At 38.5% G+C, this 56,588-nt stretch overlaps 1 protein-coding gene across 7 annotated transcripts; it reads left to right on the top strand.

The window, feature by feature from the left end:
- Window positions 1-1,649: 1,649 nt before the first annotated feature.
- Window positions 1,650-30,940, top strand: sin3aa (SIN3 transcription regulator family member Aa). Of its 7 annotated transcripts, none has more exons than XM_080761562.1 (22): window positions 1,650-1,680; window positions 7,010-7,227; window positions 7,749-7,967; window positions 8,290-8,396; window positions 10,287-10,617; window positions 12,079-12,333; window positions 12,778-12,930; window positions 13,128-13,316; window positions 13,803-13,892; window positions 14,331-14,449; window positions 15,740-15,956; window positions 16,308-16,424; window positions 17,698-17,936; window positions 18,082-18,265; window positions 18,577-18,940; window positions 19,523-19,813; window positions 22,294-22,463; window positions 22,840-23,013; window positions 23,366-23,458; window positions 24,473-24,567; window positions 27,189-27,381; window positions 28,152-30,940. In XM_080761562.1, exons 2-22 carry the CDS (start codon window positions 7,042-7,044, stop codon window positions 28,383-28,385), a joined length of 4,020 nt encoding a protein of 1,339 aa, XP_080617688.1. In that variant the 5' UTR covers window positions 1,650-1,680; window positions 7,010-7,041; the 3' UTR covers window positions 28,386-30,940. The 7 variants fall into 7 exon arrangements, with proteins under 7 accessions (XP_080617688.1, XP_080617689.1, XP_080617693.1 ...); XM_080761563.1 differs by lacking the exon at window positions 1,650-1,680 and adding an exon at window positions 1,706-1,751; XM_080761567.1 differs by lacking the exon at window positions 1,650-1,680 and adding an exon at window positions 1,707-1,751 and having other exon boundaries at window positions 7,782-7,967; window positions 13,164-13,316.
- The last annotated feature ends 25,648 nt before the right edge of the window (window positions 30,941-56,588 follow it).

Genomic DNA, 56,588 nt, shown 5'->3' with positions numbered 1-56,588 from the left:
CAGCAGAGAAGAGGAGAACAATAAGACCCCAGCCAAGAAATTAACTGGGGAGGTAGTTCCTGCATTCAGTTTCTGTCTCTCGTGTGTGTGTTTTTTTAATGTCGTATACATACATTACATACACTACTCAACCTCAGGCCCGCGGGACCATTATGACTGGCCCACCAATGTAAATCTAAAAAAAAAAAAATCTGAATGAAGTTATCTTTAATTACATTATTATAAGTAATACTATTAGAGTTGTACTATTACTCGAACGAAAATAAAAGCTTGGGGGGGGGGGGGGGGGGATGCAATGCAAATGAAAGACATATACTGTGTATCCCTATTCCCTGACATAATTTTATAGCTAAACGGACAGAATTCTATTTTATTTGAATGATGAAACCCAGCTGCCATTAATAGTTGGAAATGGAAATGGAAATTGCGGAAATTGTAATTGCGGAAATTGTGGAAATGGTGCAAATGGAAATTGCGGAAATGGAATTTGCGGAAATGGTGGAAATGGAAATTATGGAAATTGCGGAAATGGAAATTGAGGAAATGGAAATTGCGGAAATGGTAATTGCGGAAATTGCGGAAATTGCTCTTCACTTATAGCTATCTATTTTCAGGTAGATTGTTTTATTTTACTCAGTCAGCCATATCACTACTCATTTTTTTTCATGAAAAAGGTCATAGCTGGGTAATCTATTTTCAGGCAAATTGTATTTATTGTATTTTATTTTACTCAGCCATAACAATTTATTTTCTGTTAACCAACTTGCTGGCTGGCAGGCAGGCAGACAGCTACTCATAGACAGGCAGACAGACAGACAGCTACTCATGGAGAATTGGACAGGCAGGCAGTCAGACAGCTACTCATAGACAGGCAGACAGACAGACAGCTACTCATGGAGAATTGGACAGGCAGGCAGACAGCTACTCATGGACAATTGGACAGGCAGGAAGGCAGACAGCTACTCATAGACAGACAGACAGCTACTCATGGACAATTGGACAGGCAGGAAGGCAGACAGCTACTCATAGACAGACAGACAGCTACTCATAGACAATTGGGCAGGCAGACAGCTACTCATAGACAGACAGACTATATAAAATCACAAATCACACACTACAGATAAAAACACCAAACACAATATTAGTTCAACTGTACGCTATAATTTCAGTGGGAGAACTGTAACTCATGTATGGGCAGTGGGCACACAATTACATCTAAATAACAGATATTCACCTGAATACAATGTAACAAACACAATAGTACCTCTAATTATTACACCTGCTCACCTGAACACAATGTAACAAACACACATTACTTCTAAATCCATCTGTCCTGAACATGTAATAAACACAAAATTACCTCTAATTACACCTGTTATAATAGGCTATGGCATTCTTGTATTTCTTGTATGCGAAACACGTGCGAACATTCCAGGGCCTTTGTGTCCTCATGTTGCTTTCTTTAATTGTATTTGACGAACAGGAGGAATGGCTCTTTCTGTTTCTCTCTATGATTTGATGGTGCTTTTATTCTGCCATTTTGGCGGCTCATATTTAAAATAAAATGACGTATATTGTAGTATGCGCCAATGGCAGCGGAGGGGGGCGTCTCCAACTATTTTGTTACAAACGCGAATCCGGTCTGGACTCTGGAGTAATAACGAGTCTTTTTCTTCTTGGGTATGTAACAGCTGCTAAAACAAAACCAATAACTGTATTTCTTAACCACGTTGAGTCACGGGATGCTGGGGGTGAGTTAGGAAGCCTTCAGTTTCCAGTTTAGAGGTTATAATTCCTCAATGGATTTTAGGGGGGGCTTGTTCGTGAAAAGGGAGTAATAGACTAAATGCAATAATAACTGGTTAATAGCTATTTAAAAACAAATCTGCATTAACCCAATGTCTTTTTTTCCCCGACTGATTTAAAAAAAATAACATATTTGCAGTTAACCCGTTTGTAAAGAAGTAACATTTGCCTGCAGTGTTGCATGTAGGCTTGTTTGCAAATGGGATCTGTAAGGGGAGGGAGTTGTGGTGTGTGTATATGTGTGCGTATGTGCAAGGCAGGTTTGGTTAGACATTTTACTCCCGAATGTTGCAAGTAAACAAAGCACATCATGTTGGAGGAACGGGACGGGACTCTCTCTTGTCAAATGTGTGGGTCATTGGGTGTTTTCTATTTATGTAAGTCTATTAAGCCGAGGGTTAATGCCGCAAATTGCTGTCTCGTTTGACTTTGGCATTGTTTGGTAAGGGCAACTGGAGGATTATGCTCCGAGAATATGACGACTTGAATCGTTCTAGGGCGTTCTCATTGCCAAATATTTAAGTGACGAACCAAGAGTTGGCCTTTTAAAACATCGGTGTGTTGTTGTTTGTTTTTAAGCCTAGCGTACTGCGAGGAGGAGAGCAAGTAGACGGAGAGGCGAGCAGCCGTACGTACGGGGTTAGTTGGTGCCAGCCGTGAACGACTGCATTTGTATTGTGTCAATCGTCCTACATTCGGTTGCCTCACGTTTTGTTTGCACGAAACTTGGTAGCTACGAGATGGAAAAGGTTGCTCTCTCTCTCTCTCCATCGCTCGCTGCACTGGGTGGGTGGCGAAGCTGTTAAAAAACAATGCCTCCATTGGTCGCACAATGCAAGAGGTGGCGTTTAGCCTTCAGTCAATGCGAATGATCCACTGAAAAGAAAGGGAATCTTCATGAATTCACTTATGAGGAAAATAGGGAATGTAAAAAATAAAAATACATTTAAAATGCAGCCACGATTTGCAACCGTGTGTGCATTCGCTGCAGCTCCCTGCTACTGCAGCTTTCGGGGCAGTTTACTGCTGCTTTATTTCTCTTCTCAGCGAGAGAAGGAATCCCGGGTTGTGTTTCTGACCCCGCCTCTCGTGGGCGGGGTCAAATTACCCTACGTCATTACCCCGCCCACTAGTGTCCTCAACCAAGATCGCATGGTTGGGGAGCTGTGATTGTCTACTATACTACTTGGTTGTCAAGGAAACCACGCATCGGCATCAATGACACGTGATTGTCTCTTGCCAGGCCATCCCATAAACAAAACCAAAAAGAGTTCTTGCAGGATAGCGACCCACTCTGTAGCAACCATGGTAAAAAAAAATGAGACAGAATAGTTTTATAATAAATTGATGCTCAACCATGTCCCGGGGAGGGGGGGGGGGGACTACAGCAAACCAACACACAGTAACCATAACCAACCAACCAGCCGTAAGCCAATCACAACGGGACCGTACCTCAGGACTATGGGATGTAAAGTGGGTTATTTTGGAAGTTCCGCCTTTTGTGGAGGCTTAAGAAATCAGGAATAGTGATTGGCTGCCACGCAGAGAAAGGGGTGGTACCCTGAGACAGCTCTGGAAGGCAATGTATATAATCTCCACCCACAGGCACGTGTCGCCAAACAAACTCCAGGAAGTCGTTTTTAAAAAGATCATCCATTCCAAACATGTAAAATAATAACAATGGCAAAATCATAATCTATCGGGGTAACTAAAAGTATAGGGGGGTATGTTTTTATAATTTTAGCATAGCTTTTATAACGGTTTGTTTCCCAATGTTGCTATTGTTGTATTTAATCAATCGATCACTCAAAGAAAAGTACAGCAGGAAAGCCTTGGTGAGGTGAGCTATGTGCAATTTGTGTATTGAACAGAAACATCTGACCCAAAATATGAACATAAGCAACAATATTCTTCTTATTATTATTACATTAACGTATTATTTTAATAAACGTGTCTTGTGCCTGTCTGTCAAGCGGTGAATGATCCCTGGGGTTGCTTGTCGCGCTTCAAGTCAAATGGGCGTAGCGGTGTGGCTGCACAGCGCAACATGCCCCTGAGTGACATGTGTTAACTTCCAATCAACCCCTGAAAACCCTTCCCATTCGCGGGCGGCGACCAATAGGATTCGACAGAGGGCGGGAGAAAGTGGAGGTGACCACACCTCCCAACATCCCCTGCTAAACGAACGGAGATTGTTTTCCTCTCGGCGAGATTCTCCAAAGCTTGGATTCTTTATATATATATTTTTTGTTTTAAACAAACAAAAGGGCCATAGACAAGTTAGCGTGGACACATATGGTCTATTTTTAGGTTTGTCCGATTAAGTTTGATCTCTTAAACTACACGAGTGCTTATCAAAAGAATCAACAGCGACAACTTCAGCTGGCCGCTAAAGAAGAGAGTAGAGAGGAGGGGGTGAGTTGAGTCCAGTTGTATTCATTCAGTTTTAAATACCTCGCCAGTTGTTTGCAAACGGTTTTTTGATCATGAACCACATTAAGCGACCAGAGGCAATGCTTCGTTATTTCAGTCATAGGATCGCGTGCAAACGCGGCGAGTGAAATATAATATCCACATGATCATCGTTGAAAACATAATAAGTCCGTCCGTCCGCCCGCTAACGGCTAGCGTAGCTGCTGCATGTCGTGTTGACTCGTGTTGTTTACATTAGCTTTAGATGGCTAACGGGGTTGATTCACTCTTCGTCCGTGCAACCACTCTATGGCTCTGCGTGCAACGAGAAAACAAATGGCATTTTCTACACGCACACAAACGACGCGTATAGCTGGCAAATCAATCCTCGGCAGTGGTGGGAAAAAATAACTCATTTCTTAAAGTAGAAGTATCAATACGGCAATATAGAAAAATACTCTGTTACAACTGGAAATACTCCAGTAAAGTAAAAAGGGGGAAAAAAAGTATGTGATTACTTTTACACCACTGGAAATGGGTCAAAGCGAGTCGACACCTTTTCTTCCTTCGGCTGCAAGAGCGTGCACAGTGCACACACCGTAGCACAAATGTATTAACTTCTTCGACCATCACCATATTATGAACTTGTTTTCAGTTGAAGTTGTGATCATGTATGTTCTCGTGCACACACTCCTTCCTCTCCCACAAAAACAAAAAGTTGATTTGAGTCATGGCAAGTTTGACGGCAAGCGTCTTTGACTGACGAGGGTTTCTCAGTCAAGTAGTCAAAATAGGGTTTAGTTGCTCTTCTGCAGAAATGGATGCTAGTATTAGCTTTTATTTTTTATTTAACTAGAGATCGGGAACGGGATGCGATTTTCAGGCCACACACTCCCCACTGTCCCCAGCGATCGATGCGTTACATAAAAATCCGCGACCTATCCAATTCTGTGAGCCCGCGGTACTCGGGAGGGTCGATCGACTCGACTGACTGATAGAGTGGCTTTTTTACCATCTCTGCCATAGAGAGAGTAGCATGAGATATGTCGTATTGTTTCTTTGATGAACTAGTATAATTTGTTTTATTTATGCAAACAAACATGCATTAAAAAAGTCAGCAATGTCAAGAAAATGTACAATTCAGTTCGTGTGCCATCATAATAAACACGAAATGACACATGTGTGATGGGTCACCATTCTCAGTGTAACAGTTATCGTACACTACATGGGGAAAGGCTCTTGTTCGGCTAAAGTTAGCTTGCTAGCAGCAAACCATGATAGCGTGGAAGTGTCGCTTTTCCCTGCAGATATATGATTTCCACTTTGATTGTGCTGCTGCCTGTTTGCACGTTCAGATCAAAAACTAGAATAACATTGATGGGTTCTTCGTTTCTCAGGGTATTTAAAACTGCACGTTGATTCAGTTCACTGCAGATCAGGAAAAAAGTATACGAGACTCTTATAAATCCATTAACAAATGTGTATTTTGCGTTAACGTGTGTGTGTGTGTGTGTGTGTGTGTGTGAGAGAGAGAGAGAGAGAGAGAGAGTGTGTGTGTGTGTGTGTTTTTACAATCACAATTACAAGAAAGTTACATTATTGGGTGTTTTGACTAGTAAGTTTGTCATTTGGTGGCTGTTGTATTAAATCGTTTGGCAGCACCCCCATACTCTCCATTCATTCCATGGATGTGTAGTGTATTACACTGTAATACTGTGCAGGCCTGTAATAATTACAGGCACTCTTTAACCATGCAAATGGTCCTGGAAATTAAAGCCAGAAAACATACCAGGTGCATGCTTCTTTACAGGCAGGGAAAAGTGTGAATGGCACCTGTTTGCTGCTTCAGTGTGGCTGTGAAGCTTATTTAATTATACAGTGTTTGACCAGTGAGCGACTGACTCCTTACTATCTATTGGGACATTTAGACCGTGGTACCGGGAAGGGTACCAGGGTGTTGACAAAAGCTCATAAGCCCAATATTACTCCTGCTGAAGCAGAGATTCCCTCTTACATGAACAGTAGATATTTGGTTTCCTCACGCAAGTGTTACAGTTGAAATTGCAATTACCTCTCTCCGTTGGGAATACAACTTACGGATTGTAGCTTTGGAAACGGAACAAGCCTTTGTATCTTCAAAAATGTCTTTGATGTATTTTAAATTTTTAATTCATAGATAATGTTATCTAAACAAATACCACAACTTATCGCTGACTTTTTCTGTAGTGCCAGATTTGCCAGGGTTTACAGTGCAAAAAAAAGTTGCAGAAAGGAAATTGATGGTTATTGGATCTGCTGACCATACTTCTTGATGCCACAAAATATACCTGAGTTATGCTGCATTAATAAACAAACTAATGCCATTTATTTGAAAGCCAACCAGCAGAAGTGTATCTGACACAATTTGTCATGTTGAATTAGAAAATGCACTGAGCGTATGAGTAGGTGTCACTTTTCAATAAAACTCAAATAAATGAAACACAATTTGTACTGCATGATACAGTTTCCCCCAGCTGTATGTAATAAACTGGCATGCCAGAAATCTTACATAATTTGTGCAGACATTGGTATTAGTTACTTTTTTTATATATTTTCATCAATGTCATCCCTTTTTTTTGGCTGTAATTAATGTATTTCCAAAGAGATTCATTCCAGAACATTCATTCAAATGAATTGTTTTTGATCTCAACTGTTAATTTCCCAAGTATTCATTCTGTCTCTATTTATAATGGAATCATACCCAAATTGGATGGATGTGGATGTTCATTGACATCCTACAATGCTCTCTCAGGTGTCACAGCTCCCGTTGATTATGCGGTCATAATGAAGCGGCGACTGGAGGAACAGGAAACGGTATTTGCGTCCCAGCAGCGGCGTCTCCCCGGCAGCGTAGAGGTGTTCCAGCATCGTATCCTGGCCCCGGCCCTACCCGCTGTCGTGCACGAGGCCGTGTCAGACAACATGCAGCCCACAGCGGGTGTCCAATACTCCGTCCCACAGGGATACCAGGTACATATCACCGATGCCACTATGACTACGATACAATGCTGTTGTGCTTCTTGCGTCGCAGGGCCAGTGCTGAGATTCCAATATACTGGGTTGCGAAAGCATCGCCATGGATGTGGCGTTCCTTGTGTGGGATTGTCAACAATATTACGCTGACATTGTGCAAGGTTGACTAATGACAGCCGACATCCAACGGCAAACAAATAATACATCCCACTTACATTATTTTTGTAGAACCACGTACACTCCATCGGAACGTTTGTGTATCAAATTGGGAACCCTTCAAATATAGTAAATATTAACAATATTAACCACCCTCAACCAAGTGGGCAATGAGTTGAAAACTAAGGCAAGTGGAGTCAAGGGACTTGGAAGTTTAGCTTATTTATTTTAGTTGCATACAGCAAGTTGTATCAGTGAGTGTGTTCATGGTTTGTGAATGTTGTGCAGATTTGACCCATTTGTCTTTCACAGTGTATATCACTCTCAATGAACACGGTGCTTTGCTTTCCTACCTTGAAAAGGTCTCCCGCCTTCTCCTACCAACATCTTCCCAGGTTCCCTTGGTGTCCCAGAACAGTGGAGGTCATGGTCACAGTTCTAGCCCTGCCGTCCATGGAGGGTCACATCACCACGGCCCAGCGGTCCAAGCCCACGGCCCCTCGGTGATGTCTGGACATGGTGGCCACACTGCCGCTCCCCCTGCTCCCTCTCAAGGAACACCACAGTTCCAGAGACTGAAGGTCAGACACTAATAAACACAAATCTTATTCATGAGTGGAATATATGTTATGTACTTTAACGTTAATGAATACTGTTTCTGACAAACTTTCTTTCCAAAACAACCTTGGGCGTGACTTGGTGTCACATTAGCTCTGTCTAGAATTACTGGTCCACCTCAAGGCTGGCTAAATCCATTGAGGGAGAAAAATGTGGATATAGTAGTATAATATGTAATTGTACAGCCCCTCTCTAAATAAAGTTACAAAGAGCTTTAGTAAGTAATATATAAGATGAGGAAATGCATTTAAATGAAACCTTTCTTTGGACCTCCTCTATGTGAAGGTTGAAGATGCTCTGTCTTACCTGGACCAGGTGAAGCTACAGTTTGGGAATCATCCACAGGTCTACAATGACTTCCTGGACATCATGAAAGAGTTTAAGTCTCAGAGGTAAAACGAGTAATCTCTTAGATGGGTTGCAAATGTAGTCCTACACTTGCCAAACCAACAGCAAACAAATATTACATCCCACTTACATCCCATAGTTCTATCAGACTGTTCAGACAAATTGAAACACTTGTGTTGGTCCTCAACATGGCCGGCATAGAACTACATTTGCAACCCATTGATAAATTCCAATCTTTTAGCAAGTAATTGTGTACTCATTTGGTAGCTTCTTTTTTCCTTTGCCCCCGCCACGTAATTCTTACATGCACTGTTTATTTGAAACTCCTTGCAAACTGTTCATCTTAGTAGCAGAGTAAAGAGCTATCTAAGTATGTAATCCTTTAAATTGTCAATTTAAACACATTGTATCGTAATTTCTGACTTCATCGTGCATCTCGTTTAGAATATTAACGCTTCTAAAGAAAGATCAGACTTATTATTATAAGCGAGGTAGTAAAAAACCTCCCGGTTTTGGGGGGAAAAGGAAGGAAGGGGCTTTTCAGAGTAAAATCTGTCTCACCTGCTTGGCACTCTTGGTGCAGATCTGTCACTGCGCCCATAATTATTTCCATTTTCTTGGGTCAAAATTGGGCCTTACAAAATACAAACATTGGAAAGCAATCATAGCCAATCAGGAGTGGATTTTCAAAAATCTGAATGATACAATGATGATACACGACTCCACAATGTGCACCAATTTGTGCACCACTGACGCAGATTTAAATAACAGGGTTGTATCAGATTTTTGCGAATGCAGTGAGCACTTACTATGAGACCTAGCAGATCATGTCTGTGTGTCTGTGTGTCTGTCCCGCTATCCAAATATGGAGTGTGTTGCATCAGCAAACACTCAGCTCCATATATGGGCACAAAAGGGGCCAGGTCCACTCAGCTCCATATATGGGCACAAAAGGGGCCAGGTCCACATATACAGTAACAGCGGGACAGACACACAGACAGACAGACATGATCTGCAGGGACTCAGCTGCGTTCGCTTCCCGCGTTTGCGCGTCTTACTGGTTAAAGAATGGGTTAAAGTGTCTTCCTGGGCCTACTGGTGGTGTGCATGCAAAGTTTCACGCTGATTGGTCGGCAGGTGTCTATGATTAGCTATACATGCCGGCCGCACACAGACGGGAGCCTCATGGCCTGTTGAAAATAATTATTATTACTGGGCTGGATAGATGTCTAGCTACAAGTTAAATTAATAACTGGGCCTTAGATAATGGTCATGTCTCGCAATAGAAACCAGGGGTGGTGTTGTGTCTACATGTCCCGGCGCTTGATTGACAGCGCATAATGGTTTTTGACAACGCATGCGCACTGGCGCACCGCTTATGTGCAGCCCTGACGATACAACACAGTTAACAATGCAACAGCAGGATTCATAATAACACTCACCACTCTGTCGTCAGTTGTTTTCAGTTTTGTATTCCAACAGAAACATCGTTCTGGCCAGTAATATTATACAATGGTGTCGCTCACTGGAAATATCCTTTCTACAAGCTCACAATGTGTTGCATTGTTGTGCCGTGTGTTTTTTTGTTTGACGTAAAACAACACTTTAAACTGTACTTAAGTCATTACATCTCAACTACACATCTGTGGCCTGTTTTCCACCAGTTAGAAGTTTCTTTGAAGCTTTCTTGGAAGTTTTAAGCAGATCCATTGTACTGGTAACCAAGGATCCACAATGGAGGGCATTGATGCCTGAACATTCAGTCATCAATGGCAGTTATAGTTTCCTGAAATAAACGTTGCATTCATATTTGAAAGAGAACCAAATCTATATGTGACAAATATCTAATGTGGATATGAGGCTGATTTGTGTGTTCAAGATACTCTCAGATGAACGTTCATTGTTCAACCGTTACCATCGTCCTCTCCTTCCAGCATCGATACCCCAGGTGTGATCAGCAGAGTGTCTCAACTCTTCAAAGGCCACCCTGACCTCATCATGGGCTTCAACACCTTTCTGCCTCCGGGCTACAAGATTGAGGTTCAACACGCTGACCTGGTGAACGTGACCACACCGGGCCAGATTCACCACATCACGCCACACGGCATCTCGGTGTCCATTCTGCCCTTGCCCTCCCAGCAACTAGCCCAGCCACCAGCCTCTGCAGCCCCCACTGCTGCTGCGGCCACTACCACCACCACCGCCACCACCACCAGTGCACCACCGACTGTTCTCACCCAGCCAACGCCTGCCAAGATAAGCAAGGTGAGGAGGAAAGTGTTAGTTGGTGTTGTATCGGGTTGGATGTCATTGTGTTCCATCTCAGACAAAGAAACACGAGATGAGGTATTGATCGATTGACTTCTTTATTGACATATTCGCATACGAAAAAGAACCATGTGCATACAATGGTCAAAAGGACCTTATTTCCATTAAGGTCCTTTCAAAGATGGTTCAATACACGACAGTAATATATCAAAATGATACATCTAGATGATGCTGCAAAAAGGGCATACTGGTAGTTATGAAAAAGTCCTGTTATCATTCTTCCATCTTTTGTGTGCAGATTAAAAATGGTCCTTTGAGACCATGGATTTAAGACCTTTAGGAAGTCCATTCCACATGCCATGCCTTGCCATTACCGCTGTTAAATGTTCATGGTACAAAGTAGGGATGCACCGAAAGGGACATTCTTGGCCGAATACCGAATATAGGAAACAGTTGGCCGAATACCGAATATGATTAATATTCTATATATATCTTTTCCTACCATTGCTGTCATGACCGTACCTTAAATCTACCTGATTTATGGCAAAATAAATGGTTATGGCAAAACTTAACTTAAATAATAATCACTATTATAGGTCCATAAAACATTTATTCAGCTCTTTTGAATGCATTAATTGCATACACTATTTGGGCCGAAACCGAATAGGCAGAAAAATGCATTTTTAGCCATTGTCTGGCGAAAAACTTCTGCGGCCGAATATTCGGTGCATTACTAATACAAAGTGTGTAGAGCTCCCTCCGCTGACATTCACAAAATACTTGACTAGATACTTGGGTACTTCACTGTGCACGATCCTGTGAACCATACACATTTTCATGTGAGATACTCTCTCCCCGACTTGAAGACACTTTAGGCTAAGAAATGGGCAGGAAGAAAAATGTAAAAGAGGATATGGCAGCAAATGAAAAATGTAATGTATATTATTATTAATCTGTAAAACTGATTAAAAAAAATCCGTTTTATTTGAGGAGCTGGGGTTGGAGAAGTGGATGTCTGACCAGAAGGTTGCCAATTTGAATCCCTGGAGCACTGACTGTTGTCACACAGCCAAAAATAGTTAATTTAATTCATGAACCTGTCCAGTGGCCAGCAGTAGAAGAATCCATTCCCAGCAGTGCTCATTTTGATTTAGTTTTAGTCATAGTCTTTTGGATAAAATTCCATTTAGTTTCCAAGCATTAGTTCTACTGGATCTTTATTTGTTGACGGAATTTGTCAGTATACTTAGTCTTAGTCATCATAGCTTCGTTTTTATTTCGTTTTCATCAGTGAAAAATGGTACTTAACGAACATTCTTCGTCATAGTGTTGGTCCACAAAATTAACACAGATTCCCAGTGTGTATTTGTGTGAATTTGAAGTTGAATGTTGCTCAGATCAATATTTGTTTCCCCTCCTCGTTGCTCTCTTTCAATGTACCCCACTCTCTCTCCTCAGCCCCTCCAGTCTCCGGCCCTGACCCCCAGCAGCCAGAGTAATCCATCCATCCCATCGTACACCTCTCCGCGCTCTCCTCCCCTCCAGCTCCACGCCCCGCTGAGCTCCACCCCGGTGTCGACAGGACCGCCCCTCCAGAACAACCAGCCAGTGGAGTTCAACCATGCCATCAACTACGTCAACAAGATAAAGAACCGCTTCCAGGGACAGCCAGACATCTACAAAGCCTTCCTGGAAATTCTGCATACATACCAGGTATGGGCTGAGGCAGTTATCAATAAAATGTGTTCTCTCTAAAGGTAGTGTACCTTTAAACAGACAGTAGGTCGGTCTACGAGAGCAAAGATTCGGTTATACCATAACATTTTCTTATTTACTTACAGGAGTAGTTCACCCAAGAAACTACTTATTTTCTATCAATTACAAACCCCATGAAGCATTAAATGTATAGATTTTTCTTTTTTTCCCCACATTTTTGATCACCAGCGGTCTCTCAAAAGAGACTCTTTTGAGTCTCCTACCGGAGGTCTCATCAATGTATTGCCTTAGGAATGTGACGATACCAAAAATATCTCCATGAATTCAACACTTACTGGGGTGTGTAATTGATAGAAAACAAGTCACTTGGGTGAACTACTCCTTTGATGTTTTATAACCCTGATAACATGAATGTAACCACGTCCTCCGCCCTCTTCACAGAAGGAGCAACGTAATGCCAAGGAGGCGGGGGGGAACTACACCCCAGCTCTGACGGAGCAGGAGGTGTACGCCCAGGTGGCACGTCTTTTTAAGAACCAGGAAGACCTTCTGTCCGAGTTCGGACAGTTCCTGCCCGATGCCAACAGCTCTGTGGTGAGCCTCGCCTGTTCTTCCTCTAAATGTAACCTTTTATTTAAACACGGTCAAAATAACCCTGATGTGAGCAACACCAACATAGTGGAAGATGGACAACAACAGAAATGTTAAGCCATCTCAGTATCAGTCAGTTTACTTAAATGTCATTTCTGGAATATGACCCTAACTAACATGTCTTTGAAACCATCTGGTAGGATCCGCCTCATACAGGTGTCTTGTGTCCCTTGCAGCTCCTGAGTAAGGCCACGGCAGAGAAGGTGGAGTCTGTTCGTAACGACCACGGGGGGACGGCCAAGAAGATGCAGCTCGGCAAACAGCGACCCAGTCAAAATGGCTGTCCAATTAGACGCCACCCACCCGCTGGGCCCACACCGCCTATCAAGGTACAATAACCATATATATAATTTACATCTTCAACCACTTATCTGGAATCGGGTTGCAGGGGTAACAGTTCCAACAGAGATTTCCAGACTTCCCTTTCCAGCAACTAGCAACTTCCTCCTGGGGGATCCCGAGGTGTTCCATGGCCAGTGTGGAGATATAATCCATCTGGTCCTTGGTCTGCCCCAGGGTCTCTTCCCAGTGGGACATGCAGCGAGGACCTCCCTATGGAGACACTTAGGAGGCATTATTATTAGATGCCTGAACAAACCTTGGTTCTACTCTACTAAGCCTCTCATGGATGACTTCTCACCCTATCTCTAAGGGAGATGCCGGCCTCGCTTGTATCCGCAATCTTATTCTTTCGGTCATGACCCGCACTTCATGACCAGTCGGAACGAAGATTGCTCGGTATATACGTTAAAAAGAATATACTGTATAAAACTTAATATATCTTCCCTTCCCTTCCCCATGGTTCCTTGCTGCAGAAGAAGCCTAAGTTACTGAACATGAAAGATTCCTCGGTGGCAGAAAGCAGCAAACATGGACTTGGAACAGAAACCCTCTTCTTTGAGAAGGTGAGTTTGAGTTAAAAAAAATAAAAAATAAAAAAATTGTATTGTATTGTTAATATTTCATCTAAATTTAGGCTTTATTCTGAGGCCGGTTCACTCCTCTTCATTATTTCACCATCTCCTACAGGGGCAGTAGAGGTACAGTGGTACAGTCACTGTACCTCTACTGAATACAGTAAGTGAATGTGTTAAATGTTGACCAGTGAGCATCACATTATAACTATGTTGACTAAATGTAAAACAATAATAATAATATAAATGTATTATTGCCCCAATACGAAGTAAGGTATTATTTTGCACACTATAAAACATTGGAAGGACTCTGGTGTTTTGGTACATCTGGTGATCTCAACGTCCCTGGGCTAGATCGAGTCGCCTCCCGTGCTGTTTTCTAAATGAAACAATAATATTTGAAATATGACTCTGTTGTTTGTGTTGCAGGTGCGTAAAGCATTACGGAGCACTGAGGCCTATGACAACTTCCTGCGGTGTTTGATGATCTTCAACCAGGAAGTAATCTCCAGAGCTGAACTGGTGCAGCTGATGCTGCCCTTCCTGGGGTGAGTACTGAGTAGTGATACTCTTACACATTACTGTTAATCTCGGCGATTAAAACTATGACGAAAAATGCAGTTGCTGCCGGCCTTAATTGGGCCGCCTCAGCATTATGTTCCCACTCACATGGTTCACTCAGCCAATCACGCACTAACTCCATCTTCATACCGGCTATTTAAACTGGAAGGGTTTGCACTCCTCCTGACTGCTTGCTTGCTTGCTGCTGCTGATACTGCTGCGCCGCCGTATGCTAAAGTTGTCCTGCTCACCCTCCTCCACCCCAGCTACCACCTGTCATTTTGGATCTGTTGTTTAGGAATGGGGGATTCGGAGTCCCTATGGTTGGGACTGATGCGCTTGATCTGAGTACCTAAAAAGCAGATCCAATTCATCGCCAAACCTTAATAAATATATTGCTCATTATATCTATTCGATAAATATATATTCCATCCATTCTTTAGTTGTCCTGACTGAAATATATGTTTTCATAAATCAATGCTATTGAACACCCTTTATGTCTGTGTTGGTTAAATATATATTGAACCAATGAAAAGTATTAAAAAGCGCTTTGGACAAAACCGCTTAATTGGACAAAACCCCTTAGTTGGACTCTCAACTGTCTGCTAAAGGAGCTAACTCCACAACCTCCCTCTCTCATGCAAATAATGAACAATATATAAATTCACAATACCAACTTTGAGGCAGTATTGCATTGTTTTAAATATTATTATTTTTTCTTTTCCTGAAAAACATTTTAGAGTTCTTCCCGACAGCAGAGATATGATTATTGAATTTCCAATTAGAGAATGTAGAAGAATTGTACCACATGAATACAGCATGGAACTGTGGACAAAATCCTATGTGACAACAATATATTATAGAAGTTTGGGATCTGACTCTGAGAGGCTAAATCTCATCAAATAGGAAAATTAATAATGGACCTTTTTATATGAAAAGGGTAAAAAAAAAAAACGATGAACAAGAAATGTAAAACATGCATAGAAACCTTATGTTCCAGCTTTATATATGTTTGGTGTTCACTTGGCAGCAGTGTAAATTTTGACAGCAAATACTGGTTTAGACTTAGTCTTTTGAATAACACCATTTAGTTTAAGTCGTATAAAATGTAGTAATCTGAAATGGTTTAGTCTAGTCCTAGTCCAGTAAATACCAAAATCCTAGTCTATTTGTATTTTTGTCTTAGTCAACAAAATGAACACGTCTTGGCAGGCACATCAGAAGGTGATAATATAAGTGTATCACTCATACTGTGTATCCCTTCATCCCACTCGTAGAAAATTCCCTGAGCTGTTTAACTGGTTTAAGAACTTCCTGGGTTATCGAGAGATGTTGTCGTCCCACATCGAGGCGTACCCCAAGGAGCGGGCAACCGAGGGCATCGCCATGGAGATCGACTATGCGTCCTGCAAGAGGCTAGGCTCCAGCTACAGAGCTCTGCCCAAGAGTTACCAGCAGCCCAAATGTACCGGCAGAACACCTCTGTGCAAGGAGGTGAGACCAGCAATCACTTAATTACGATAGTGCGCCATACAGTTCCAAGAGTTGAAATGCCAAAACATGAAATGGCCTGTTATAGTGCCACCAAGAGGCTGGTTTGAGGAATTAGAGACGGTTCTTCCTTGGCCTACTGGGAGTGTACAAAGTTTCATGCTTATTGGTCCAGCGGTGCCTGAGATTAGCTGCTCACAGACAGACAGACTCACAGTCTCACAGGAGTGAAAACATAATCCCTCGCCTTCGGCCATTCCGGCCTGGCAGGGATACACAAATAATCTTTGAAAAGAAAATACAAACAAGTTGTCAGACATTTTCAATTGTCTTCATGTTCCTATTGTATTCCAGGTTCTTAACGACACCTGGGTCTCCTTTCCTTCCTGGTCTGAGGACTCTACCTTCGTCAGCTCCAAGAAGACCCAGTATGAGGAGCACATCTACAGGTGTGAGGACGAGCGCTTCGAGGTGAGACACCACTGCTGCTTTTATAAAGGAGACTGGGCTCTAATTTCTAGGAAAGCTGAGGGCGGGACTATGTAGGAGAGACAGACAGACAACAATCGTTGTACCAGCAGGATTTGGGGTTAGTCAAGTAACTTCAGGTTTAACACTAGGTTTTCAGAGTTACGACAGCATTTCACTTCATCCCAGCCAGGGTACATCGGCATGGTAACTTCTGACTGGCAGCCCAAATTAGATTTCCTATCCAGATTGGAGTCAGTTTGGTTGTATGCAGTGACTTGTTGTCACAGGGTTGAAATTTGATTTGTACAAATACGTTTCCATGCAATTGTATGCTGTTCAGATTTCACAGACAGACAATCTGGATAGGACAAAATCCTGATTTGGGCTGACGGTGTGAACATAACCTTATTGTTGTACATCTAACCTACTTGTATAAATGCAACCACCTACTGACTATATTCCTGTGGAGCTCGGTGCATGGATCATGGTAAACCCTTTGACTTTCCCTGGCAAATGTCTTGAGACTTAGATTAGTGACATAGATTCTCATCAGAGGGAGTGGGTTATCTCACAGCTTCTGAACCGTCAAAGCCATTTCAATGTGCTTTTCTACCCAATAGCCTTGTACCTGTTCTACTTACTACTTACTGTTTGAGATGAGAAAGTAAGCCTACTTAGCGCTTTGAATGATGTTTTTTACATTCATTTCTTAGTTGCTCCATTCTACACTGCCAGGGTTGCAGCTGCTGAAAGAATAAGACTAAAATCAGAGTTCAAGTTATAATCCGAGTTTTAAGGGGGTCTTCACTGCAGCTCATTATGTGGTCCAATACTTTCTCACGGAACACATACACGACACAGAGAGCTTGTAGGTCTGCTATTTTTGAAAAAACTTGAAAATATTTATTTCAGAAAACTGGAGGATTTAGAAGATTCCTTTAGTCTGGAATATGTATTTGAATTGTTCATATTTGTAAAAAAAAATTAAGTTTGTATGTTGCTCTGCGGCCAGTAGATTTGACCACATTGCAAACACTGTCCCTTTTATGTGAACTCATACCTAGATTGGGAAATCCTGGGTTGACATACCAAGTTGACCACCATATTCACATTACTAATTAGCGCGGTTGAGGATGTTCAGTGTCAGTGAAGCCACAAATCGGAAACTATATCCTGGCCCTGTTGAACCTGCTTTGTAGTGCAGGCCAGGCCACACTCTATATCCTTGTATACATTATAACAATAACAAATTGTGTACTTAACTCCCACGCAGTTGGATGTGGTCCTGGAGACAAACCTGGCCACGATCCGTGTCTTGGAGACGGTCCAGAGGAAGTTGTCTCGTATGTCTGCGGAAGAACAGGCCAAGTTCAGGCTGGACAACAACATGGGGGGCACGTCTGAGGTCGTCCACCGCAAAGCCATACAGAGGATATACGGAGACAAGGCCCCCGACATCATAGACGGCCTGAAGAAGAATCCATCCGTGTCTGTACCCATCGTGCTGAAAAGGTACGAGTTAATGACTGTGTTTAACCGTTTCTGACGTTCACAAGGGTTCACAAGACTGTGCATGTTCATCTGCCACACCGTGACGTGTGATTGTGTAAGTAGTCTGTAAAAGAAGTTTAAAACTCTTCCTTCTCCTTCCCGTCAGGTTGAAGTGCAAGGAGGAGGAGTGGCGAGAAGCACAGCGCGGCTTCAACAAGATCTGGAGAGACCAGAATGAGAAGTATTACCTCAAGTCTCTGGACCACCAAGGCATCAACTTCAAACAGAATGACACCAAAGTGCTCCGTTCCAAGACGCTGCTCAATGAGATCGAGAGCATCTATGATGAGGTGAGTGTCTGTGTGTTCACCACAGCAGCGTGTTATCGGCATTTTGTTTTGTTTTTATTTTATTTATATTTTTTGACCGATATTGAACCAGAAACCTTGTGAAAATATTGCTATCCTGTTTTGGATTGATTTGAAAGAATCACAATGTGCTTCCTGATAACCTTGTGGTATTGGGTGCAAAGAAATTGTGACAATATTTCTATCACTAATATATTCCTAATAGCTCCTCCCCTAATAAAAAATGCAACATAAATCAATGTGCCCGAATATGGTCAATTGAATGTACTTATTTCCCCCCTCTTCCCCATCAGCGACAGGAGCAGGCGTCAGAGGAGAACCCTGCGGGCCCATTGGCGCCCCCGCCTGGCGGGCCCCACCTGACGCAAACCTACGACGACCCTCAGATCCTGGAGGACGCGGCGTCGCTGATCATCCACCACGTCAAGCGACAGACGGGCATCCAGAAAGACGACAAGTACAAGATCAAGCAGATCATGCATCACTTCATCCCAGACATGCTGTTCGCCCAGCGGGGAGAGCTGTCCGACGTGGAGGACGACGGAGCAGACGACGACGACGACGACGCGGACGAAGACGAGGAAGAGGCGAACCTCGAAGGCGGGAGTGGCGGCGCGCCATTGTCCAAGAAGCCCCATAACGGTGTGGCGAGTGGAGGTGTGTAAATGGATGGAATGCTAGTCCGCCACATTCCACACCGATGCAACTATAATTCTAACTTGACGGCGGCTGTTAAATCCAACAGCTGATTGCCCCCATGGACTCTTGTGTCAGCATAATTATAATTTGTACTTCTGTAAACTATTTAGTACATATCCTTACGTATATGAGCATTTAGACTAGCATTTCTGTTAGCCCATTTTGGGGCGGGATCCCCTTTTGGTGTTAGCATTATGTTATGCTTTAACTATTTAAAAATAGCAGATCTACAAGCTCATAGCGCGCCACCGAGTGGCGTGCTACGAGCTTGTAGGTCTGCTATTTTTGAAAAATCGAAGAACGACTGACATAGAGACATAGCTTTTTCATAAAACTGTCATTTTCAAACAGAGTATAAGAACTGTCTGAGAATTGGGGGGAGGAAAGTCTTCTGCCATGCCAAGTGAGGTCTGGCAATTCTTTTTTAAGCACATAAACACGGCCCTGGCTCTCTGATGCTGCGGATAACTGTTTCTGTCCGCCTAATAAATTCTCAGCCTTCACCCTGACTGGATATTAATATTTCTTTCCAATTTATAGGCGGAGGCCGCAGCCCGTCCAAGGCGGCGTCCAAGCTGCTGTTCGGCAACTCTTCGGCGCAGAAGCTCCGCGGCTTCGAGGACGCCTACAACATGTTCTACGTCAACAACAACTGGTACATCTTCCTGCGCCTCCACCAGACGCTGTGCGCGCGCCTCCTGCGGCTGTACGCGCAGGCGGAGCGGCAGATGGAGGAGGACGCGCGGGAGCGCACCTGGGAGAAGGAGGTGCTGGGGTTGAAGCGGGAGAGGAACGACAATCCGGCCGTCCAGCTGAGACTCAAAGAACCCAGTGAGTTAACAATTAGTGTTGTTTTCGTCGACTAAAACTAAGACGAAAAATGTTCGTCGACTACCTTTTGTCACTGACAAAAACGAATGGAAACTAAATGAAAATTAAGCTACGATGACTGATGAATAGATTAACATTACCATCAATGAGGAACCGCTCCAGTGTACGAAATGGTAGACCCTTCGGGACAGTGTGGGGAAGGAGCTGGCAGCTGGCCTTAACACCTTGTTGGTATCAGGGCTGTCACGATTACTAATTTAAATTGACGATTAATTGTCTCACAAATAATTACGATTAACGATTTAATTGTGTTTTTGGCATTGAAAATATGAATAAAGAATACATTTATGTGTGCCGAATCAGCCGATATCTATCTATCTATATAGATATATATAATATAGATATGTCAATTGACAAAGTATCCAGAAAAAAATACTGACATATTCATTATACAGCCTAGTAGGAAAGTCCGTGAAAGATTTCACGTAAATGGCACGCTGCGTTCATGATTTGAGGCTTTTTGTTAAAAACGGACCAATCCTGCAAACTTTGAAGGCCAATGTTAGCCAATTTAGATGAAATATGAAATATCGGACAGATCCGTCTTGAACACATAACAATTAGAGATACTGTTTAACGATTTGCGGGATTTTTGGACAGAATCTGGAGGAGTAATATAAAAAAATGTGTTTTACAAAAGCCGGCCTCCTGGTGGCGCTATAACAGACCATTCTGGAAGATTTGGGGCAGAGGTTCATCGTTGGCATTCAGGGAGTGTGCGTGTGCAAGAATTTGGCATCGGCCGGGTTAACGGTGCCAGAGATTAGTTGGTAACAGACGGACGGACGTGCACACACACACAGACGGAGTGCAAAACATACTCTCTCCCCAGGCCTTCGGCCTGGTGGAGACAATGGCCCTCATTTATCAATTGAGTGTAAAATCTGCCCCAAATTCGAGTGTGGGTTTCGTAGTACACCCATGTCACCACAGCATTTTTAAGTGATCGCAAACAGCTGATCCTTCCTTAATTTTGTTCTGACGTTAATAAATGTGACTGCTGAAATCTATCTGGCACGCCCTATGAAATCAAGCCCCGCCCTCGTTTTTGCGACATGAACAACTGCAATACGACCTGGAAACCATGGTCAATGGGGGGAAAAAAAGGTTTCTCCCGTGCCTTGCTGCCCGCCTCATCCCCCTCTCTCATACACACACACAGACGCACACGCAACTTGCAAGCCCAAATAACTGGTGTGTTGTTAAAAGAATAAATAAAGAACGAACACTTGCATGAATTAAATAAAGTTGTAGGCCTAACCTGTCTGTTTCCCTCTCACCTCGCTTGCCTTGCTGTCATGCACGCACGCACCCACCTACATGACACATCGACATGAATGGAATACGTTTGTAGGCTGGCCTATATTAATTTTACCCATTCGTGCGCAGTGCACGGCGAAGGCGTGAGACTGCGCACTGCTGTGATAAGTCCTGTGGGTGAGTGATGCCTGCATGAGAGATAGGCTATCATGTCGTCAAGGCAGTCATAATCAACGTTGTAGTGATTTGATCATTGATGAAGGAATCATAAACATATGGATGAAGGCTTGCCGCTTGCATGTGTGCTGGTATGTGTTGGCGACGCAGGCCGCGGTCCCGTCCTCCCGACCCCCTAAAATGATCTCGCTTTTATCTGAACTGTCAAAGCACTTATTTAAATGGTGAATGATTAAGCCCCTTACGCCTATAGCCTGCTACAATTGCAAATAAGCAAGCTGTATGCTTATCATTGTCACTTGGAAATAAAGGCGTGCAGTCCATTTATGCCTTTAAAAAATATATATATCACAGACAGTACAGTGATTTAGGCATCTGATGTCATGCCACATGCGCTCCCAAATCATCTCACAAGTGCGCTCGCATAACAAGGCCAGTAAAGCACTGTTAGATTAAGCACAAACTAATACATTGTAAACATGTTATATTGTTTTTATTTGCGCGAATTTAATTACTTGTAAAGTTGGAAATCTCTTTATTTTTCTTTTTTTTTTACATGTATATACATAGTTTTATATTAACATTTTAGGAGTGAAAACATATGCTTAGATGCCTGTGACAGTGTGACAGCGTGTCAGCAGTTCAGACAATGCTGCTCCGCTTGTGTACGACACTTTACTGGCCTTGTTATGCGACAGCCGAGGACAAAGCATACGACAGCTCCCGACCAGACGTGACTTTTGTCCTACTCAAGTTCAATTTCAAGCTTTGGCGGATATGGTAAATGCCGAAAATTTCGGTAATTTCGGCGTGCACCCATATTTTGGCGTACGCACGGTTGATCAATGAGGGCCAATGAGTTTGACAGGCATGTATGCATGCCAGACAGATATACCAGTATGTGAACCATCAAAGGAAGCGAGCTGTCTGGCTGCTGCCTGCTCTGTGTTTGCTCTGCCCTGACGTTGGTCTCCTCCCTCTAGTGGACATCGAGGTGGAGGACTACTACTCAACGTTCCTGGAGATGGTTCGTAACCTGCTGGACGGGAACATGGAGACGCCGCAGTACGAAGACTCTCTCAGGGAAATGTTCACCATCCACGCCTATATCGCCTTCACCATGGACAAACTGATCCAGAGCATCGTCAGGCAGGTGAGCATCCAGCCGTTTATTTCTATTTTTGTGGCTATTGGCCAAGCCATCTGGATTTGTCTTTATGTATGTCTGTCCTGTCGAAAGTAGATCAATCACAACTCATGCCACTACGTACATGAGGTCACGACTTGCGTTCTTCTTGTCAAGTTTTGGGTCAATTGGTAGTATTATAAATATCACTATTTACATGATTTGACCAAATGAGGCGTAGACCGTCACCACACTAGGATATACATAACAAGCAGCCATGCTAGAGTACGGCTTCACCACTGGACCCTCTATTGTGGTTTGTGCAGCTTCATTCATTCAGGAAAATGCCGTATACGTTTCCCATGTAATGCTTCTCACATCCTTTCCCTCCCGCTCTCGCCAGCTGCAACACATGGTGAGTGATGAGGTCTGCGTCCAGGTGACAGAGCTCTACCTATCAGAGAGCAGCAGTGGGGCCACAGGCGGGCCTCTGTCCACACAGCCATCCAGGAGCCCAGCAGAGAGCCTCTATCAGAGGAGGGCAGAGCAGGTCATGTCTGACGAAAACTGCTTCAAGGTAGGAGAAGTCAAATGTAGCAATGCATTCAGTGTTGCCAGATGGAAGAATGGAAGAATATATGTTCAAAGATTTGCGCCACATTTTCACGATTTTTCTAAAATAGCAGATCTACAAGCTCGTACCGCAGCACTCGGTGCCGTGCTATGAACTTGTAGATCTGCTATTTTTCAATAGCTAAAGCGTAACACAATGCTTTAAACACAAAAAGGGGTTCCCGTTCAGAATGGGTACGATAACGATGATCAGCAGATAATTCTTTATAAACTTTCAGAGGAGACATTTAATATCAAGACATCAAACCTGCTGTTCCAAATATTTATCTGGCTCTTTCTCTCCTTGGCTCCTCTAGTTGATGTTTCTGAAGAACAGAGGTCAGGTCCAGTTGACCGTGGAGCTGTTGGACACAGAGGAGGAGAACTCAGTGGAGCCGATGGAGTCTGAGGTGAGAGGTCAAACCAACAGGGAGAGAGTTCTGTCCAATCCCAGTTCTGTGACTGGAATCAACCGCTACATTCAGAGCACCGTCATCCATCCAACATACACCGGTCTGGTGTGTGTTGACTTGTAATCTGCAGGTCTCAGTTTAGCATTGACTCGGTTGGTTCGCGGCACAAAAACAAATCAAGACAGTGCTGACGGGTCGGGTCAAAAATAAATGACTATTATGTTAACTTATTTTACATTATTGCAAGTCTACAAAAACAGCCAAACCACAACCCATCTAGGGTCACAGAATTTGCTACAATAGGTTACCAATTAGACTGTAACAAATGTCTTGTTATGCAGTCCTTCTGGCATTAAAGAGGCCAGAGATATCGGTTCATCTCCCTGGGGCTTAGACATTTCCTTTTGTCCTACATTTTATTAGGACAAATAAATATTGCCCTGCCTCACCGGTTTACGCCTATAATTTTTTTTTACAGTCCCTATACTGAAGTGAGCCACTGCTAAATATTTCCCCAAACGCCGAAGGTATAGGATGCACTGTACATCAGCAAATATTTATATTGGTAATTTAGTAGTTCTTGGTACTTATACTTAGCAAGACAACGATTAAAATATGTAAAAGAGAGAGATGGTGACACGATACAGGAAACCAGGTGTGATGGTTTTATGAGGTGCAGATTTCCAAATTGGATAGAATTATTGGGTCAGGACGGTTGGAAGGTGGATAATTGATGTGTGCGGAGACTGCGGACTGATTTCAGAACTGACCCATGCATAACTGCTGCACACACAAAACCCTGCCAAGTCTGTCTTGAACACCCAGTGACAACAGAACAGATTCCAGTACATGCTCCAGTTCATATATACAAAACCTTATGGTTTGGGACATTTTATATAGGAACTCACGTTTGCCATTTACTGTATCATCTGCTGTATGTGAGGTTTGTGGTAAAGCTGGTAGATTATTAACGGACTGATTGTTGTCTTATGTGTGTGTTTATTTTTTCAGCGTTGGTCTGATTATGTGGACCGCTACCTAAACTCTGACTCTACGTCTCAAGAGGTCAGGGACCACCTGGCCCAGAAACCTGTATTTCTACCCAGGTAATATCATCATCATAACCTTTATTTAAACTCGGAGTGCAATTGAGGGGCAAGCCCTCATTTTCAATGTAGCCGAAATACAAAAAACAAACTCAACAACATACACTCTACAATACAGCAATATCAAAATATGAATTGTAAAACAGAAAGTGTCCAAAGCTAGAATAAATATAATAAATGGATGAGACTCAATTAAAACAGTTACATTGATGAGTAAAAGTGCTAGAAATAATTTCCCTGAATTGACCTAGGGAAGGCAGTGATCTGATTTTTATGGATTTTTGGAGTTTGTTCCAATCGAAAGGAGCACTGACAGAAAAAGCTGCTTTGCCTTGCTCCGATTTTGCAAAAGGAACCTTGAGGGTCAGGAAGTCACCCGAGCGGGTCTGATACGTACTTAGGTTCTGATCCAACATAGAACAAATGTAAGAGGGGACCATTCCTGAGATGGCTTTGAAAATGAAAATATACCAGTGCATATCCCGCCTTTTGGACAGAGAGGACAAGCCTGCGTTCCTATAGAGTGTACAGTGATGGGTACCATAGATGTCACCAGTGACCCACCTTAGGGCAGAATGATAAACCGTATCAAGGTGCTTTAAAGTGGATGGTGCAGCAATCCTGTAAATAATATCTCCATAATCAAGAACCGAGAGAAATGTGGCTTCAATGATTGTTTTTTTACAGGATGTCGGAAAGCATGCTTTGTTCCTATAGAAAAAAACAATTTTTTGTCTCAGTTTGGTGACCAGATTTTCAATGTGGAATTTAAAAGACAATATTTAAAATAATATGTTCTTACCATCACCTTGGAGTGGAAAAAGGCCAGTAGAACTAAGAAATCTGCTGTGTATTTAACAACAAAATATCATTGCCACAAAAATGTAAAAGTACAATGGACTTCATTGACAACACGCTGGTTTATTTATTTGAAAAGGATCCCCATTAGCTGATGCCATGGCAGTCAGCTGCCACCTGGGGTCCACACAAAACATATTACAAAATACACTACAAACTACATGAATTGCATTGATTCACAGTCACATCAACATAAAACACAATTCAATTGCATTAATTCAAATAACATACTTCAAATCACAATTATAAAACAGATTAAAACAAACACTGGTACAATTTAGCCTAAAATAGTTCTCTCAACTATGGTCATCTATATCCAAGTAAATAACTCTTTGCCTTTTTCTTAAAGGCTGTTTTATTTTTTTGTTAGACAGATGTCAAGTGCTAAATTATTCCAGTAATCAATAGAGCACCGAAGTCTGACGTCACTTTCAGTTTTTAGTTGCATTGAAATCCCCATTGAGGCGATTTTAGATCGCCTCATATAACAACTGTGTTTGAAAAATATACATGTCACCCCGGCCGCTTCACTCATGGATATGAAGAATCAACTGACTGAGAGAAAACGCTAATGTTACTGCTGCTGAATTAGTTAGATTTTCGCTAGAAGCAGACTGTATCATATATGAGTGACTGACTGTTGCAAACGATACAGAGACACCTCCCTAACAATAACGCAGAGACAGCTTGTTTATTTTTGGACCACAACGCTTATAGTAGACGATATTAAGATCACCCCATGTTATTCTCCATAGAGAAATTACTTCCGCGAACCAGGGGAATCGTCGGGATGAGCGAGTTACGTCAGGACTTCGGTGCTCTATAGCTCTATAAATTACAGTTTTTTTCATTGAGTTTGTCTTTGAACTAGGTACAGCAATATGACTATTAACAGCAAATCTTGTATTGTGAGTATGTATATCTTGACAATATTAATCTATTTGGTCAAACAAAAACAAAGGGCATTTTTTAATTAATAACGCAAAAGAAAAATGTAGCCAAGCTTGAGGAAATCCTCTGCTCAATAGTGAGCCATGAGAGGCTTGAGTGCATATTTACAATATTAGTTATTAACTTCTTATAGAATGTATTATACAGATAAACAAAATAGCTCATAGCTATCATAAAAATAGCACATTATTCAGAAAAACAGCAGACCTGCTATTCACTGTCAAAACAGTGATCCTATTAAAGGACCACTTTTCAAACTATCTTCATATAATAGGTCCTCACTAATAATCATGAAGAAATGGCACAATTTCTTTCTACTCTGTTGGCTGTATTTTGCGTGTCTTAAGTACCAGGTCATATTCCCTAACTTGAGTAAACTAAAGACCTGGAGGCGTGATCAATGCTCTTTGGCCACTCAGAATAGCCAAATGGCATTGATCACGCCTCCAGGTCTTTAGTTTACTCAAGTTAGGGAATAAGACCTGGTACTTAAGACACGCAAAATACAGCCCTGTGTCTCATAGGAGGGCTGTGGGCAGTTCAGAAACCGTCTTCCAGTGACATCATCGATGGGGAATACAAGCTAATAGAAATCATGCCATTTTATCATGATAATTGTTATATGAAGATAGGTTGAAAAGTGGTGAAGTGGTCCTTTAACCACATGAACCCTAGAGTTCCTATTGTGGGTGTACGTTGTGGGGAGAAGTAGAACACAAACAATTGATCTTTCAGTTTTGATGGTCAGCCCTACTTCTAAATGTCTTGTGAAGAAATCCTGGATGTACATCCGCCTCGTGTTTTGTCTCCAGGAACCTGCGTCGGATCAGGAAACACCAGAAAGGCAGAGAGCAGCTGGACAAGGAGAGCGGAGATGGAGGGAAGAAAGGCCTGGACAAGGAGAAGATGGAATGCATGTTTAAGCTCAACTCGTACAAGATGGTGTATGTCTTCAAGTCTGAGGACTACATGTACCGACGCACCGCCCTGCTCAGAGCACAGCAGGTACGCCCAGCTCACACACCTTTTATTAAACATTCTGGCTCATTTGGAAATAAACATCCTGATCCTAGGTAAGCCTTTTTTTCAATCTGGGAACCCATCGGCTCTGGGGGCAGGCTTCAATTGCAAGTCTGTGAAGTTTCTCAGAAACTTCCTTAGGTTTTAGAAGGCCTTTTCAAAATCGGCCTCAGTCCAACCTGAACCTCTAGAACAGAAGAAACTAGAGGTTCTGGGTGCTACGCGGCCCTCACACCTACACCGCGATCCGACTAATATGTCTTGAGTCATAGCTAGGGCCGATTCATACTCTTATTTTAGAGCCGAATAAAAGTCGGTTCGGCGCTGTAGAGCCTACAATGTGACGTCATTTGAGGTTCGGGGGCGTGGGTCCTAAAGTCGCCTCTTCGGTGCTACTGAAAATTTTTGACGAGCCGAAATCATTTCGGCACTACAGCGCCGGTAAAACGGTAAAATAGGAGTATGAATCGGCCCTTAGTGTCGGCCTGTCGGAGGCTTTGTCAGAATACCGAAAGCATTATGGCTCGTTCATGGCAGCCATCTTCATACTAATTGGTCATAGTTGGATCCCTGGGCACATTGGTTCGCTCTGCGGTTCTGGACAACTGGATATCTTCCTTAGCCTCAGCTTCATCTCCCAAATACAAATAATTACAATTAAAAACAAGCACAACCAAAAAGTTAAAGCTGCAATGCAATTCCTGATGTTTGTTTTCGTCTCTCTCTCCCACTCTCTCTCTCTCTCTTCTTTCCAGTCCCATGAGAGAGTAAGCACGCGCCTGCACCGTCGCTTCCAGAACTGGGTGGACGCATGGGCGAAGGTTAACGTGACCCACAGCATGGCCGCCGACACGTCCAAGTGGCTGATGGGAGAGGGTCGGGAGGGCCGGGTGCCCTGCGTCACCACGCTCCACCCGGAGGTCCTTAATTTTGTGAACATCAACAAGTTCCGTGTCAAGTACGGCCCCCCGGCCAGCAAAGCTCCGTAGTACACAGCCCACCACAACACAAACACCGCAGGTGGGCGACTGAACCTTTTTTTTTAAAGAATTTTGGGGTCTGGAGGCGGGTGATTGAACCCAGAATCTACAAAGCGCCACATTCTGGTGACCAGGAAACCTCCAGCGAGGAGAAATGTAGACACATGAGGGTGAAATAGTCGTCTTTTGAGGGGGAGGGGGATCTCTGGAGGACCTGTGGGTGGAAATGACACGAAAAACACACAATTGGGAATTGTCCCATGTGGGGTGGGAAGGTTCTCCAGATGTTTTTTTTTATCATGACCAACACGGAAGCACAAACATTAAGCTAGCTACCGTGTATGTTTATTCATTTTGTTTGTTTGTGTTATACTCCAGGGCGGCAGGATGTCTTGGTTTTTTTATACCAGCATTTGGTTGTGTCTTGTTCTCTTTCAACTGGGCCATTCGGTGCCAAAACCCTAGGAACCGTCACAATACCAGTCACTAAAGCTCCTCCCCAGCACACACAACAGCACATATAGACGGAACCTTACGCTACACTATGAAATTTCTTTATAGGAAACTGTGGCCCAGCTGTCCTGTTTAGAAGCTGTTTATAGGAATTATTTTATGTGTTTTTATCTTTACGTTCCAATTGCAAAGCCATGAATGTTCCAGAACAGGGTTCCTCACTCTCAACCCTAGTACTGCTGGTTTTCTACTCTTATCAGGACGCTGGTACTCCTGGTTTTTGAACTTACCAGGGCCTCTAGTACTGCTAGTTTTCTATCCTACCAGGACCACTAGTACTGCTGGTTTTCTATCCTATCAGGACTCATTGCACGAACTTCGCAACGTTCAACACGGCAACTGAACTTGCTCGCTTTAGTTCGCTCGGTGGTGTCTCATGGCTCAAGTGTGCTTGAAATGGAGCCCCTCTGTCACAGTCTAAAACAAAAGCCCTCCCTTCGGGGGGCAGAAAACTGTCACGGCTGGGACACCAGATGAATGCAGTTATCTTCCCTTTTAGTATAGGAAGCCAGCAGTAACGGGCTAGAGACACACGTCATGGATGTTTTTACTCAGCCAGATTAAAACAAGTAAGTCTTAACACCGATAATTCAGAACAAAATTGCTATTCAAGCAAAGACCCAGGATTCATTTCCTACAGTATAGTGTTTTATCACAGTATATATGGTTATACTGCATTGTGTTATACTACATAAGCGATCATAGAATCTATTTTGACGGACAAGTGCACTTAACCTGAAGGGAAGTTGTACCTTTATTTCATAGTTTTCGTTGTTTTCCAAAGTGCTGGGGGAGATCAAACAAGGCTGGTCAGAGGTTTTTCGTTTTGTGTGTTTTTTCAAGACGGTGCTGTGTTGAGACTAGACACAAACAACTTGCATCACAATCTTTTACCACAATCCTTTCTGGAGCAATCTAAAGTGGCAGCATTATGACGACAGAAACAGAAACACGCCTGAGTGCCAAACAGTGTTGTGGGTATGGAGGATACCAGGGAAACAAAGCACTGTTGCATTGTATGTCTAAATATATATATATATATACTGTATATATATATTTGTTTTCTGAGGCTGCCTCTCCCTTCTCAAGACGGCTGTTTCCACTCGGACTGTAAAATTGTACAGCTCTTATGAATAATGTCATGGCATTCTATAGTATGATTTGTATTTTGTTGTGTGTATATATTATATATAGATCTATAAACACACACACGCTGCCCTGGTGTCTAACCTGTTTTTAAAAGGTTACTGGCAAATAATGTTTTGTGACTGTCAATACACCAGCTTGTACATACAAATCCCATTCGGAGATACTGTACACAGTCACACGCAATCGCTTTCTGGATTGTCCTTCACTCACGCACAAACGCGCACACACACACTGTACATAATGTGTACATAGGGTCAGACTTTATGACAGTTACGTGTTGTGATAGTTCTAGACTTGTGGAACTTTAGTCATGAACTCAACTGAAGTTTAGAACGACAATGTATATATGGAAAACAACAAAAGACGACGCAAGATTTACTACCGTTTTTACCAAAGGGAGTTGAACATTAAGGAATTTAAATGACACATAACTGTTACCCCCCCCCCCCCTCTCTACCCACTGTGTGCGTGTGTGTTCCTTTTTAAATTTCTGTACTAAAAAAGAAAATGTAAATGTTTTTTTTTTCTTTTTTTCTTTTTGAAATGTAGAAATGAATTCAGGTTCCGTTACATTTTTATATGAGAAGAAAACTGATGATTTGTTTTTATGTGGCCGAAGTGTTGATGGAATCACTGTCCCCAGCTCATTTCACCCGGTTTCATGGACACCAGTTGTCTGATGTAAAGTTAAAGTCTCTCTTTCTTTCGCTCTGTCTCTCTACCTCCGTCACTCCTTTTTGCCTTTCTCTACCACCACCACCACCATCACCTCTTCTCACCTGGATAGATTCCTGCTGTAAATTGGATCACCATATTTTTGATAATGGACAACAGTCACATGAGCATGTGTTTAGCCCCTCCTTTTATTTAGACTTTATTTAAAGTAATAATAAAAAGACATTTGTAGCCTACGTGTTTGCGCTTGTTTTTCTTTTTTCTTTTTTTTAACGTGCATTTTGTGACTAGTGAATGAAGTATACGATAATTATGCTGCTGTGTGCGCAAATGTGGTCTTGGGACCAAATGTGCAAACCTTTGAGTTGCACTTTTATTATTTTAGACATTCGCTACACCACACTCACCACTAGATGGAGTCCACAACCACAATTATTTCAATTGCAGTGAAAAATGCAATTGAAGCCCTTCTGCATGTTAACTCATTTGAGGTCCCACTCGCCTAATATCAACACTTCCACAGTGAGGCTACTGACTCTGAAAGCATCTCTTATTGTCGAGTCACAACAGAGCCTACATTGTACCCAGAGATGTTTGAGGTCTTTTGGTTGTTTTTTTCCCCAACATTGTCGTAGAACCTTCATATTGGGCTCAAATCAAATGAAAGCTCTGCTCAAGCTGATGCCAGTACAACTAAAATGAAGTACTCAGAGGTCATAAGGTCAACACATGTACATCGTTGAAGATAAAGTAACTGTGCTGTGTCCTGCTCTGGAGAGGCTCTTATCCACCTGTGACTGACAAAGATTATTGATGAACTAACAGAGGACATCAAAAAGAACCTCAATACTCTCAGCGACACACAGGAGGCTCTACAAGAAGCTCACACCATCTTGAGGATGATGGTGATATGAAGGTTATAATCAGCAGAATGTATGAGGAACCTGGCACAGACATGCTGGGGCTTCTGGCTCTCATTTTTTAGAAATGTCTGACCCTCTTGTCCAAAATATTGATGCATGTCATGCAAGAAATGCCCCAAAGTACCTATCTTCAACATACAACATGCTGGCTGGACTGATGGCATATGACTACAGGAGGTGGTTTTCCAGATTATTGTCAACCTCGACTGCCAGGATTATCGCCACAGGAAGCATGTTGAATGCCAGCCAGAAAGTATGAAAGGGGATGAGCAGGCATGCAGTTCAGGACCTTCTGGCGTGCATGAAAGATTTCAATGCTGAGCCCTTTGACATGTCTTCACCTACCCAGCTAACATGTCCATCTGGGCCCCACTTGGGTTTTGACATGGGCTATGGGCATGGGTTCCGAGTGGGCCGTGCACCCAGTTTTCACAAAGGGATCACCCGTGTTAGCCCATATGGGCTTATGCGGGTTTCTAAGTGGGTCTTAGGTGGTATCCAAAATTCCAAATGGGCCATTTTATTTCAGTTTGCCTATATGGGTTTGAACTGGGATCTGATTGGGCCTTAAGTGGGTACCAGCTGGGCGAATTATATGTGACACACTTGTGTCCACCCTCATTGTCTTCCGTCCTGTTTCTGTTGTCCCCTGCTGTCGATTGTTCATTCCTACAGATAGGATGCAGTGTTTCCAGTTTTCTGTAGTAGTTTCTTCAAGTGTTCAAACTTTATGACTGGATAGCACTTGATATGTAGAGTCCTACGTTACTATCTCCTACGATCAAGGGTTAGGGTACTAGGGTACCTACGACACGGCATGCTATAACATCCACATCATTTTTGAGGATTTTTAAAAATTCCGCAATTTTCAATTTCCGCAATTTTCGCAATTTTCAACCTTTTTTGTGACCCTCACAAAAAACATGCAGTAATCCTGGTCTCTAAACTGCCTCCCCCTGGCCAGCCAGGGCGCCTGATGGAGGGGAAAGGAACTGGCTGGAATAACGTGTTCCTTCCACGCGCTACGTCCAACCAGGGAAACTCCCCCCTGTCAGGTGTAAAGGAGCAACTTGGACACTCAGGCATGAAGGAAGCATGAGTTCAAGTCCGTTGCTCTCCCCAGGTTGGCGGAGGGTGTGTAGAGCCCAGGATCACATTAGATGATTGACACAGGGGTGAAAAATGGGTTACAAAATCGTGGGATAAAAAAATAAAGATAAAAAAAAGAACACCATGTGGGCCAATGGTAAATATAAAATGCTAGATATATAAATGTGCATTATTAATAACATTCAGTAATTGAGCTGAACTAGGTAGGGTAGAGACAGACTATTAGGCCAGGTTCCAGAGTACTGTATGATGACACTTTTGTCCTTTTGTATGTTTAAATCAAATGTCAAATTATAGTTCAAAGACACCAAGAAGATAGTCTGTGATTACAATATCAATTTAAAATGTATTACCCATTTCTTGTTTCCTGTTTTCCACTTCATGATAAATGCTTTTATGTGATGTATTCCCATGCTTTTGTTCTTGCTTAATGTAAGTCGCTCTGGATTAAGAGCGTCTGCTAAATGCCTAAATTGTAAAATTGTAAATTGTCCCCTTGCGCGCAGGGTCCGGCCCATTCCTCTCTGTTATGTCATATGACGAGCATTTAACTTTTAATATCACAATTATTGTAGCTAATCTTTAACTGAATCTGGAAGTATTCCTTTATTAAATGATTCTTCATAGTCTGGAATTGTAACTGATCAATTTTCTTTTGTGACTTTGGCCTTTATTTTATATGGAGGGACAGTCAGTGGTGTAAACTTTATTTATATAGCACATTTCATACATAAAATGCAACTCTGTCACATTCTGTCTCTCCCTCAGTCTCCACACTGGCCTCCCATATCCCATTCCAGCACACCCAGTTCCATTTACACACCTGTCAACTACCTAATCAGCCCAGCAGTGAACACTTCTCCAATCAACCTGCTCACTATAAAACTGGACTCAGTACAAACACTCATTGTCAGTTCATAACCTGTGTCACAGATGTCCTGCCTGTTCATGTGTTGACTTTGATGTCATTCTGATTCATGCCTGATTCCTACCTGCATTCCCCTGTGTAAGATATCTCGTAATTCTTTATTAAATACTTTATTATTATACTCTAGTTTGTTGTGACTTTGCTCCTGGGTTCAACTCTGTCTGCATCCTTGACAACTAAAGTACTTCACATATTAAACTTTATTTATATAGCACATGTCATACATAAAATGCAACTCAAAGTACTTCACATGAAAATAAAATAAAAAATAACAAGCAGCGGAATGCCAGAAACAAAAAGTAGGTCAATCTACAATTAGCAAATAAAAATAGCAATACAAAACTAAAACATTAAAAATGGTAAGGAAATTTGTATTGGATAATACATTTTAAATTGATATTATTAGATATTCAACTTTATTGACATTTATAATTAAATTGGTGTCTTTACACTGTAGAATCCATTGTTGTTTGTTTCTGTTGCTTAACTCTGTTGCTTTAACTACATATAAGTGTCTATTTGTTTGTCTCTAAATGTTTTGATGAATTGAACAATGCCCTTTGTTCAATTCATGCCATACTATAGCACGCCGTTTTTCATCATTTTTGAGGATTTGAAGAAAATTCAAAATTTCAAAAAACATGGGTTATAGCCCATCGTTTTTTGAATTTTTGAAAAAAATGTTATCCTCATTTTTCATCATTTTTGAACATGGGCTATAGCCCCTACCGTACGGCATACTATAGCACGCCGTTTTTCATCAATTTTGAGGATTTGAAGAAAATTCAAAAATTCAAAAAACATGGGTTATAGCCCATCGTTTTTTGAATTTTTGAAAAAAGGTTATCCTCATTTTTCATCATTTTTGAACATGGGCTATAGCCCCTACCGTACGGCATACTATAGCACGCCGTTTTTCATCAATTTTGAGGATTTGAAGAAAATTCAAAAATTCAAAAAACATGGGTTATAGCCCATCGTTTTTTGAATTTTTGAAAAAATGTTATCCTCATTTTTCATCATTTTTGAACATGGGCTATAGCCCCTACCGTACGGCATACTATAGCACGCCGTTTTTCATCATTTTTGAGGATTTGAAGAAAATTCAAAATTTCAAAAAACATGGGTTATAGCCCATTGTTTTTTGAATTTTTGAAAAAAATGTTATCCTCATTTTTCATCATTTTTGAACATGGGCTATAGCCCCTACCGTACGGCATACTATAGCACGCCGTTTTTCATCATTTTTGAGGATTTGAAGAAAATTCAAAATTTCAAAAAACATGGGTTATAGCCCATCGTTTTTTGAATTTTTGAAAAAAATGTTATCCTCATTTTTCATCATTTTTGAACATGGGCTATAGCCCCTACCGTACGGCATACTATAGCACGCCGTTTTTCATCATTTTTGAGGATTTGAAGAAAATTCAAAATTTCAAAAAACATGGGTTATAGCCCATCGTTTTTTGAAATTATGAAAAAAATGTTATCCTCATTTTTCATCATTTTTGAACATGGGCTATAGCCCCTACCGTACGGCATACTATAGCACGCCGTTTTTCATCATTTTTGAGGATTTGAAGAAAATTCAAAATTTAAAAAAACATGGGTTATAGCCCATCGTTTTTTGAATTTTTGAAAAAAATGTTATCCTCATTTTTCATCATTTTTGAACATGGGCTATAGCCCCTACCGTACGGCATACTATAGCACGCCGTTTTTCATCATTTTTGAGGATTTGAAGAAAATTCAAAATTTCAAAAAACATGGGTTATAGCCCATCGTTTTTTGAATTTTTGAAAAAAATGTTATCCTCATTTTTCATCATTTTTGAACATGGGCTATAGCCCCTACCGTACAGGCATACTATAGCACGCCGTTTTTCATCATTTTTGAGGATTTGAAGAAAATTCAAAATTTCAAAAAACATGGGTTATAGCCCATCGTTTTTTGAATTTTTGAAAAAAATGTTATCCTCATTTTTCATCATTTTTGAACATGGGCTATAGCTCCTACCGTACGGCATACTATAGCACGCCGTTTTTCATCATTTTTGAGGATTTGAAGAAAATTCAAAATTTAAAAAAACAAGGGTTATAGCCCATCGTTTTTTGAATTTTTGAAAAAAATGTTATCCTCATTTTTCATCATTTTTGAACATGGGCTATAGCCCCTACCGTACGGCATACTATAGCACGCCGTTTTTCATCATTTTTGAGGATTTGAAGAAAATTCAAAATTTCAAAAAACATGGGTTATAGCCCATCGTTTTTTGAATTTTTGAAAAAAATGTTATCCTCATTTTTCATCATTTTTGAACATGGGCTATAGCCCCTACCGTACAGGCATACTATAGCACGCCGTTTTTCATCATTTTTGAGGATTTGAAGAAAATTCAAAATTTCAAAAAACATGGGTTATAGCCCATCGTTTTTTGAATTTTTGAAAAAAATGTTATCCTCATTTTTCATCATTTTTGAACATGGGCTATAGCTCCTACCGTACGGCATACTATAGCACGCCGTTTTTCATCATTTTTGAGGATTTGAAGAAAATTCAAAATTTCAAAAAACATGGGTTATAGCCCATCGTTTTTAGATTTTTTGAAAAAAATGTTATCCTCATTTTTCATCATTTTTGAACATGGGCTATAGCCCCTACCGTACAGGCATACTATAGCACGCCGTTTTTCATCATTTTTGAGGATTTGAAGAAAATTCAAAATTTCAAAAAACATGGGTTATAGCCCATCGTTTTTTGAATTTTTGAAAAAAATGTTATCCTCATTTTTCATCATTTTTGAACATGGGCTATAGCCCCTACCGTACGGCATACTATAGCACGCCGTTTTTCATCATTTTTGAGGATTTGAAGAAAATTCAAAATTTCAAAAAACATGGGTTATAGCCCATCGTTTTTTGAATTTTTGAAAAAAATGTTATCCTCATTTTTCATCATTTTTGAACATGGGCTATAGCTCCTACCGTACGGCATACTATAGCACGCCGTTTTTCATCATTTTTGAGGATTTGAAGAAAATTCAAAATTTCAAAAAACATGGGTTATAGCCCATCGTTTTTTGAATTTTTGAAAAAAATGTTATCCTCATTTTTTATCATTTTTGAACATGGGCTATAGCCCCTACCGTACGGCATACTATAGCACGCCGTTTTTCATCATTTTTGAGGATTTGAAGAAAATTCAAAATTTCAAAAAACATGGGTTATAGCCCATCGTTTTTTGAATTTTTGAAAAAAATGTTATCCTCATTTTTCATCATTTTTGAACATGGGCTATAGCCCCTACCGTACGGCATACTATAGCACGCCGTTTTTCATCATTTTTGAGGATTTGAAGAAAATTCAAAATTTCAAAAAACATGGGTTATAGCCCATCGTTTTTTGAATTTTTGAAAAAAATGTTATCCTCATTTTTCATCATTTTTGAACATGGGCTATAGCCCCTACCGTACGGCATACTATAGCACGCCGTTTTTCATCATTTTTGAGGATTTGAAGAAAATTCAAAATTTCAAAAAACATGGGTTATAGCCCATCGTTTTTTGAATTTTTGAAAAAAATGTTATCCTCATTTTTCATCATTTTTGAACATGGGCTATAGCTCCTACCGTACGGCATACTATAGCACGCCGTTTTTCATCATTTTTGAGGATTTGAAGAAAATTCAAAATTTCAAAAAACATGGGTTATAGCCCATCGTTTTTAGATTTTTTGAAAAAAATGTTATCCTCATTTTTCATCATTTTTGAACATGGGCTATAGCCCCTACCGTACGGCATACTATAGCACGCCGTTTTTCATCATTTTTGAGGATTTTAAGAAAATTCAAAATTTCAAAAAACATGGGTTATAGCCCATCGTTTTTTGATTTTTTGAAAAAAATGTTATCCTCATTTTTTATCATTTTTGAACATGGGCTATAGCCCCTACCGTACGGCATACTATAGCACGCCGTTTTTCATCATTTTTGAGGATTTGAAGAAAATTCAAAATTTCAAAAAACATGGGTTATACTTATAGCCCATCGTTTTTTGAATTTTTGAAAAAAATGTTATCCTCATTTTTCATCATTTTTGAACATGGGCTATAGCTCCTACCGTACGGCATACTATAGCACGCCGTTTTTCATCATTTTTGAGGATTTGAAGAAAATTCAAAATTTCAAAAAACATGGGTTATAGCCCATTGTTTTTTGAATTTTTGAAAAAAATGTTATCCTCATTTTTCATCATTTTTTAACATGGGCTATAGCCCCTACCGTACGGCATACTATAGCACGCCGTTTTTCATCATTTTTGAGGATTTGAAGAAAATTCAAAATTTCAAAAAACATGGGTTATAGCCCATCGTTTTTTGAATTTTTGAAAAAAATGTTATCCTCATTTTTCATCATTTTTGAACATGGGCTATAGCCCCTACCGTACGGCATACTATAGCACGCCGTTTTTCATCATTTTTGAGGATTTGAAGAAAATTCAAAATTTAAAAAAACATGGGTTATAGCCCATCGTTTTTTGAATTTTTGAAAAAAATGTTATCCTCATTTTTCATCATTTTTGAACATGGGCTATAGCCCCTACCGTACGGCATACTATAGCACGCCGTTTTTCATCATTTTTGAGGATTTGAAGAAAATTCAAAATTTCAAAAAACATGGGTTATAGCCCATCGTTTTTTGAATTTTTGAAAAAAATGTTATCCTCATTTTTCATCATTTTTGAACATGGGCTATAGCCCCTACCGTACGGCATACTATAGCACGCCGTTTTTCATCATTTTTGAGGATTTGAAGAAAATTCAAAATTTCAAAAAACATGGGTTATAGCCCATCGTTTTTAGAATTTTTGAAAAAAATGTTATCCTCATTTTTCATCATTTTTGAACATGGGCTATAGCCCCTACCGTACGGCATACTATAGCACGCCGTTTTTCATCATTTTTGAGGATTTGAAGAAAATTCAAAATTTCAAAAAACATGGGTTATAGCCCATTGTTTTTTGAATTTTTGAAAAAAATGTTATCCTCATTTTTCATCATTTTTGAACATGGGCTATAGCCCCTACCGTACGGCATACTATAGCACGCCGTTTTTCATCATTTTTGAGGATTTGAAGAAAATTCAAAATTTCAAAAAACATGGGTTATAGCCCATCGTTTTTTGAATTTTTGAAAAAAATGTTATCCTCATTTTTCATCATTTTTGAACATGGGCTATAGCCCCTACCGTACGGCATACTATAGCACGCCGTTTTTCATCATTTTTGAGGATTTGAAGAAAATTCAAAATTTCAAAAAACATGGGTTATAGCCCATCGTTTTTTGAATTTTTGAAAAAAATGTTATCCTCATTTTTCATCATTTTTTAACATGGGCTATAGCCCCTACCGTACGGCATACCATAGCACGCCGTTTTTCATCATGTTTGAGGATTTGAAGAAAATTCAAAATTTCAAAAAACATGGGTTATAGCCCATCGTTTTTTAAATTTTTGAAAAAAATGTTATCCTCATTTTTCATCATTTTTTAACATGGGCTATAGCTCCTACCGTAGGGCATACTATAGCACGCCGTTTTTCATCATTTTTGAGGATTTGAAGAAAATTCAAAATTTCAAAAAACATGGGTTATAGCCCATCGTTTTTTGAATTTTTGAAAAAAATGTTATCCTCATTTTTTATCATTTTTGAACATGGGCTATAGCCCCTACCGTACGGCATACTATAGCACGCCGTTTTTCATCATGTTTGAGGATTTGAAGAAAATTCAAAATTTCAAAAAACATGGGTTATAGCCCATCGTTTTTTGAATTTTTGAAAAAAATGTTATCCTCATTTTTCATCATTTTTTAACATGGGCTATAGCTCCTACCGTACGGCATACTATAGCACGCCGTTTTTCATCATTTTTGAGGATTTGAAGAAAATTCAAAATTTCAAAAAACATGGGTTATAGCCCATCGTTTTTTGAATTTTTGAAAAAAATGTTATCCTCATTTTTTATCATTTTTGAACATGGGCTATAGCCCCTACCGTACGGCATACTATAGCACGCCGTTTTTCATCATTTTTGAGGATTTGAAGAAAATTCAAAATTTCAAAAAACATGGGTTATAGCCCATCGTTTTTTGAATTTTTGAAAAAAATGTTATCCTCATTTTTCATCATTTTTGAACATGGGCTATAGCCCCTACCGTACGGCATACTATAGCACGCCGTTTTTCATCATTTTTGAGGATTTGAAGAAAATTCAAAATTTCAAAAAACATGGGTTATAGCCCATCGTTTTTTGAATTTTTGAAAAAAATGTTATCCTCATTTTTCATCATTTTTGAACATGGGCTATAGCCCCTACCGTACGGCATACTATAGCACGCCGTTTTTCATCATTTTTGAGGATTTGAAGAAAATTCAAAATTTCAAAAAACATGGGTTATAGCCCATCGTTTTTTGAATTTTTGAAAAAAATGTTATCCTCATTTTTCATCATTTTTGAACATGGGCTATAGCTCCTACCGTACGGCATACTATAGCACGCCGTTTTTCATCATTTTTGAGGATTTGAAGAAAATTCAAAATTTCAAAAAACATGGGTTATAGCCCATCGTTTTTAGATTTTTTGAAAAAAATGTTATCCTCATTTTTCATCATTTTTGAACATGGGCTATAGCCCCTACCGTACGGCATACTATAGCACGCCGTTTTTCATCATTTTTGAGGATTTTAAGAAAATTCAAAATTTCAAAAAACATGGGTTATAGCCCATCGTTTTTTGAATTTTTGAAAAAAATGTTATCCTCATTTTTCATCATTTTTGAACATGGGCTATAGCCCCTACCGTACGGCATACTATAGCACGCCGTTTTTCATCATTTTTGAGGATTTGAAGAAAATTCAAAATTTCAAAAAACATGGGTTATAGCCCATCGTTTTTTGAATTTTTGAAAAAAATGTTATCCTCATTTTTCATCATTTTTGAACATGGGCTATAGCTCCTACCGTACGGCATACTATAGCACGCCGTTTTTCATCATTTTTGAGGATTTGAAGAAAATTCAAAATTTCAAAAAACATGGGTTATAGCCCATTGTTTTTTGAATTTTTGAAAAAAATGTTATCCTCATTTTTCATCATTTTTGAACATGGGCTATAGCCCCTACCGTACGGCATACTATAGCACGCCGTTTTTCATCATTTTTGAGGATTTGAAGAAAATTCAAAATTTCAAAAAACATGGGTTATAGCCCATTGTTTTTTGAATTTTTGAAAAAAATGTTATCCTCATTTTTCATCATTTTTGAACATGGGCTATAGCCCCTACCGTACAGGCATACTATAGCACGCCGTTTTTCATCATTTTTGAGGATTTGAAGAAAATTCAAAATTTCAAAAAACATGGGTTATAGCCCATCGTTTTTTGAATTTTTGAAAAAAATGTTATCCTCATTTTTCATCATTTTTGAACATGGGCTATAGCTCCTACCGTACGGCATACTATAGCACGCCGTTTTTCATCATTTTTGAGGATTTGAAGAAAATTCAAAATTTCAAAAAACATGGGTTATAGCCCATCGTTTTTAGATTTTTTGAAAAAAATGTTATCCTCATTTTTCATCATTTTTGAACATGGGCTATAGCCCCTACCGTACAGGCATACTATAGCACGCCGTTTTTCATCATTTTTGAGGATTTTAAGAAAATTCAAAATTTCAAAAAACATGGGTTATAGCCCATCGTTTTTTGAATTTTTGAAAAAAATGTTATCCTCATTTTTCATCATTTTTGAACATGGGCTATAGCCCCTACCGTACGGCATACTATAGCACGCCGTTTTTCATCATTTTTGAGGATTTGAAGAAAATTCAAAATTTCAAAAAACATGGGTTATACTTATAGCCCATCGTTTTTTGAATTTTTGAAAAAAATGTTATCCTCATTTTTCATCATTTTTGAACATGGGCTATAGCTCCTACCGTACGGCATACTATAGCACGCCGTTTTTCATCATTTTTGAGGATTTGAAGAAAATTCAAAATTTCAAAAAACATGGGTTATAGCCCATTGTTTTTTGAATTTTTGAAAAAAATGTTATCCTCATTTTTCATCATTTTTTAACATGGGCTATAGCCCCTACCGTACGGCATACTATAGCACGCCGTTTTTCATCATTTTTGAGGATTTGAAGAAAATTCAAAATTTCAAAAAACATGGGTTATAGCCCATCGTTTTTTGAATTTTTGAAAAAAATGTTATCCTCATTTTTCATCATTTTTGAACATGGGCTATAGCCCCTACCGTACGGCATACTATAGCACGCCGTTTTTCATCATTTTTGAGGATTTGAAGAAAATTCAAAATTTAAAAAAACATGGGTTATAGCCCATCGTTTTTTGAATTTTTGAAAAAAATGTTATCCTCATTTTTCATCATTTTTGAACATGGGCTATAGCCCCTACCGTACGGCATACTATAGCACGCCGTTTTTCATCATTTTTAAGGATTTGAAGAAAATTCAAAATTTCAAAAAACATGGGTTATAGCCCATCGTTTTTTGAATTTTTGAAAAAAATGTTATCCTCATTTTTCATCATTTTTGAACATGGGCTATAGCCCCTACCGTACGGCATACTATAGCACGCCGTTTTTCATCATTTTTGAGGATTTGAAGAAAATTCAAAATTTCAAAAAACATGGGTTATAGCCCATCGTTTTTAGAATTTTTGAAAAAAATGTTATCCTCATTTTTCATCATTTTTGAACATGGGCTATAGCCCCTACCGTACGGCATACTATAGCACGCCGTTTTTCATCATTTTTGAGGATTTGAAGAAAATTCAAAATTTCAAAAAACATGGGTTATAGCCCATTGTTTTTTGAATTTTTGAAAAAAATGTTATCCTCATTTTTCATCATTTTTGAACATGGGCTATAGCCCCTACCGTACGGCATACTATAGCACGCCGTTTTTCATCATTTTTGAGGATTTGAAGAAAATTCAAAATTTCAAAAAACATGGGTTATAGCCCATCGTTTTTTGAATTTTTGAAAAAAATGTTATCCTCATTTTTCATCATTTTTGAACATGGGCTATAGCCCCTACCGTACGGCATACTATAGCACGCCGTTTTTCATCATTTTTGAGGATTTGAAGAAAATTCAAAATTTCAAAAAACATGGGTTATAGCCCATCGTTTTTAGAATTTTTGAAAAAAATGTTATCCTCATTTTTCATCATTTTTTAACATGGGCTATAGCCCCTACCGTACGGCATACTATAGCACGCCGTTTTTCATCATGTTTGAGGATTTGAAGAAAATTCAAAATTTCAAAAAACATGGGTTATAGCCCATCGTTTTTTAAATTTTTGAAAAAAATGTTATCCTCATTTTTCATCATTTTTTAACATGGGCTATAGCTCCTACCGTACGGCATACTATAGCACGCCGTTTTTCATCATTTTTGAGGATTTGAAGAAAATTCAAAATTTCAAAAAACATGGGTTATAGCCCATCGTTTTTTGAATTTTTGAAAAAAATGTTATCCTCATTTTTTATCATTTTTGAACATGGGCTTTAGCCCCTACCGTACGGCATACTATAGCACGCCGTTTTTCATCATGTTTGAGGATTTGAAGAAAATTCAAAATTTCAAAAAACATGGGTTATAGCCCATCGTTTTTTAAATTTTTGAAAAAAATGTTATCCTCATTTTTCATCATTTTTTAACATGGGCTATAGCTCCTACCGTACGGCATACTATAGCACGCCGTTTTTCATCATTTTTGAGGATTTGAAGAAAATTCAAAATTTCAAAAAACATGGGTTATAGCCCATCGTTTTTTGAATTTTTGAAAAAAATGTTATCCTCATTTTTTATCATTTTTGAACATGGGCTATAGCCCCTACCGTACGGCATACTATAGCACGCCGTTTTTCATCATGTTTGAGGATTTGAAGAAAATTCAAAATTTCAAAAAACATGGGTTATAGCCCATCGTTTTTTGAATTTTTGAAAAAAATGTTATCCTCATTTTTCATCATTTTTTAACATGGGCTATAGCTCCTACCGTACGGCATACTATAGCACGCCGTTTTTCATCATTTTTGAGGATTTGAAGAAAATTCAAAATTTCAAAAAACATGGGTTATAGCCCATCGTTTTTTGAATTTTTGAAAAAAATGTTATCCTCATTTTTTATCATTTTTGAACATGGGCTATAGCCCCTACCGTACGGCATACTATAGCACGCCGTTTTTCATCATTTTTGAGGATTTGAAGAAAATTCAAAATTTCAAAAAACATGGGTTATAGCCCATCGTTTTTTGAATTTTTGAAAAAAATGTTATCCTCATTTTTCATCATTTTTGAACATGGGCTATAGCCCCTACCGTACGGCATACTATAGCACGCCGTTTTTCATCATTTTTGAGGATTTGAAGAAAATTCAAAATTTCAAAAAACATGGGTTATAGCCCATCGTTTTTTGAATTTTTGAAAAAAATGTTATCCTCATTTTTCATCATTTTTGAACATGGGCTATAGCCCCTACCGTACGGCATACTATAGCACGCCGTTTTTCATCATTTTTGAGGATTTGAAGAAAATTCAAAATTTCAAAAAACATGGGTTATAGCCCATCGTTTTTTGAATTTTTGAAAAAAATGTTATCCTCATTTTTCATCATTTTTGAACATGGGCTATAGCTCCTACCGTACGGCATACTATAGCACGCCGTTTTTCATCATTTTTGAGGATTTGAAGAAAATTCAAAATTTCAAAAAACATGGGTTATAGCCCATCGTTTTTAGATTTTTTGAAAAAAATGTTATCCTCATTTTTCATCATTTTTGAACATGGGCTATAGCCCCTACCGTACGGCATACTATAGCACGCCGTTTTTCATCATTTTTGAGGATTTTAAGAAAATTCAAAATTTCAAAAAACATGGGTTATAGCCCATCGTTTTTTGAATTTTTGAAAAAAATGTTATCCTCATTTTTCATCATTTTTGAACATGGGCTATAGCCCCTACCGTACGGCATACTATAGCACGCCGTTTTTCATCATTTTTGAGGATTTGAAGAAAATTCAAAATTTCAAAAAACATGGGTTATAGCCCATCGTTTTTTGAATTTTTGAAAAAAATGTTATCCTCATTTTTCATCATTTTTGAACATGGGCTATAGCTCCTACCGTACGGCATACTATAGCACGCCGTTTTTCATCATTTTTGAGGATTTGAAGAAAATTCAAAATTTCAAAAAACATGGGTTATAGCCCATTGTTTTTTGAATTTTTGAAAAAAATGTTATCCTCATTTTTCATCATTTTTTAACATGGGCTATAGCCCCTACCGTACGGCATACTATAGCACGCCGTTTTTCATCATTTTTGAGGATTTGAAGAAAATTCAAAATTTCAAAAAACATGGGTTATAGCCCATCGTTTTTTGAATTTTTGAAAAAAATGTTATCCTCATTTTTCATCATTTTTGAACATGGGCTATAGCCCCTACCGTACGGCATACTATAGCACGCCGTTTTTCATCATTTTTGAGGATTTGAAGAAAATTCAAAATTTCAAAAAACATGGGTTATAGCCCATCGTTTTTTGAATTTTTGAAAAAAATGTTATCCTCATTTTTCATCATTTTTGAACATGGGCTATAGCCCCTACCGTACGGCATACTATAGCACGCCGTTTTTCATCATTTTTGAGGATTTGAAGAAAATTCAAAATTTCAAAAAACATGGGTTATAGCCCATCGTTTTTAGAATTTTTGAAAAAAATGTTATCCTCATTTTTCATCATTTTTGAACATGGGCTATAGCCCCTACCGTACGGCATACTATAGCACGCCGTTTTTCATCATTTTTGAGGATTTGAAGAAAATTCAAAATTTCAAAAAACATGGGTTATAGCCCATTGTTTTTTGAATTTTTGAAAAAAATGTTATCCTCATTTTTCATCATTTTTGAACATGGGCTATAGCTCCTACCGTACGGCATACTATAGCACGCCGTTTTTCATCATTTTTGAGGATTTGAAGAAAATTCAAAATTTCAAAAAACATGGGTTATAGCCCATCGTTTTTAGATTTTTTGAAAAAAATGTTATCCTCATTTTTCATCATTTTTGAACATGGGCTATAGCCCCTACCGTACGGCATACTATAGCACGCCGTTTTTCATCATTTTTGAGGATTTTAAGAAAATTCAAAATTTCAAAAAACATGGGTTATAGCCCATCGTTTTTTGAATTTTTGAAAAAAATGTTATCCTCATTTTTCATCATTTTTGAACATGGGCTATAGCCCCTACCGTACGGCATACTATAGCACGCCGTTTTTCATCATTTTTGAGGATTTGAAGAAAATTCAAAATTTCAAAAAACATGGGTTATAGCCCATCGTTTTTTGAATTTTTGAAAAAAATGTTATCCTCATTTTTCATCATTTTTGAACATGGGCTATAGCTCCTACCGTACGGCATACTATAGCACGCCGTTTTTCATCATTTTTGAGGATTTGAAGAAAATTCAAAATTTCAAAAAACATGGGTTATAGCCCATTGTTTTTTGAATTTTTGAAAAAAATGTTATCCTCATTTTTCATCATTTTTTAACATGGGCTATAGCCCCTACCGTACGGCATACTATAGCACGCCGTTTTTCATCATTTTTGAGGATTTGAAGAAAATTCAAAATTTCAAAAAACATGGGTTATAGCCCATCGTTTTTTGAATTTTTGAAAAAAATGTTATCCTCATTTTTCATCATTTTTGAACATGGGCTATAGCCCCTACCGTACGGCATACTATAGCACGCCGTTTTTCATCATTTTTGAGGATTTGAAGAAAATTCAAAATTTCAAAAAACATGGGTTATAGCCCATCGTTTTTTGAATTTTTGAAAAAAATGTTATCCTCATTTTTCATCATTTTTGAACATGGGCTATAGCCCCTACCGTACGGCATACTATAGCACGCCGTTTTTCATCATTTTTGAGGATTTGAAGAAAATTCAAAATTTCAAAAAACATGGGTTATAGCCCATCGTTTTTAGAATTTTTGAAAAAAATGTTATCCTCATTTTTCATCATTTTTGAACATGGGCTATAGCCCCTACCGTACGGCATACTATAGCACGCCGTTTTTCATCATTTTTGAGGATTTGAAGAAAATTCAAAATTTCAAAAAACATGGGTTATAGCCCATTGTTTTTTGAATTTTTGAAAAAAATGTTATCCTCATTTTTCATCATTTTTTAACATGGGCTATAGCCCCTACCGTACGGCATACTATAGCACGCCGTTTTTCATCATTTTTGAGGATTTGAAGAAAATTCAAAATTTCAAAAAACATGGGTTATAGCCCATCGTTTTTTGAATTTTTGAAAAAAATGTTATCCTCATTTTTCATCATTTTTGAACATGGGCTATAGCCCCTACCGTACGGCATACTATAGCACGCCGTTTTTCATCATTTTTGAGGATTTGAAGAAAATTCAAAATTTCAAAAAACATGGGTTATAGCCCATCGTTTTTTGAATTTTTGAAAAAAATGTTATCCTCATTTTTCATCATTTTTTAACATGGGCTATAGCCCCTACCGTACGGCATACTATAGCACGCCGTTTTTCATCATGTTTGAGGATTTGAAGAAAATTCAAAATTTCAAAAAACATGGGTTATAGCCCATCGTTTTTTGAATTTTTGAAAAAAATGTTATCCTCATTTTTCATCATTTTTTAACATGGGCTATAGCTCCTACCGTACGGCATACTATAGCACGCCGTTTTTCATCATTTTTGAGGATTTGAAGAAAATTCAAAATTTCAAAAAACATGGGTTATAGCCCATCGTTTTTAGATTTTTTGAAAAAAATGTTATCCTCATTTTTCATCATTTTTGAACATGGGCTATAGCCCCTACCGTACGGCATACTATAGCACGCCGTTTTTCATCATTTTTGAGGATTTGAAGAAAATTCAAAATTTCAAAAAACATGGGTTATAGCCCATCGTTTTTTGAATTTTTGAAAAAAATGTTATCCTCATTTTTCATCATTTTTGAACATGGGCTATAGCTCCTACCGTACGGCATACTATAGTACGCCGTTTTTCATCATTTTTGAGGATTTGAAGAAAATTCAAAATTTCAAAAAACATGGGTTATAGCCCATCGTTTTTAGATTTTTTGAAAAAAATGTTATCCTCATTTTTCATCATTTTTGAACATGGGCTATAGCCCCTACCGTACGGCATACTATAGCACGCCGTTTTTCATCATTTTTGAGGATTTTAAGAAAATTCAAAATTTCAAAAAACATGGGTTATAGCCCATCGTTTTTTGAATTTTTGAAAAAAATGTTATCCTCATTTTTCATCATTTTTGAACATGGGCTATAGCTCCTACCGTACGGCATACTATAGCACGCCGTTTTTCATCATTTTTGAGGATTTGAAGAAAATTCAAAATTTCAAAAAACATGGGTTATAGCCCATTGTTTTTTGAATTTTTGAAAAAAATGTTATCCTCATTTTTCATCATTTTTTAACATGGGCTATAGCCCCTACCGTACGGCATACTATAGCACGCCGTTTTTCATCATTTTTGAGGATTTGAAGAAAATTCAAAATTTCAAAAAACATGGGTTATAGCCCATCGTTTTTTGAATTTTTGAAAAAAATGTTATCCTCATTTTTCATCATTTTTGAACATGGGCTATAGCTCCTACCGTACGGCATACTATAGTACGCCGTTTTTCATCATTTTTGAGGATTTGAAGAAAATTCAAAATTTCAAAAAACATGGGTTATAGCCCATCGTTTTTAGATTTTTTGAAAAAAATGTTATCCTCATTTTTCATCATTTTTGAACATGGGCTATAGCCCCTACCGTACGGCATACTATAGCACGCCGTTTTTCATCATTTTTGAGGATTTGAAGAAAATTCAAAATTTCAAAAAACATGGGTTATAGCCCATCGTTTTTTGAATTTTTGAAAAAAATGTTATCCTCATTTTTCATCATTTTTGAACATGGGCTATAGCTCCTACCGTACGGCATACTATAGCACGCCGTTTTTCATCATTTTTGAGGATTTGAAGAAAATTCAAAATTTCAAAAAACATGGGTTATAGCCCATTGTTTTTTGAATTTTTGAAAAAAATGTTATCCTCATTTTTCATCATTTTTTAACATGGGCTATAGCCCCTACCGTACGGCATACTATAGCACGCCGTTTTTCATCATTTTTGAGGATTTGAAGAAAATTCAAAATTTCAAAAAACATGGGTTATAGCCCATCGTTTTTTGAATTTTTGAAAAAAATGTTATCCTCATTTTTCATCATTTTTGAACATGGGCTATAGCCCCTACCGTACGGCATACTATAGCACGCCGTTTTTCATCATTTTTGAGGATTTGAAGAAAATTCAAAATTTCAAAAAACATGGGTTATAGCCCATCGTTTTTTGAATTTTTGAAAAAAATGTTATCCTCATTTTTCATCATTTTTGAACATGGGCTATAGCCCCTACCGTACGGCATACTATAGCACGCCGTTTTTCATCATTTTTGAGGATTTGAAGAAAATTCAAAATTTCAAAAAACATGGGTTATAGCCCATCGTTTTTAGAATTTTTGAAAAAAATGTTATCCTCATTTTTCATCATTTTTGAACATGGGCTATAGCCCCTACCGTACGGCATACTATAGCACGCCGTTTTTCATCATTTTTGAGGATTTGAAGAAAATTCAAAATTTCAAAAAACATGGGTTATAGCCCATCGTTTTTTGAATTTTTGAAAAAAACGTTATCCTCATTTTTCATCATTTTTGAACATGGGCTATAGCCCCTACCGTACGGCATACTATAGCACGCCGTTTTTCATCATTTTTGAGGATTTGAAGAAAATTCAAAATTTCAAAAAACATGGGTTATAGCCCATCGTTTTTTGAATTTTTGAAAAAAATGTTATCCTCATTTTTCATCATTTTTTAACATGGGCTATAGCCCCTACCGTACGGCATACTATAGCACGCCGTTTTTCATCATGTTTGAGGATTTGAAGAAAATTCAAAATTTCAAAAAACATGGGTTATAGCCCATCGTTTTTTGAATTTTTGAAAAAAATGTTATCCTCATTTTTCATCATTTTTTAACATGGGCTATAGCTCCTACCGTACGGCATACTATAGCACGCCGTTTTTCATCATTTTTGAGGATTTGAAGAAAATTCAAAATTTCAAAAAACATGGGTTATAGCCCATCGTTTTTAGATTTTTTGAAAAAAATGTTATCCTCATTTTTCATCATTTTTGAACATGGGCTATAGCCCCTACCGTACGGCATACTATAGCACGCCGTTTTTCATCATTTTTGAGGATTTGAAGAAAATTCAAAATTTCAAAAAACATGGGTTATAGCCCATCGTTTTTTGAATTTTTAAAAAAAATGTTATCCTCATTTTTCATCATTTTTGAACATGGGCTATAGCCCCTACCGTATGGCATACTATAGCACGCCGTTTTTCATCATTTTTGAGGATTTGAAGAAAATTCAAAATTTCAAAAAACATGGGTTATAGCCCATCGTTTTTTGAATTTTTGAAAAAAATGTTATCCTCATTTTTCATCATTTTTGAACATGGGCTATAGCCCCTACCGTACGGCATACTATAGCACGCCGTTTTTCATCATTTTTGAGGATTTGAAGAAAATTCAAAATTTCAAAAAACATGGGTTATAGCCCATCGTTTTTTAAATTTTTGAAAAAAATGTTATCCTCATTTTTCATCATTTTTTAACATGGGCTATAGCTCCTACCGTACGGCATACTATAGCACGCCGTTTTTCATCATTTTTGAGGATTTGAAGAAAATTCAAAATTTCAAAAAACATGGGTTATAGCCCATCGTTTTTTGAATTTTTGAAAAAAATGTTATCCTCATTTTTTATCATTTTTGAACATGGGCTATAGCCCCTACCGTACGGCATACTATAGCACGCCGTTTTTCATCATGTTTGAGGATTTGAAGAAAATTCAAAATTTCAAAAAACATGGGTTATAGCCCATCGTTTTTTGAATTTTTGAAAAAAATGTTATCCTCATTTTTCATCATTTTTTAACATGGGCTATAGCTCCTACCGTACGGCATACTATAGCACGCCGTTTTTCATCATTTTTGAGGATTTGAAGAAAATTCAAAATTTCAAAAAACATGGGTTATAGCCCATCGTTTTTTGAATTTTTGAAAAAAATGTTATCCTCATTTTTTATCATTTTTGAACATGGGCTATAGCCCCTACCGTACGGCATACTATAGCACGCCGTTTTTCATCATTTTTGAGGATTTGAAGAAAATTCAAAATTTCAAAAAACATGGGTTATAGCCCATCGTTTTTTGAATTTTTGAAAAAAATGTTATCCTCATTTTTCATCATTTTTGAACATGGGCTATAGCCCCTACCGTACGGCATACTATAGCACGCCGTTTTTCATCATTTTTGAGGATTTGAAGAAAATTCAAAATTTCAAAAAACATGGGTTATAGCCCATCGTTTTTTGAATTTTTGAAAAAAATGTTATCCTCATTTTTCATCATTTTTGAACATGGGCTATAGCCCCTACCGTACGGCATACTATAGCACGCCGTTTTTCATCATTTTTGAGGATTTGAAGAAAATTCAAAATTTCAAAAAACATGGGTTATAGCCCATCGTTTTTTGAATTTTTGAAAAAAATGTTATCCTCATTTTTCATCATTTTTGAACATGGGCTATAGCTCCTACCGTACGGCATACTATAGCACGCCGTTTTTCATCATTTTTGAGGATTTGAAGAAAATTCAAAATTTCAAAAAACATGGGTTATAGCCCATCGTTTTTAGATTTTTTGAAAAAAATGTTATCCTCATTTTTCATCATTTTTGAACATGGGCTATAGCCCCTACCGTACGGCATACTATAGCACGCCGTTTTTCATCATTTTTGAGGATTTTAAGAAAATTCAAAATTTCAAAAAACATGGGTTATAGCCCATCGTTTTTTGAATTTTTGAAAAAAATGTTATCCTCATTTTTCATCATTTTTGAACATGGGCTATAGCCCCTACCGTACGGCATACTATAGCACGCCGTTTTTCATCATTTTTGAGGATTTGAAGAAAATTCAAAATTTCAAAAAACATGGGTTATAGCCCATCGTTTTTTGAATTTTTGAAAAAAATGTTATCCTCATTTTTCATCATTTTTGAACATGGGCTATAGCTCCTACCGTACGGCATACTATAGCACGCCGTTTTTCATCATTTTTGAGGATTTGAAGAAAATTCAAAATTTCAAAAAACATGGGTTATAGCCCATTGTTTTTTGAATTTTTGAAAAAAATGTTATCCTCATTTTTCATCATTTTTTAACATGGGCTATAGCCCCTACCGTACGGCATACTATAGCACGCCGTTTTTCATCATTTTTGAGGATTTGAAGAAAATTCAAAATTTCAAAAAACATGGGTTATAGCCCATCGTTTTTTGAATTTTTGAAAAAAATGTTATCCTCATTTTTCATCATTTTTGAACATGGGCTATAGCCCCTACCGTACGGCATACTATAGCACGCCGTTTTTCATCATTTTTGAGGATTTGAAGAAAATTCAAAATTTCAAAAAACATGGGTTATAGCCCATCGTTTTTTGAATTTTTGAAAAAAATGTTATCCTCATTTTTCATCATTTTTGAACATGGGCTATAGCCCCTACCGTACGGCATACTATAGCACGCCGTTTTTCATCATTTTTGAGGATTTGAAGAAAATTCAAAATTTCAAAAAACATGGGTTATAGCCCATCGTTTTTAGAATTTTTGAAAAAAATGTTATCCTCATTTTTCATCATTTTTGAACATGGGCTATAGCCCCTACCGTACGGCATACTATAGCACGCCGTTTTTCATCATTTTTGAGGATTTGAAGAAAATTCAAAATTTCAAAAAACATGGGTTATAGCCCATTGTTTTTTGAATTTTTGAAAAAAATGTTATCCTCATTTTTCATCATTTTTGAACATGGGCTATAGCTCCTACCGTACGGCATACTATAGCACGCCGTTTTTCATCATTTTTGAGGATTTGAAGAAAATTCAAAATTTCAAAAAACATGGGTTATAGCCCATCGTTTTTAGATTTTTTGAAAAAAATGTTATCCTCATTTTTCATCATTTTTGAACATGGGCTATAGCCCCTACCGTACGGCATACTATAGCACGCCGTTTTTCATCATTTTTGAGGATTTTAAGAAAATTCAAAATTTCAAAAAACATGGGTTATAGCCCATCGTTTTTTGAATTTTTGAAAAAAATGTTATCCTCATTTTTCATCATTTTTGAACATGGGCTATAGCCCCTACCGTACGGCATACTATAGCACGCCGTTTTTCATCATTTTTGAGGATTTGAAGAAAATTCAAAATTTCAAAAAACATGGGTTATAGCCCATCGTTTTTTGAATTTTTGAAAAAAATGTTATCCTCATTTTTCATCATTTTTGAACATGGGCTATAGCTCCTACCGTACGGCATACTATAGCACGCCGTTTTTCATCATTTTTGAGGATTTGAAGAAAATTCAAAATTTCAAAAAACATGGGTTATAGCCCATTGTTTTTTGAATTTTTGAAAAAAATGTTATCCTCATTTTTCATCATTTTTTAACATGGGCTATAGCCCCTACCGTACGGCATACTATAGCACGCCGTTTTTCATCATTTTTGAGGATTTGAAGAAAATTCAAAATTTCAAAAAACATGGGTTATAGCCCATCGTTTTTTGAATTTTTGAAAAAAATGTTATCCTCATTTTTCATCATTTTTGAACATGGGCTATAGCCCCTACCGTACGGCATACTATAGCACGCCGTTTTTCATCATTTTTGAGGATTTGAAGAAAATTCAAAATTTCAAAAAACATGGGTTATAGCCCATCGTTTTTTGAATTTTTGAAAAAAATGTTATCCTCATTTTTCATCATTTTTGAACATGGGCTATAGCCCCTACCGTACGGCATACTATAGCACGCCGTTTTTCATCATTTTTGAGGATTTGAAGAAAATTCAAAATTTCAAAAAACATGGGTTATAGCCCATCGTTTTTTGAATTTTTGAAAAAAATGTTATCCTCATTTTTCATCATTTTTTAACATGGGCTATAGCCCCTACCGTACGGCATACTATAGCACGCCGTTTTTCATCATGTTTGAGGATTTGAAGAAAATTCAAAATTTCAAAAAACATGGGTTATAGCCCATCGTTTTTTGAATTTTTGAAAAAAATGTTATCCTCATTTTTCATCATTTTTTAACATGGGCTATAGCCCCTACCGTACGGCATACTATAGCACGCCGTTTTTCATCATTTTTGAGGATTTGAAGAAAATTCAAAATTTCAAAAAACATGGGTTATAGCCCATCGTTTTTTGAATTTTTGAAAAAAATGTTATCCTCATTTTTCATCATTTTTGAACATGGGCTATAGCTCCTACCGTACGGCATACTATAGCACGCCGTTTTTCATCATTTTTGAGGATTTGAAGAAAATTCAAAATTTCAAAAAACATGGGTTATAGCCCATTGTTTTTTGAATTTTTGAAAAAAATGTTATCCTCATTTTTCATCATTTTTTAACATGGGCTATAGCCCCTACCGTACGGCATACTATAGCACGCCGTTTTTCATCATTTTTGAGGATTTGAAGAAAATTCAAAATTTCAAAAAACATGGGTTATAGCCCATCGTTTTTTGAATTTTTGAAAAAAATGTTATCCTCATTTTTCATCATTTTTGAACATGGGCTATAGCCCCTACCGTACGGCATACTATAGCACGCCGTTTTTCATCATTTTTGAGGATTTGAAGAAAATTCAAAATTTCAAAAAACATGGGTTATAGCCCATCGTTTTTTGAATTTTTGAAAAAAATGTTATCCTCATTTTTCATCATTTTTGAACATGGGCTATAGCCCCTACCGTACGGCATACTATAGCACGCCGTTTTTCATCATTTTTGAGGATTTGAAGAAAATTCAAAATTTCAAAAAACATGGGTTATAGCCCATCGTTTTTAGAATTTTTGAAAAAAATGTTATCCTCATTTTTCATCATTTTTGAACATGGGCTATAGCCCCTACCGTACGGCATACTATAGCACGCCGTTTTTCATCATTTTTGAGGATTTGAAGAAAATTCAAAATTTCAAAAAACATGGGTTATAGCCCATCGTTTTTTGAATTTTTGAAAAAAACGTTATCCTCATTTTTCATCATTTTTGAACATGGGCTATAGCCCCTACCGTACGGCATACTATAGCACGCCGTTTTTCATCATTTTTGAGGATTTGAAGAAAATTCAAAATTTCAAAAAACATGGGTTATAGCCCATCGTTTTTTGAATTTTTGAAAAAAATGTTATCCTCATTTTTCATCATTTTTTAACATGGGCTATAGCCCCTACCGTACGGCATACTATAGCACGCCGTTTTTCATCATGTTTGAGGATTTGAAGAAAATTCAAAATTTCAAAAAACATGGGTTATAGCCCATCGTTTTTTGAATTTTTGAAAAAAATGTTATCCTCATTTTTCATCATTTTTTAACATGGGCTATAGCTCCTACCGTACGGCATACTATAGCACGCCGTTTTTCATCATTTTTGAGGATTTGAAGAAAATTCAAAATTTCAAAAAACATGGGTTATAGCCCATCGTTTTTAGATTTTTTGAAAAAAATGTTATCCTCATTTTTCATCATTTTTGAACATGGGCTATAGCCCCTACCGTACGGCATACTATAGCACGCCGTTTTTCATCATTTTTGAGGATTTGAAGAAAATTCAAAATTTCAAAAAACATGGGTTATAGCCCATCGTTTTTTGAATTTTTTAAAAAAATGTTATCCTCATTTTTCATCATTTTTGAACATGGGCTATAGCCCCTACCGTATGGCATACTATAGCACGCCGTTTTTCATCATTTTTGAGGATTTGAAGAAAATTCAAAATTTCAAAAAACATGGGTTATAGCCCATCGTTTTTTGAATTTTTGAAAAAAATGTTATCCTCATTTTTCATCATTTTTGAACATGGGCTATAGCCCCTACCGTACGGCATACTATAGCACGCCGTTTTTCATCATTTTTGAGGATTTGAAGAAAATTCAAAATTTCAAAAAACATGGGTTATAGCCCATCGTTTTTTGAATTTTTGAAAAAAATGTTATCCTCATTTTTCATCATTTTTGAACATGGGCTATAGCTCCTACCGTACGGCATACTATAGCACGCCGTTTTTCATCATTTTTGAGGATTTGAAGAAAATTCAAAATTTCAAAAAACATGGGTTATAGCCCATCGTTTTTAGATTTTTTGAAAAAAATGTTATCCTCATTTTTCATCATTTTTGAACATGGGCTATAGCCCCTACCGTACGGCATACTATAGCACGCCGTTTTTCATCATTTTTGAGGATTTTAAGAAAATTCAAAATTTCAAAAAACATGGGTTATAGCCCATCGTTTTTTGAATTTTTTAAAAAAATGTTATCCTCATTTTTCATCATTTTTGAACATGGGCTATAGCCCCTACCGTACGGCATACTATAGCACGCCGTTTTTCATCATTTTTGAGGATTTGAAGAAAATTCAAAATTTCAAAAAACATGGGTTATAGCCCATCGTTTTTTGAATTTTTGAAAAAAATGTTATCCTCATTTTTCATCATTTTTGAACATGGGCTATAGCTCCTACCGTACGGCATACTATAGCACGCCGTTTTTCATCATTTTTGAGGATTTGAAGAAAATTCAAAATTTCAAAAAACATGGGTTATAGCCCATTGTTTTTTGAATTTTTGAAAAAAA

Source organism: Protomyctophum bolini (assembly GCF_963924005.1).
Source record: "Protomyctophum bolini genome assembly, chromosome: 4".
Lineage (NCBI taxonomy): Eukaryota > Metazoa > Chordata > Actinopteri > Myctophiformes > Myctophidae > Protomyctophum > Protomyctophum bolini.
Note: the sequence above shows the minus strand (reverse complement) of the source record. Positions and strands in the feature narration are given on the sequence as shown.

Bases quoted from the DNA above. Each gene is read 5' to 3' on its own strand.
- sin3aa (XM_080761562.1), top strand. From the start codon at position 7,042: ATGAAGCGGCGACTGGAGGAACAGGAAACGGTATTTGCGTCCCAGCAG. The intron at 7,228-7,748 runs GTACATATCACC...TACCTTGAAAAG, and splicing joins CCGTCCCACAGGGATACCAG to GTCTCCCGCCTTCTCCTACC. The intron at 7,968-8,289 runs GTCAGACACTAA...CTCTATGTGAAG, and splicing joins CACAGTTCCAGAGACTGAAG to GTTGAAGATGCTCTGTCTTA.